Genomic DNA, 68,606 nt, shown 5'->3' on the forward strand with positions numbered 1-68,606 from the left:
CGTGGGTCTCCCAGACTCCTCCCCGCCCCTCCCAGGCCACGTCCTTGGCTTTGGGGAGCTCCTGCAGGGGCTGCATGAAGAGGGGGTGGTGATGACCGTCGGGGTGGGAGGCGCTCAGTGGCCTGTCTGCTCCCGCTGGATGCTGGGCTTCCGGGGGTCAGAGTCCACGCACACGGCCTTGCATACAGTAGGTGCTCAACTAGTGATTGCGGCCAGGCTGGGACTGGGCGGCCTGAACACGGGGGAATTGGCCTTCGGAGAGGCGAGTGTGGACTGCTCATCCCTTGGGAAATGCTCGCTGACCTCCAGACTCCGGCCACGGCAGGGAGGACCCCGTCCTGGAAGGGGGAACCGCTGAGCTGACCGCCCTGGGTGGCACTGGCTTCTGAGGACTGGAGAGGGTAGTGACCATGCCGTGGACAGTCACACCATCTCCGAGACTGTTCTCGTTGACTCTGGCATACGCTGTTTCCCGCACACCCCCCAGGGCTTCTGGTTCACGGGGTCCCAAATGGGACTGCGCTCCGAAGGGGACAGTGTTTGCTCAACTACCTGGCAGATCCGTGCGGACTGGGGTGGCCAGCCTCCTGCTGAGGTGACGTGTGTGTCACAACAACACACACAGCCAGAGGCAGAATCACCCCTGGCAGAGAAACATGGTTGCTCAGGCTGCTGTCGTGCCCTGGAGGGGACCTGTGGTTGTGGGCCCAGGGCTGTGCCCTGGAGGAGATGTGGTGGGGGGGGGGCAGATTGGGTCACTCGATTTTCCCTTCCTGCAAGGATCCTGGCGGGATGTCTTTGTGGGAGGCATGGTCCCCGCATGGGGCCTGGGGGGGCTGGCTCTCCAGAGACAGGGACCCCTCCTCCTGTCCCCCTGACATCTTTGCTGGTGACATGATGTGTCCTGTGAACACAACCCAGGTCTGTTAGGAAGCTCCCCACACAGAGAGCTCGGGGGAAGCTTCCACCTGCATTTCAAGCCTTCCTGGTGACGCACATCTGCAGAGCACGGAGACAAGGCTTCACGGGCGGACATCTCAATATGTGCGGGAATTGGGAAATTTGGGCAAGGTATGTGTGCGAATGGCCGTCTGGGCAGGGCCTGAATGACGCCAGGCCCACCTGCACAGGCTCTGGGCCTCAGTCAATGCAGGACAGCACACGGACAAGCCGGCACCGTCTCAGTCACAGAAGCGATTGCTGTGTGCATTTTCAGAAATAAGCCGAGGTGACCTTCATCCTGGCGCACACTTCCGACCACGGATCGGGGAGAAGCTTCGTTCCGTCCCTCCTAGAATTCATTCCGGTCACCCACCCACTCCCGGAAACTGCCCTGCGCCTGTGGGAGCTGGCTTGGCACACCAGGCATCCCCCCGCAACACAATTTCCTTCCTCTTCCGCCCTGGGTCTGGTCTGTGTCACCCCCTGTCCCGGGCCCACGGAGCAAGGGTCCCTGACTTGCTGTGTGGAGGGAATTCCTCTCCCCTGGAGTGAAGCACTTTCTTCATCCAGTCCCTTTCTTAGGGGGGCGGCCGGCAGTGGACGGGGATGTGACCGAGGGCTGTGTGAGCCATGAAGGTCAGCTGTTTGCCCTGGAGGTAGTGAGTCACTGTCAAGAGAGGAGGGAGCTCAGGAACCTGCTCCCTTAATCTGAGAAGAAAAAGCTTCTGTGCAGCCAAGAACATTAACCAAATGAAAAGCAACTTAGTGAATGGGAGACGATAATTTGCAAATGAGATAACCGCTAAGGGGTTACTATCCAAAACAAACAAAATATAACAAAAGAATCTATACAAGTCAACACCAAAAAACCAAGCAATCTGATTAAAAAATGGGCAGAGGACCTGAAGAGACATTTTCCCTAAGAAGACATCCAGGCAATCAACAGACGCATGAAAAGATGCTCAACATCACTCTTCATCAGGGAGGTGCAAATCCAAGCCACGGTGAGACCTCCCTCACACCTCTCAGAATGGCTAGTAGCGAAAAAACCCAAGTAATTAGTGTGGCCAGGGATATGGAGAGAAGGGAACCCTGATCCGCTCTTGGTGGGAATGCAGACTGGCGCAGCCAATGTGGGAAACAGTATGGAGGGGCCTGAAAAACCTAAAAACAGAACTACCATATGATCCCATAAGCCCACTGCTGGGTATTTACCCAAAGAAAATGAAAACATTATTTCCAAAGCATATATGCAGCCCTATGTTTATTGCAGCGTTCTTTACAAGAGCCACGACACGGAAGTAACCCAAGCGTCCATGGGTAGATGAATGGGCGAACAAGAGGTGGAACACACGCACACACAAGCGCACGCGCACACACACAACACACACACACGAATATCTCACAGCCATAAAAAAGGATAAGATCTTGACCTTTGTGACACGGAGAGTCCTAGAGGGTATGATGCTAAGTGAGATAAGTCAGACAGATAAAGACAACTACCACATGATTTCACTCTTTTGTGGAACCTCAAAAGCAAAGCAAATGAACAAACAAACAAACAAAAGCAGAAGCAGACCCATGAAGACACAGAGCAAACGGACAGTCGCAGGAAGGGACAGGGTGGGGGGTGGGCAAAGTGGGGGAGTGGGGAGGGCGGTCCCGGCTTCCAGGGAGGGGATGACTGTCTCGGGAATACAAGGCACAGCCTGGGGAGCAGTCAGTGGTGCTGGGACAGTGTCGCACCGTGACGGCAGCTGCACTTGTGGAGAGAGCAGTGTGATGCGTGGACTTGGGCTGCTGTGCTGCGCTAGACATAATGTAACATTGTGTGTCAACCACACTCAAATGAAACAATGTTTACAAAGCTTAATGTGGTCCCCGGGGGACCTAGAGAACACCCTCTGTCTATCCAGAACAGCAGGGGAGGGTACGAACTGGGGGCATGGGTAACCGCCGTCCTCAGAGCACTGGGTCCGCAGCTCAGTTTTCTCCAGCAGACGCGAGTTTGCACCTGTCACTGTGCGCGGAATGGCTGCACGACCCCCAGCATGCACCTGCAGAGCCCTCACTCGTCGGAAAGGACAAAATAGTACCTTTATGTTGGAGAAGCCTGGCAGACTGCCTTGGTCAGGTGACCACCGACATGGGGCCAGGGATAAGGACAGACCCATCACAGCCGGTGGGACTCCTGTCCAGGAGGACTCTGCATCCCCAGAATCGAATCCCGAGGGAGCATCAGATGGACCCATGTGGTGGGAGAGTCTACAGCAAGATGTCAAAACATGTCTGTCACAGAGCAGACCTGGGAACTGTTTCAGATCACGGGAGACAGAAGAGGATGTGGCCGTGACCCAGGGCCCCCTGGCGTTGGCACAGACATCTCCAGGACAGGCTTGTAGGAAAACTGAAGTGCTTGAAAGCCATTGCTGTGTGAGCCAGGACCAGGGAACAGCCCTCTCTGCTGGCCAGAGCGTGTCAGGGGACCGAGGGAGATCGGGAATTCTGGTCCACAGAAGAAGTGGAGAGTGGGCTCGAGGGCAGCCTGGCGGTCGGGGGAGGGATGGCCGGAAGTCCCAGCTCCGTCATTAACTGTGTGACCCCGACCCTCACTTTTCCCATCTGTATGGTGGGCAGGAGCACCACCACGGACACAGCACTTCCGGGGGTCTGTTCTGCTCCCCCATGCTGGTGGATCACACGGCCTATCTTCTGTGGCAAACCCTCCGGAAGCATCTTCCGGGTCTGCCTGCCTTCTCCCCCGTGACTCCACAGGTGGGTTCCTGAGCAGGGTCGGAGCTCCTTGCCGCTTCTCCCTGCTGTTGGCAGCATATGGCCAGAGCCTGCCAGCCCCGGGGGGCGGGGGTCATGGAAAGGTCTGGACTTTTCAGAGCCGGACGCTGTATTCTTTTTGACCACAAGATGGCATGCGGCAGTCATGATATCCCGACAGGCACCACTGGATGGGGCTGAGGAGAGTCCAACAGTTTTTTTGGAATTTTTTTTTACTTGGTTAATTTCCTGGTCCTTCATGGACCTGATGGTTTGCCCTAATGGCTCTAGAAAAGGTTTTACAGATACTTTTGTCTCTCCCTTCTTTGTGACAAGCTCCAGAGCTAGCTGCTCTGAGTTCCAAGCCATGCTTTGGCACCTCCTGGCTGTGTGACCTCAGGTAAGTTGCTTACCCTCTCTGTGCCCACATTTCCTTAACTGAGAGTGTTGACAATCATACGGACCTAGCAAGGTCATCGTGAGGATTCAGTGACTTTATAAAGTGCTTGGAGTTGTGCCTGACATATAACAAGCATTATAAAAGTCTGGTAAATAAGACCATAACACGAATACCACTAAGAACGGCATACTCAAGATTTGCTCTGTTCTTTTCAAGTGGGTGCAATCCAGAACTGAAAAAATGGAATGGAGCGCCTGGGTGGCTCGTTGGTCGTGTCTGTCCTCGGCTCAGGTCACCATCCTGGGGTCCTGGGATCAAGCCCCGCGTCGGATTCCCTGCGCCTGGGGGAGCCAGCCTCTCCCCTGCTTGTGCTCTCTCATTCTCTCCCTGTGAAATACATAAATGTAATCTTTTTTTTTTTTAAAGAAAAAAAGAATTGTACCTATAAGAGTCTCAAAAACAGGTTGAGTATACTCAAATATTTTTAATTTCTAGAATTCCCAATTACATAAACAGTGGAAACAATTTTCACAATTTATTGCTGTAATTCACTTCTGGGAAGTAGATGTTTTTGCAAAACGGCGGGTAGGAGAATTTTACCCATTGCTTCTTGCTAAAATGCACATCTTGGCGACCTGCGCGCCTCTGGGAAAGCTGTCCTCAGGTGTTTGGCGGCTGTGCCCTCTTTGTGTCTCTTCTGTGTCGTCCGAGATCTTATCTTGGCCATTCCAGAGTTAACCTCCCAGGGCAATGCAGCCACTGCCCCTGGCCCCGAACAGACCAGAGTCAAACGGCAGAAGGGGCAGCTCGGGAGCCAAAGGTCACGTTCCTGCTTCTGCCTCCCTGGAAGCAGAGCCCCAGGGGTGTCGGACTTCTTGGTCTGTTACCCCACGGCCGCCGATCGCTCCGCACCGTGCCCAGCGCTCGCGTCGGGTGGATGCTGTCCGGCACTGAGGCTGTCGTCCGTGAGAAGTTTGAATCTGTCTTACAGAACACGTTGTAGAAAGTTGAATCACAGGAAAGTACAGAGAAGAAGATAAACAATCTCGTGTGACCTCAGCCTTCCACCTTCCAGCCGGGATTTCGGGTTGGATGTTGTGTGCAGTGAGTCGGGGGCTCCGAGGCCTTACGCACTCCGGGAATCCCACCATTTTGCCTCTTGCTTCTCTGCATGGTGTCTGAGGCCTGATCTGGCCACAAAAACATAGGTTTCGTTTAGGGCTACTCCACGGCGGACCACCCGCCTCCGTGGTGGCTTCCGATTTGCAGTATTAGGAAGAAATGTTGCAACAAACATTTCCATATAATACACACTTTGGAGAATGCACCGTTTTCTTAAAGATTTTATTTATTTGTCAGAGACATGGAGATAGAGAGAGCAGAAGCAGGGGGAGAAACAGAGGCAGAGGGAGAAGCAGGCTCCCCACCGAGCAAGGAGACCAATGTGGGGCTGAACCCAGAGACCCTGGGATCATGACTGAGCCAGAGGCAGAGGCTTCACTGTTGGAGCCACCCAGGCGCCCTGGGGAATGTGCTTCTTTAGGAGAACTTAAGAAGAGCGGACTTAGGGTGTCCACCAGCAGGGACTCCCTTTACTTTACACTTTAATTCATGCACTAACTTTTTGCTCCAGGTCAGAGCTAAGCATGCAGCAAACCCCAGCTCTGAGCCTGTCCTGCTCACCGCACCGCCGATGTCATGCTCCCGTTTCTGGGTATTCAGACACTTACTCTGAATTATCTTTCAGAACCTAAAGGGGAACTTTCGGATCGGAAGTTCTGTGGTTCTATTCGCCTATCACACGCTGTCTGTTAACGACCTCAGAAGGGCGACCACAGCCTCTAGGCTCACCGCATGCTGCTAGAGGTGAGGCTTAAGTCCAGCTCGAGCCCGTCCAGAGCCTGGGTGGGGGGGCTCAGCGTGCCAGCAGGCCAGTGTGACATTTGGGACGTGTCTAGGATGACATGGACAGTGCATAGCTACTACCCACTCTCACCTACACAAACAAGTTGGACCAACTTTGCGAGCCATCTTAGCACGCTGCCCACCAACTCAAAGGAGTGGGGGCCAAATGGTGAGCTGGTGTGACCTTTAGAAACTCCCAGCAGGGCTCATCAAAGGCAAAGGGCAGATCTTCTTTTCGCATGGGGGGGGTGGGAGCCCAGGCTCAGAAGTCTTGGCGCATAGCCACTCCGGGAAGGATGCACATCTGGGTTTCTGTGGGGGGGTGGTTGAGGCCGCAGTGAGAGCAGCCGGGTTAGGACACATGTCACACATCACGCTGACTCATGGTGGAGAAAGTGGCAAGTGCAGGAATGATCTGCCCACACCCCCAGAGGGGCTGCGGGGGGTTTCACCGAGCCAGGAGTAACTGCTCCTTCCAGAAACCCCTCTTGACACAGGGGCTGCCCACAGATGTCCGGCCTGCACCCTGTGGGGATTTCCCTTTCTCCGTTTCCCGTCCTGGTCTCAGCTGCCCTCTGACGCCTCCGCATCCACTGGCCTCACAGCTCCCCAGGTGTGGCAGTGTGTGTGTGTGTGGGGGGGGCTCTGGGCCTGTTAGCTGCTGGGACACACGGAGGTGCTGCCGCTGGGTTTTAGGTCATCGGTGTCCATCTTGCGCAAAGATGCGGTTTCTTGTTTTGTGTTAATGTAGTATTGTCACCAGCTCATGCCCACACTGCCCTCTGTGAGTTCCGGAAAAAAACCCAACACTGAAACCCAGGAGGCCTGTCCTGCCTTGTGGAGGGACAAAGGGGTGGGGCTGGGGTAAGAGGAGCCACGGGACCCTTCGCTGCTCTGAGCCCTGGGCCGACATCAGAGAAACAGCCCTGCACAGTATGGGACGCAAACGGTGCTTACCCTATTTGAGCTCATCTTTTAGGAACCTACCCCCACTTTTTTTTTGCCAAAAAAAAAAAAATAAATAAATAAAATGTTTGCAAAAAGGCCCTCAGGGGACAAGCAGGTGATGAAAGAGCAGAGCGGCTAGGTGTCCTCAGAGGGGTGTGGTGGGGACCCGAGGAACGCTGCAGGGGAGTTGCAAGTCTGGGGGTCCCTGTGGGTCTCCCCCCCAGCTGAAGGTTACTTACAGTAGGCACACGGTGGCCAAATCTTCCCATTGTCCAAGAGGAGCTGGAAAGGCAGACTCTTAGGGAAGAGCTGCTGGTTTTGAAAGGTGGCTCTGCCTCTGTCCCCGAGATAAGCCAGAGGCCAGGGGGACGCTGCCCGCAGGCGGCACAGACCTCTGGGCAGCCCCGCCCGTGGCCTGCAGCTCTGGTGGGCTTGCTCTGCAACCACGCTGGGCTCCCTCCAAACGCAAAGCGTTTGAGAAACCGCAGCAGGGACTGTCTCCTAAGCCCTCCTGCTCACTGGAAGCCACCTCCTCCCGTCCCCCAGGGAGCGGCGATCCCACCAACAGGTTAGCCGGGCCGCGAGAAAGAACGAGTTAGCAAAAACAGTTAAATAACATTCCCGAAAGTTTTTAAAACAGAGCTCCCCTGAGGATGTGTGTTTAATAAATTCGGTGCCACCTGCATTTTTAAGGCTCAGGGGAAGGTTTAGGGGTGCAGTCCCCGGGGATTTGGGTGACGGCACAGCATGCAAGGACTTGGGGCTCCAGCAGGCTGAGCCGCTGGCTGAATGCAGTTTGGGGGTGGGGGACATGTGGCCTAGCTCGGGGCAGGTGACTCTGGGCAGGGTTTGGGCATTCCATACTCTCCCCCTCTAGTCTGCTCAGCCCACGGAATGGGCAGACGCAGCGGCTTCTGCATTTGTCAGACTGTAAGTTGGTGGTGGGGGCGGGGGTGGTTCTCGTGGAGGCCAAGTTTGCTTCCAGATAAAATGTTTCCCTATTGACATGAGGGCTCGGCTGCCTTTTAGACTGACCTAATAAGTCATGTGAAGCCGTATCCTATGTCAAAAAGGTGGTTTTCCTGAAATTGAATACCTTAAAAATGTGAGCAAAGCAGAATCGCACAAGCCTTGTCAGTCAGCCGGCTTTCTGCAGGTTGGCTCAGTGCCAACTGGAAATGCTGCCCCCTGCCCCCCTCCCCAGTCAGGCCTGTCCGGTGGCCTTCCTGCAGGAGAAGGGGCCAAGACCTGCTGAGCCTTCAGATTTGTATTGTTAGAAATGTTGGGGGGCCCTAAGATGTGAAGTAAGTGCTATTTGCAACATTTCCCGGACCGGAACTAATGCACTTTGAGGCAATTTGGTACATAAAGAACAGCAGTACTACACCTCAGTCACTTGGAAATAAACGTATTTATTCAAGCACTTCCTGAGCCACCAGCAAAGACAGAGAGGAAGCAGTAGCACATGAACGGAACAGGTGCCCCTGGGAAGCGGGGACCAGGTGAGCAAACACCTTCTGGGATTCCGGGAAGCGGCCCTGACTTCGCGGCTTCTACGTCCACGGGAGGGCGCAGGACGCCGACGCCCTGGGTCCTCTGACCCGTCCTGGTGGCGCAGCGGGGCCTGGGCTTGCTGGGGACACCCTGCGCTGTCCTGCCGGGCTCCAGCCCCCCACCCCCCGAAACGGGGCCGTGAAGGGCAGCCCGGCGGGAGTTTCCTGGTAGCGGAGAGATGCAGACGCCCGAAGTGAAGCTCTCCGTGGGCACATGGTCTGAACGCGCCGGCTCGCGGGTGCGGAGTGGGGACGTCACGGCACTGTCTGTTCGTAGCGTCCAGTTGTATTATGCTATAATCGGAAAACGACCTTTATATATGTCTCTTTAGGTAATTCGGACGTTTCAAAAGAGCGTAAGAAGTACGGGCTCTGCCTCCGCCAGTGCTGCCCTCCCCTCCTTCCCGGGTAGGTTTTGCAGCCCTTCCTCTGGCTTCCATGAACGCGCAGCTGGGGTGGGGTCCGCGGACCCGCCAGGACCGCAGGGCGCGAGGCCAGCACCCCAGACGCCCGTGCCGGTGGGGGCGGGGTGGCCCGCGCGCTTCGGGACAGCCTGTAGATGGCGCCCCGGGAAAGGGATTCGGAGCTGCGCTCTTCAGGCTCGGGGACCGGAGCCCCGGGTCTTCGCGCAGCGCACCTGGCTGCGCAGACTGGGCGGCACCGGGGCGAGGACCGGGGGGCGGCGAGGGGGGCGGCATTGCACTCCGACGGGCCGCGGGTGCAGGGCGCCCGTGCAGGGGACGCACACCCAGGGGAGCAGGAGTGGCCCGTGGCCCGACCCCCACGCGCCGGGCAGCCCCGCGACCCCCACGCGCGGCGGCGCCCTGCCCGCCCCACCCTGCGGCAGGTGGACAGTGTCGCTATGAAGAGAAAGCCCGATTGTCCCTCCTGCACACCGCCACACGCCAGACCTCCGCTATTGTGCGCTCTCCATAGAAATGCAAACGAGCCGCGCGCGCCGGCCGCAATCTGCTCGCGCGTCCCAGCGCCCCGCGGCGCTCGGCTCCGGGCGGGGAGGTCGGCTCGGACCCTCGGGCGCGGCGGGGTCGGGGCGCTGAGCGTGCGGGGAGGCCTGGCCGGCGCGCGCGGCCCGTGCTGGCGCTGGAAGGGGCCGCGGCGCCGGGCCTGGGGCGGGCTTCAAGCCGCGCTGCGTGTTTGTACCCCGAGTCCGGCCCAGGAGCAACCGTCTCACGACGTCCACTGGAAGTAGAGAGGGAACTCGAGAGTAGCAGCACACATAGCGCCCGAAGGAAAAACTCTTCAGTTTCCCCAAAGGGGCATTTCATCGATTGCGGCGTCTATTAGCAAGCAAGGGTGCTTTTGTTTTCTTTTTTTTTTTTTAACTTTTTCCTTTTAAGGACTTAAAAAAAACAAAAAGGCGAGTGAAATCTGCAGGCTCCAGTCTGCCTGGTAACACCCCGACAAAAGCGGCAGATTTGAGGCATTGTCATCCCCTGCACCCCTCCCCACGTGGCCTTCTGGCACGAGCCGCGGCGGCCGCCTTATTTGCATCAGAAAGCGGGCGCCGGCCAATGGGCGCGCAGCCCCGCGCCAGCTGGCGGCGCGGCGGCCGGCCTATATAAGGGGGCGCGGCGCGCTGGGGCGCACTCGCCGGCCGCGGGCTCGCCTGGCTGCCTCGGCTCCGCGTCTCCGCCGCGCCCGCGCCGCTCGCCGCTCTCGTGGATAAGTAGCTGCTCCGCCACCGAACCATGACTCTGGAGGAAATCCGCGGCCAAGACACGGTTCCCGAAAGCACCGCCAGGTGGGTTGGCGCCGGGCGCCGGACGTCTCCGGGCGCGGGGAGCCCGTCCCTGTCCTGGCTGCAGCGGGACGGGCGGCCGCCTTCGGGGCCTGCCGGGATGGGGAGCCGCTGGGCGGGAGCTGGGCTCCGGAGGTGCGTCTCCGGAGCCGGGGCGCCGGGCAGGGGCGCCGGGGTGGGTGTGTGCGCGGGGCTGGGGACCCCGCCGCGCCTTCCGGCCGGTGCCGCTCACCGCGCTGGCTCCGTCCGCAGGATGCAGGGCGCCGGGAAGGCGCTGCACGAGCTGCTGCTGTCGGCGCAGCGCCAGGGCTGCCTCACCGCCGGCGTCTATGAGTCCGCCAAAGTCCTGAATGTGTGAGTGTGGACGCGGCCCCGGGTGGGGCGGTCGGGGGCCGCGGCCGCGGCGGGGAGACCCGGGAGACGGCGGCGGGGGTGCCCCCACCCGGCCTCGCCGCCCTGCCCTCACCACCCGGTTCCCGCCTGTGCAGGGACCCCGACAACGTGACCTTCTGCGTGCTGGCCGCCGACGCGGAGGACGAGGGCGACATCGCGCTGCAGATCCACTTCACGCTGATCCAGGCGTTCTGCTGCGAGAACGACATAGACATCGTGCGCGTGGGCGACGTGCAGCGGCTGGCGGCGATCGTGGGCGCCGGCGACGAGGCGGCCGCGCCTGGAGACCTGCACTGCATCCTCATTTCGGTGAGTGTCGCCGTCGCCCCGGTGTCGCCCCGGCGTCGCCCCGCCGCGACCAGCGGCCAGCGGCCAGCCAGGCTGACCTCCGCGCTCTCCCCGCAGAACCCCAATGAGGACGCGTGGAAGGACCCCGCCCTGGAGAAGCTCAGCGTGTTCTGCGAGGAGAGCCGCAGGGTCAACGACTGGGTGCCCAGTATCACCCTCCCCGAGTGACCGCCCGGAGGGGGCCTTGGTCTGATCGACGTGGTGACGCCCCGGGGCGCCTAGCGCGGCTGGCTCTGTGGATGCGCCCTCGGAGGGCGCGGGACCGGAGTGCTGCGCGGAGAGCGGCGAGGAGGGGCGGCCCCCTGCAGGAGGGGCGCGGCGGCGGCAGGGGCGGGCTGGCCCCCAGCCCGGGACTCTGCGAGTGTGGGGAGCGGCTGCTTGCCCGGGAAGGCCGGAGGCGGGCCGTTGGCCACGGGGCCGGGAAGGAGGGACCGGCCGGGCAGGCGTGACTCAGCAAGGCCGCGCGCTCGACAGGAAGGAGGGGAAAGGCCAGGCGCCGAGGCCTGGACAGTTACAGGAGCTCTGACGGACTGAGCAGCCCTGCGCCGCTGTTTCCAGGCGGCGGGCGATGCTCCGCTTTCTAAAGGATTATGCTGCTGCAGTTCTGAGTATTTTTACAATAAACGTACCTGAAACAGACTTATTCTCTTTATTGAGGGGGGGATTCCCATCCGAGGGGGGAGGTGGTTTGCAGGGTTCCCGGTGACTGCTGAAACCCCGGAGCAGAGGGGAGGGCACCTGCTCACTTTCCCGCCGGTCTGAATTCAGGCTCCCCGGGAGCGCTGGGAGCGGGGGAGGGGACACAGAACTTGAGCCCTGCTATTTTCCGGGGATTTTTAAACGTGCAGGACAGGAGCATGCTTGAGATAAGACATCAGTGCAGCAGCTCCAGGCTGACCCTCCCGCCGGATAAGAGCAGCCTCTCCCTCCCCTCCCCACTGCTCCCCGCAGCCCCCTCCCTTCTGACAGCTGCTTATCAGAACAGCTTGCAGGAGGCAGGCAGGCCCTCCTGCACAATGAGCGGGACCTTCTGCAGGCGCAGCCCTTTGTGGTCCCCAAGGACGGTGGTGGCAGAACGCTCCCAGGAGCCTTTTCCTCTTACAGGCACGGGGCTTATGGCAATGTGTCTGCAGTGTTAATGCCATGTATGACATGATGACTGCATTTAAGTGTGAGTCATCATTTTGTCATGGCTGTGATAGGGCTGCAAAGAGCTGTGCAAAAAACGGGAAGACGGCGTCCACACAAGTGGGGGGAGCGACTGTGAGTGGAACCAGCATCTGCCACCTGCTATGCCAAGGGCTCTCTGCCCACAGCCGCGTTCTGCGAGCTGCTACTGTTCACAGCCCCATTTCCAGACTTACAGGAGTAAAAGAATTTAAGTCCTTCCCACAAAGACTTTCTTTGAGAAACATTGAGGGCAAGTGTCCTGAGTGAATCAATCTTCTTTATTAGGCCAGGATGTCTGGGCTACGCCGTGCTTGACCGGAACCCTGTCCAGCCAGGGACGGGCATGTGGGGCTGGCCTGCTGGGACCGGGCTGCCTGGCGGGCCAGGGAGCCTTCTGGGCAAAGGCGGGGTGCTGTGTTGTTTTTCTACCAAGTAAACTCTCCTGAATTACCAGCAGTCCCAGGTGGCTGATTCACCCTGTCGGGCTCCACTTTTTAAATTCTCTCCAAATCCTGGAAGCCGTCACAGGAAAACAGGACTGTAGGAGCTTAATTCTTCTTCCCAGAATGAAAGCATTCTGCTTCTCATATATCAACTCTGCAAGACATTTTCCCCTTGATCAGACAGAGGCCCAAGGAAAGAACTCAGCTGGGTTTGTGCCCGACTTTCGTTAATATTTTACCTATTTGCTTCTCGGAGCATTGACCTCTCTGCATCAGGGGGTGTCCTGCGGGGTGGGTGTCCACGCCAGTCAGGCTGCATCCCGGCAAATGACCATTTGCCACAGCTCTCTATAGTAAACACAAATGAGGCAAAATCACTTTAGAACATGCCCTTCGATGAATACGGTCAGCAGAACGTAGGGGAGGCCAGGCCGGCGGACCCTGCTGCTGGCTGACTGACCGCTGCAGAGAATTCAGTCCGTAGGAAAGGGGGCTTTCTTGGATTAGAACCTACATCGAGAGCACCTGTCGGAGCCCCAGGGGCTAAGAGAATTTGCTGGCAAAAGCATGCATGCTTAGTCACAGCGCCAGTCCCTGGCATGCCCGTCTTCTTCCTTCCCTTCTTTTCTTTTTTCTTTCTTTCTTTCTTTTTTTTTTTTTTTTGGATGACTGGGATTTTATGCTATTAAAAGAAAATACGCCAGAAGACAGTTAATAAACCAGACAGTGCTTACCAATGCACTATTGCCTTCATACGTCCAACAACTCTCGGTGGCGCTGCATAGATAAGCTAATTATCTCACCCGTGTTCAGGGGATCCCTACAGACGGTCGGACACAGCGCTCTGCGTCTAGAAAGCGCTGCATGAATGCTGACAACAATAATACTTAAAGGTTAACGGAGGCATTTACAGATCATGGAGCCCACAGTGGACTGGGAGAGTTAGGACCTGGCCATCTGGTTCCAGGACCCAACGTTTGACCTGCTAAAACCCAGAAATCCTGCTGAATTTGTAAGGACGGCGGCTTTCATAAGATCGCTATCTAAGTTTCTAATGGTTTTCTATATTCATTGTAGGAAAAATGCAAAATACCAGAGGGGGAGGGGGAGAGGAGGAAAGCAACAGGACAGTTGTCATGGACCGTCCCCGGGCTGCGGTGTGTCTTTCCCACTTTTTCTGTACCTCTGAGGGGTACGCACCCCATCATGCAGAAACACACACAGTACTTTCTAAGAAGCTGGTCTCTCCCGGCCAGTGTCTCCTGAGTCTCTCCTCGGCACCCTGTTGCGTGCCCCCGTGTCCCTCTATGACCTCTGGGGGTGAGGGTCTTCTCGCGCTGCCATGGGATGCCCACCGAAGCAGGGGATCCCATCAGGGCAACTTCCTTCCCTGGGAGGCCTCTGTGTCCCATGCAGGTGATGCCAGCTGTTTGTAGGCCTAAAGCAAAGCTGTGCTCACCCCATGCATGGGCGGAGGGGTGTTCGGGCTGGTCTTCATGGCAGGCAAGCCTCACCCTCACCAGGAACCGAGACCTCCGCTCCTTCCCAGTAAGACAGATGGGAGTCTGAATGCATCCCCGAGGCTCGTGTCTGTTTGCAGCCCGAAGCCCTGTGGGTTATGCGTTTTCTGAAGCCGTTGGTAGCAAGAGCACAGCGAGCCTTGCTCCTGGTGCTTACAAAGAGCCACTTGAGAAAAGGGCGATAAAAAGATATTTTCAGGAGAAAAGCAAGGATGTTGGCAAACAACGTGACACGGTGGGGTCAGCTTGGGGAACATGTTTTCATTTTTGCTTTTTTCAAAGTTCTTGAGCTTAGATGTTACATCTTCCAAGCTATCAGCGGCGGCCTTCTCATCTAGGTGTATTTCCCCCAAAGGTCAAGGAGAGACTTTGGCTTAACAGTGGGGGGGCTGGGGAGGCGCGGTGTGTGATCCTGCACAGGCACCTGTGTCCCTTCGCGGGGACTGTGGCATGCCTTCAGTTCCTGTTTGAGGACAAAGTTACCCCTGGTCTTCGTAAGCAGCCGCGTCCCAGTCTAGCTCGTTTTCCTTCTGCGTCTTCTAGAAAACAGCTGGCAGATAACGGCACTCCTCTCGCTGAGGAGGGTACATGCGAAGGTCTCCGGCAGACCTCTCCTCCAAGCAGAGGCGGGTGTGGACTGGGACTCCTTGCTGGGTCTGGGTTCTGGGAGGAGGTGCCTTCTGGAAGCTGAAGTGGCGACTCAGGGCTGCGTGGTTGAGCCCAGCAGGCAGCAGACACCCTCAGAGCCCCGTGGGCGGGACCTGGGCAGCATTGCCGCTCACGCACCTCCTGGTGGGGAGGAAGGCATGGCTCTTGGCTGCCGGGCTCGGGGGTGGGAGACAGGCTACTGCTGCGCTGCCTCGTCCCCTCGTTCATTCAGCTGGTGTTTACTGTGTGCAGCACCGTCCTCGCCACAGAGACCCTTGCTCCGGCAGAAGAGGGGCGAACGGTGTCAGGCTGCAAATCAGCAACGGTCCCCGGAAGAGTTTCTCTTTTGGGGAGCAGGGGGGCCTCACAGAATCCTCTCTGAACTCAGCAGCTTTATATTGGCAGGAATCCCACACCTCTCTCAGAAGGACCTGGAATGCCCCGGGCCCCTCCCCGTCCCGATCCGGGACAGGCGGCTGTCTCCGAACAGGGCCAGCTGGCCATGGAGCATCTCACCTAGAAGCCCGGCGGACAATGAGGCCGCCATGTGCCCCGCCGTGGCTTGCCAGAAGCTGCCATCTCCGCAGCTCCCGCCCAGGCGACGTTCCTCCCATGCACAATGTGGGATTCCGCCATGACCCTCTGAGGTCACTTCCCCAAGGATGGGATTTTGCAGTCAAGGTCAACCTGAAAACTGGGAGGTGCTCTGCAGGGGCCAAGCCTAATTTTCACGAGTGCTTTTAATCAGAGGGTTTTCTCTGGCTGGTTGCAGAAGAGAAAGTAGGTCTCCCGCCCCGTACCCTGATATCACACAACTGGTGTTTTTCAAACCAATTCTCCGAGTCTCCAGTGCCAACTGGGTGTCTGACAATTCAGTTACTTCTGACCACCCAGAGTTAGCATCGGAACTGATCAGTGACACTCAGTGACAACATTCCCCTCTTCGGACACCAGCCACACGAGGAGGGCCCAGACTACCCACGTTTCTCCCTGGCCGCATACACATTTAGGGCACCCTGATCCCTCTCAGGCTCAGTCACTAGCTTACAAACCCAGGGAAACAGTGTACAGGGTAAATCACCCACCCATCATAGAGGGTCCAGCTCGGGAACAACCAGACGAAAGTGGTGCACAGCACACAGTATTACAGGAGGGGGTGGAGGTCCGAGGCACCTTGGGCACACTGTCCCCCGACACCAGGGCGCGTCCGCCGACCTGCGAGCCCTCCAAACATGGTTAGTGATTTGGATGGAGATTCCCCTGCCTCGCACGATGGGTGGAATCATGGGTTTGCTGGAGGTGAAACTCAGTCTCCAGCGCCCCCTCTTCTCCTTGGAGGTGGACGTCCCAAACCCTAATCGTGGCTTGGTCTTCCTGGTGACCAGCCGGCCCCACCCCAAAGCTGTGGATGGGTCCTCCAGCAGTGACATCCTCAGCGTAAACTCAGGTGGTTTAAAGTGGACTGTTCTGGGGAACAATGGAGGCTTTGCTTTCTCTGGCCACTCAGGATCTTACACGTGTCCCAGAAGCTTGGTGCCAGTAACTGGGAACAAAGACCATAATTTTTTAGTTCGGTTGACCCTAAAACAAAGGTTTGAGCTGCACGGGTCCACTTCTTTGTGGATTTTCTTAATGTTTTCTTTTCTCTAGTTTACCGATTGTAAAACTAGAGCATCTGAAACCTGGAACATACAAAATCCTTGTGAACCAACCATTGTTTTCTGCAGGCTTCTGTCTGAAGGAGACTCTTAGTGTTTGGGGGTAAAAAGGCATCCACGGATTTTGGACGGTGCAGGGGTCGGCTGCTCAGGGACACTGCAGGAAGCCAGAGGGAGTCGTGCGTAAGGGGTTTGACATGTCAGCCCGGGCTTGCAGGTGGAGTGGCTGGGCAGCAAGGAATGAGGCCAGCCTGGAACTGAGAGCAGCCCCCGGACAACCGCCAGCTGTGGAGCGGGGACCTCCGTCCCACAGGTATAAGAAGCCGAATTCGGCCAAGCACCTGGACGAGCTGGGAAGCGGGTTCTTCCTGAGAGCCTCCTGGGGGAGCGTGACCGGGCGCTTGCAGCCCAGTGAGAGCCTGAGCTGACAGCCGGCTCTGTCCAGCCTTTGGTTCTGACCAGGAGCCAGCTCCTGCCAGCCTGCTAGCCGTCGCCTTCCCCGGGGAGTCAGCAACCCCGGGGCCACGGACCGTATCATTAGTTTTTCCCCCACCCCTTCCCCTTACAGGAAATCTTCAAGTGGCCCTGACTCATGCCCTCGGTCCGAGAAGGAAGTCTAGTTGATGTCGATTCCTCATTTTGCGAATGAGAAAGTGGACTTGGGGAAGTAAAGGGCCGTTGTCGATGAGCTTTTGGGGGCCTGTGCTCTGTCCCATGCCCAGCAGACCCTTGTGTTCAAGGCTGGCCACGGGGTGGGCACGGCTGCCCCACGGTGGCTGGTCGGTCCCGGGCCCAGCTGATGTGCCCAGCGCTGGCACCTCAGAACTCTCCAGAAGGAAGGAAGCCTCGGGAAGCGCGTGGTTAGAGCAGCTTGGGGGAGCTACCTGTCCATGACCTCCGGAACCTGGCCTGATTGTCTGGAAATGCAGTCTTTTGGTTAAAGCCGAACGTTTTCTTGCTGCTGCTTGTGGCTTCCTGTCCCTCAGAGTAGACCCACTGGTCTGTCTCTCCAGACTCTGGTTGTGGGGACGGCAGGTCAGTGATGGACAGGAAAGCCGGCTGTGGTCTGAAAGCCGCGGTCTGGAGAGCAGTCAGTTAAGGGAATGTCGTCAAGATGATGTGGGAGGTTTTTTTTTTTTTTTTAATTTCCCCCAAAGCAGGCTCTGATCTTCTAACCATTGGCTGTTTCTTCAACTCCGCCACGCATTCTTCACACAGTTGATGTGGTTTGACTTCCTCACCTCAGGGGCAGGTGGGATTTCTGGCTGGTTTTCAGGAGTCCCTGTTCCCGGTTGCCTTGGCTTGAAGCCGTCAGCCGGCGGCCGCACGGCCAGGGCTTGGAATCCATGTGGCTCTTTAGCAAGGTCTCCCTGGCTTCCCGACAGTGGCTCTGGCCGCGCGCACCTTCACCTTATCCTCCCTGAGTGAGAAGAATCCGGGAGGAAGATGGAAATCTGTGGCGTTTTTACTCTGCAATAGAATTCTACGTGACAACATCGATGCATCTGGGAAAAGCCACATTGAGAGAGACGTGGCTGGAGAGAGCATCCTCTTCCTCGGCAAGATCCGAGCTCGCCGGGGTGCGGCGCTGCAGTGGTGCAGGGAGGTGGGCAGCGCGGATTCCAGGGAGAGGTGCCGGCGGTGGGGGGGGCAGGCACGGCTGCCGGAAGCCCCCCTGACACCATTGCACACCCGTGTGCTGCCTGGGGATTTCTGCGAATCTCTCAGGTTCTGGCTCTGGGGGGGCCCCGACGATGACAAGGCAAAGCCCCAGGAATGGGGTAACTGGTCCCCTGTCAGCAGTCGCTCAGCTGGGGTTGGCCCAGGGTTTCGGGTCCTGGCGGGTGGCCTCAGAGCTGAGGCTCAGGCTCCGTGTGGCCGGGGTGAGAGCCAGTGGCTGCTCCCTGCTCATGGGGCCCCAGGCCAGCCTGAGAGATGGGGCAGGAGGGGGGCACTGCCCACCCAGGTGGGGCTGAGGAGCCGGAGAGACACGTGGGAGGAGGCCGGAGAGCACGTCTCTCGGCGGCCCGGAGCCGTGGCCACGCGGACCGGTCTGCCCGTCCTGAAGCCCCTTGCCCGGAGTGTTCATCATGTCGCTGGAGAAGCAGCCCCCACCGAGCGGGCCATCCCAGCCTCAAAGCCACATGCCATGTCCCAGCCGCTGGGCTCTGCGTGGGCCAGGACCGCTGCTGGCTCCTGCTCTGGTCACCGGCCACCAGCAGCGCCCACAGGGGGTCAACAGCAGCACGGGGCTTAGTGGAGTGAGGCGGAGTACCAGACGCTCCGCTAAGAGTGGGGTGGGGGTGGGTGCGCGCCCCCCGCCTCATCCTCCATGCGACTGTCATCATGGACAGGGCAGGGGACACACGGCAGACGGGAGCCACCTGTGCCCCAGGCGAAGAAGCGGGCAGAGGGCACGGCACATCGCCGAGGATTGCCGCTGTCTTGGGTCGTGCTCCGGGTTTGCTGTGAACCGTATTTCCCAGAGGGACCACGTGCTTTTCCCTTCCAGGGGGCTGCGCTGTAAGTTCTGCAACAGGAGAGATTCATGGGGCAGATGCGGTGCGGACTGGAGAGACCCTCCCTCTCCCTCTGCCCCAGCTTCCGCACCGCGGGCCGCCAGTTCCGTGCCTGGTGCCGGCAGCATCACCGTCCTCCTTGCCCTGTGGATAACCGGGGACCAGCATCCCTGCTGCTCCAAGGGCCCTGCCTGGCACCAAGTGGAGGCGGGGACACTCCCCCCACCCCCCAGTTTACAAGCCTCCTGCTCTCCCCGCCAAGGCTCTTTTGCGTCCTATGGAGGTCTGTTTACCAGCCTGAGTGTTCTTCCCTCCTCGCAGAGAGAGAGAGAGAGAGAGAGAGAGATTCACCTGAAACACCTTGGCTCTAACACAGCACCTGGGAGGTCACTGGTAAGATCGGCCCTTTGCTGAATGAGAGAGCGCGCGGCAGAGCCCATCCAAGCAGGGCCCCTGGTGTGGGCTCTGTCGCAGGACCGTGGGAGCGTCTGGCCCTCTGTCCGTCCTCACCTGCATGACTGCCGTCAGCATCAAGCACGTTGGCCAAGGGCCCGTCCTGGCGTGGACTCTAGATGCTGGACGATTTGAAGACCTTGTATTCTACGGGACGCAACACCAACTTCTTTGTCGCCATCGGAAGAAACACAGAGCGAGAAGCGCCGATGTCGTGAAGGACAGAGGATGGGGGACGCGGTGGGCTGGGGACCCCCGGCGGGCCCTGCAGGGAGGGTCTTGGCTCTGTCTTCCAGGAAGGCGGGCAGTGGCGTGTCCTTTGCAGGAGGAGGATGGGGCTCGCGGCGGGGGTGGCCACCAGATGCCGACGACGGCCTGTAAGGGTCAGCCTGGATGTGGGGTGTTCTTGGGGGGGGCGGTGAGTTCTGAAGTGTGAGGCCGGCGTGCCCGAGACGGCTAGGGCCTGGGCAGACTGGGCGGCAGGCGTCCGAGGGAAGGAGGAGCCAGGGGCTTCCTGAGGCCCTTTGGCACTTTCCCAGCTTCTCTGCAGAGCCAATGGCCCCAGAGCCCGTCGTTTGGGGGTTTCCTGGGTCTCCTGAGGGCCTGGCCCAGGCTCGCAGTGCTCCCGCTCTCTCTGGTGCTGCTCTGGCTGGGCCAGGAGGCCCGGAGGTCAGGGCTCTGCCTCCCCATGGGGAGTCCGGTCAGTCCAAGCCAGTCCAAGTTTGGTGCTTTCTGTTGGCTACCCAGAGCCTCCCATGGCAGCAGGCCCGGGACCTCGGATCCTGGGAGGGTCCCAGTCCTGGGAGGCGGTGTTTGGACCCTATCTTCGACTCACATCTCTGGTTGGAGGTGGTGAGCCCCTGGGAGCTGTGTTTAGGTTATAGAACCTAGTCGGAGAGAAAGAGGACACGGAAGTACAAAGCGGCACGGTCTGCGATGCTGCCATTGGTGGAACGGCAGCTGTCGTCAGCCACGGTGCCCCGCCGGGACGGCCCCGGACATCAGTAATGGCAGAGAACACACCAGCCGGCTTAGTGCGGGGTTCCCTCAGCAGCCGGGCAGGAGGGCGATCGTGGTCCCCATGGGCCCTTCCCAGGCGCCCCAGGAGGACCAGACCCGGCACCAGGCCCACATTGCCCCGCCCACTCCTGCTGGCCCCACCTTCCCCCGGGGACCCTGTTCCTTGGAGAGAAGTAGAGCCTCCGGGGCTGACCTGTCCTGTGCCCCTGCTCCCGGCCTAGCTCCCGTCGGGTAGCCCTCCACGGAGCGGACGGTTTTAAGTTCCCAAAAGACAAATCCTTTATCTGGAGCATCTGCACAGTCGGGGCATCTGTTGGACAAACGGCGAGTGGGCTCCTGGCTGGGGCTGCGGTGGTGCAAGGCTGAGGCTTCAGATCTCGTCCAGGCCTGTTCTGTTGACTCCTGGCTCTTCCCTTCCTGTGGGAAAGTGATACGATTTAGTAGACGATTCAGGCTTGAGTATGAAAGTGTCCTTGAATGTGTTAAGTTTGCAAATCCGGACTCTGGCTGCAGGTCCAGCTGTGCTCCCCGCTCCCGGCTCCTCCCGGGTCTGCGGCGCTCGTCCGGCCCAGGAGCAACGCTGCCTCCAGGGGCTTGGGGAGGACCGTGTCCTGGAGGAAGGCCAGGGAACCCCAGGGTCATTCTTGCCCATTTCCTCCTTGTTCTGGCCGGTGGATCTTCCTGGAACGGGGCAGAGCTGCCACATGAGCCTCTAAGGGCCTGTGCATCCCCGGAGGCTCGTGTGGATTCAGAGGTCTGGGCTCTGGGGGTGTTTGTCTCCAGCAAGCCCTCTAGCAGCATAGCAGCTGCAGGCCCAGGGAGTACATCTGGGCCCCGAGGGTACCCCATGGGACCAGGGGCTCAGTCTGAATGGGAGTTTCTCTTCACGCCGGAGACACAGCAGCCCACCTTGCTCTGGTTCCTGCTGAATGCTGGTGGGGTCTGATGCCCCACTCCCTGCAGATTGGACCCTCTGGAGGTGGCCCTGGAGAAAGGGGTTGGTGCTCGCCCCAGGACCAGGCGCTCCCACCCCATGGCCCCTATTTGGCATGGGCTAGAGCTCTGGGTGGGGCCGCGTTTCGATTTCTGACCCTTGGCCACTTCCCAACTGTGACCTCAGGAACCCTCTGTATCTCTCTGTTAAAGTCCATATTTGAAAGAACTCGACCTCATGCAGTGCCTGTGGGCTCAGAGGGCCCCAGGGCACGAGCGACCGTGGATCTGCAGTTGGGCTGGGCTGTTGGCGGCCCCTGCCTCAGTTACTCAGTGCCAGTAGGAGCTGGAGGCCCTTCTGCTCTTAAACAAAACATTGACGCCAACAAGCTCTTACCGTGTCCCAGTTATAGGATTCCAGGTCCCTGTGATCCCGTAATAACTTGTTCTCTTAGCAGCTTCCTGACACAACCCACACACCCATGCACATACCTGCACACACGCAGCACACACGCACATGCATGTGCACACAACAATGCACTCACACCCACGCACACATGCAGCACACCCGTGTCCACACGCACAGCACACCCACGCACAAGCGTACAAACACACCATGCATGCGCACGCACACCCCCAGGGGCACACGCGTGTTTCCACAGCCATCCGTTGTGGGGCTGGGCTCTCGGTCTTGCTGGGCTGCCCGACGGTCAACGAAGCCCACAGGGTTTGCTTCATCGACCTCGGAATGTTCAGGGTGAGTGGAAGGACAGGGAGCTGCGCTGTTCTTCCAGAGAGCGGACGGCTCCCGAGAGAGGGACTGCAGTGCCGGGCTCTGCGGCTGGTGGTCCATCCTGGGTCAGCTTTGCGAACGTACCCCCCAGCTCGCTGTAGGAATAGGGAGCCCGGGGAGATGAGCGGGCCGTGCACTCCACTCTCCCCAGAGAAAGCCTGGCCGGTCTCCAGGTGTGCTCCCGCGCTGCCGCCACGGGAGCCACAGGCCACGCGCCGCACACGTCCCCATGCTTGCTATCCTTTCCCTGGCTTCTGCTCCTTCCCATGGAGGCTGACCTCCATCCCATGGAAATGCAAGGAGACCATCTTGCATCAAAGCAGAAGTTATCCCAAGGGCCTGCCTTTCCCCCCAAGGGCAAGTGTTACACAAGATCTTCCTCCGACTGGCCATCTCGGCCCCTTGGCACTTGCTCTGTTATTATTTTTCAGGTCTGCAGACGACTCGGAACAAACAAGCTAGTACAGAGAAAGAGATGGTCAGAACGCTTGGTTTCCACTAAACGATTATATTATGGGAACACTGTGCCTACTGGGATACGGGGTAAGATGATGGATGGATACTCGGTGAACAGTACGTTCTGTTCTGAGCTGCAAGTTGGTGGCTTTCATTCTCGTGCTCAGTCTCACACAGGTTTGCAATGAGCAAAGGAGAACTTGAGCTCTCAGGGCTCTCGGGAGCCCGTCTTGTTTGCCCTGGACCAGCTTCTGGCATAAAGAGCAGATTCCAGAGCCCGGGCTGCCTGGCTGACGACCGCTGGCCTCTGCGGAGTAGGGACGGCTCTCCGGGGCTGCTGGGCGGGGGCGGGGAAGACCTCTCCGGCCGGCGGTCTGCCCTCGTGGAGAGAGGAGATGGGGCCGGCAGATCCCTTCACTTGCTGTCCCTGCCCAGGGCCCACCCACTAAGGGGTCCTGGCCTCGGCCTTGCCCTCCCCTCTTCCATCGGAGGGGCCCACTCAGGCATTTCTTGCAGCGACGCTGCAGAGGCATGAAGGGCGCCTCCTTCCCTCCGTCCTGGAATGCTGATGTTCCAGGGTGTGTGGAGACGGCACCCGTGCTCCCCCCAGAGGACCCCTACCCTCTGGGAGTCGTGCTGTGTGGCCATCAGCCTGACACCCTCCAGCCGCCCAGCTCAGTGTGCCTTTTCCATCTGTGCGTTCTGAGCACCCAGGACCTGCTTTCCGGGGTGTTGGCGGAGGCTGGGGCTCTGGGAACCCGCTCTGTGCACTGTCTGTGTGTCTTATCAGCGGGGGCAACTCGCACTTCTTACACGGCTCCCAGAGCCCCGTGGTGCAAGGCGGAGCGTGGCTGAAATCACACTGACGTCGGTATTTGCTGCGCCTTCTGACGGAGGAGCCCCCGCTAAAAGGAGACGGGCTCTGCGGTGGGATGGCTCCCGCTGGCGGCCTCTCACTGCCCGGATGCTCCCCGTGTCAGGGGGCGGGGCCTGGGCCTCACACCCCGGGGTCCTCAGTGAGCAGAGCATTCCTTGTGGGAGCTCCGGTTGGCGCCCCCGGTCGTGGCCTCAGAGCACAGCACACCCCTCGGTCGTCCAGGGAATGCAAGGCCACAGAGGCGGCCCGAGTGTCCTGGTGACAGATGTCTCCAACATCCCCGGGGAGGTGCCTGAGGCACCACTTCCTGCCCCTCCAGGCCGGTGCAGGAATTGTCTACAGGCCCCGTGAAGCTGTGAGTCGCGCGCTCCGGCCGGACTGCTTTGGGAAGCAAGGAGCCAGCCCGCGTGGTGACTCAGGGCCACCTGCCGGCAGCCTCGCCCTGCCCGGCTGGCAGTCCCAGGCTGGGTGGCCCTGGGGCACGGTGAGCACAGTCCTCCGCTGGCAGGACCTCGTGTTCTGCTTTATTTTTATCTTCGTGTCGAGTTCACCTTTACTGTTCCGGCTCCGCGTAGACACAGCGTGCGGTCTCTCCCGGCCTTCTTTCTTGGCCTTGGAGACGCACACCTGCCTGCACCTCCAACCTTCGCGGTGGGCTCGGGGCAGCGAGCGTGGGCTGAGAGGCGGCAGCGGCGGGCCGAGCTGAGGAGGCGCAGGCTGTGGCCCTCCGTAGTGACTCGCCCCGGGCCCTGGCCGGTGTGGGCAGGCTGGGGTGCGTGCACCTGATCCATGCACTGGCCGGGGGGGCCAGCCGGGGCCAGGAGGTACCCCGCCCCCGGGGCCAGGGAAGTCGTCGCCATGTCAGAGGCGCTGGGCGCCCCACCGGCCAGCTGGTCGGCGGCCAGGCGGCACTGAGCGGCCTTTGTTTCTCGCTGCAATGACTTCCCTCTTTGGGTCAATTATGCAGCCTAATAGCTGTTATTACGTCTGAACAAAGTGTGTTGCGGCAGCCTGTGCGGTTCCAAGGGCAGCTCACCCTTGTCCCAGCGCCCCGCCACCCTCCAAGACCAGGCGCCGCTCGCTGCTTGGCTGGTCCTCCCCGGGGGTGCCTCATCCCTCAGGGTAACCAGGCAGAGATTAGGGGGAGCCCGAGGGGGGCTGGGGAAGATAGGGTGGCGTGCAGAGCGGCCCCAGGGGACCTCAGCTGGTTTTCTGGAGCTTCTGCCTGGGCTGGTGCGTCTGCCGGCCAGCTGTGTGCACCTGTACTTGCCAGGTTGAAGTCTCGGCAGGGTGAGCTCGCTTTTCCCTGAGCCTCCCATGGAATGTTCTGGAAGGAATAAAGGAGGCCGCCCTGGCCTCGCTGCAGCTCCCCTAGGCATTTGTTCTCTCTCTGGTATGACTCAGACTTCTTTCCTGGGAATCCCTCTGCTGGGGCAGCGGCGGTGCCATCACCGTGGACATGAGTCCCCGTGAAGGAGGGGGCTGGGCGGCGTGGGGCTCCAAGTCTCGACAGCCGGCTCCTGTCCTAGGGGAGCAGTCACTGTGGTCCAGGGTGGAGGGCGTGGCCGCAGGGTCAGCCAGGACGAGCGGAGGGATGCGGCTGCCGCAGGAACAGCACCGGGGGCTGTGCCCAGCCAGCACCCAGGTGTGCGGCCGCGCAGCTCTCGGAACGGACGGGGATGTGCTTACCTCATCCTTGTCGGCTTGGTCCCTGCTGCCGAGAGGGCCGAGGGGCCGTGACAGGAGCCAGGGCTGCCCATGCAGTGGCCATGGGGTTTCCCAGGCATAGCAGCTGGGAAGGGGGGGGTCATTGAGGCAGGGACGTCCGTGCTCGGTGCCTGGGTGGACTGGGGACCCCTGAGCACCCCGGATTCTGTGTGGGTTTCTGCTTTCGCCGTGTGCTGCTTCCCACGGCTGTTGAAACTGAGCACAGAACAGTGGAATAACAAATTGACCTTTTATAGGGTTGTTGGTAATGATTGTTGTTTGAGCTTAAAGCCAAATGTTAGCTTTTCCACCCAATCCCCTCTGGTTGCCGGCCTTCTCTCCGCGACAGGCAGTGCGAGCCTCCCTGGAGCTCACAGCTGGGGGGCGGGCACTGCAGCCCTCATTCGTGGCCGGCACCCAAGCTCTGTCCAGGGTGAGGGGCTCCAGGGAAGGGACGGCAGAGGGGTCGAGGGCTCAGAGGAGGTGAGACAGGCTGCCTTCCAGGCAGCGGTGTGGATGGACCAGGCGCGGCAGGGGTGTTCTGGAAAGCTCCCGAGGGCTGCCCCCACAAAGCAAGTCTGGGAGGCCTTGAGGATTTCGCTGGGGCTCGGATGGGGCAGGGGCGCCTGGGGCCCGAGCCGCCCTCTCCAGCCGGGGCTGTGCTCTATGGTCTGCCCCGGGCAGAGAGCACGGCTGGGATGGTTCCTGTGGGATTGAGCCGTCTCTCCAAGATGCACATCCTTTTTCCAAAGCAGGTGTGGCATTCCTACGGGCCTTCCTTATCCACAAGCCACCAAGGCTGGGGAGCGACTGGCCAGACAAGGGGAATGAGGCAGCGGCTGTGCCCAGGCAGGAATCCCCCTGGGCTGCTTGCATGACAAGCTCCTGGGCCAGCTTCCGCGCAGGGGTGTGGCAGGGCCAGCTTCCGCGCAGGGGTGCGGCATCTGGCCAGCAGCTCTGTCGTCCACATCACACAGGGGCCACATCGACCCCGCCACTCTGCGGAGCTGCTGTCCTGCACGTGGTATCACGGAGTCGCTGCGGTCTTCCCGGGGCCAGCCCTGCTCTGCTGACGGTGGCACAGAGCCCTGCCCTCCTCCGGGCCCACGCAGCTCGGTGGACGGCCTCCCTTGTTGGCGGAGGCAGGACCCTGTTCCTGGGGCAGTTTTCCCAGCCGTATCTGGGCGTGGCTTCATGCCAGTCTATTGGGTGATGACGGAGCCACGGGGCCAGACCTGGAAGGCCCCCCACCATGTGGCCTCCAGGCTGGACCCTCCCTAGCACATCTGTCTGTCCATGGGCACGCTCCCTGCTCGCGCCTACATGACTCCTCGAAGGGCAGGGCCATCCCAGCCCCTCACTGTCCCTGGCAGCTGCCCCGTCTCCCAGCCAGCACTCAGCAAGTGTTGGCTGAGGTCCCCGATCTGCCACTGGCCTCGGGGCCAGGCACTTGGCTCTTGGTGGAGTGCTGAGTCAAGGGGGACCCCAGAGGCCCAACCCACCCAAAGTCACATCATTCCCTACTTCCTGCTTCTCCCATTTGCTGCATTTTCCCAAGGCTCCTGTCTTGCCGTGGAGTTCCTGCGGCCCAGCTGATGGGGCTGCCAGGCAGCAGAGTGGCCCCAGATTTGCCCAGGACTATGTGGGTGGAGGTTCATTGGGGTTGCCGCTGCCAGAGGCAACATTTGAGGCAATGTTAGCTCACGTTTCTTCCCGAAGTCGGGAGACTCTGTGCTCAGGAGTGTGTGGAAATGCCCGAGGGGACGGGCCGTGACCTGCGGGACCAACAGAACCTCTCAGAGAAGTGGGAGATGCCGTCCTCGTGACACAGCTCCGGCCTGGGATCTGAGGACCCAGCAGGGGGCTTAGCAAGAACTGTGACAAGGTCAAGTCCCGTGACGTGGACGGAAGTGCCACGGAAGTGCCACGGAAGTGCCGCGGGTACCTGGGCACTGTCGAGCCTGGCCTTCGGGGACGTTCAGTCCCATACAGAGAAGGGGCGGGTGGTGGGGAGCGACCAGGGCCAGCGCAGGGTCTGTTAAGGTCTCCCTGAGATGCAGGGGTGGGTCCTGCCCTCGGACTAACCGAAGCACACACAGGCCGGGGGGCACGGAGGGCAGCACCGGTGACGACGTGTGCGGAGTGCTCACGGGGCGGGAACATGTGTGCTGAGGGCAGCAGGGTGTGCGGAGCGCTGAAGGACCCGCGGCAGGGATCTGGGCAACGTGTGCATACAGACGGACCCCAGACAGAAGGAACGGCACAAAGGCCCTGGGGCAGGTGGCTCCTGGCATGTCCAAGGCCTGTTGTGGGGGGATGGAAGCAGCCTGATGCTAATGGGGCATTTCTCAGAGGAATACACTTTAAAGGGTGTGTGTGTGCGCGCATGCGCTCGCATGTGTGTGCGTGTGCGTGTGTGTGTGCACACGTGCGTGTGGCAAGGTTAAGAAGGGAAGTGTGGCTGTGGGGCCGAGGCGGGAGCCGGTCAGTCCCTTGGGCCCTACCATGCAGCATCCGCTGGTTGTGAACATTCCATATACCAGGAGGGTAATGGGGGGCGGGGGGCTCAACCTGCCTTGGGCCCTGAGAGACCGTGTTCAGCACATGTAGGTGTGTCCCATGTGAGGGCAGTCCGGGTCAGGGTACAGACCGCCCGGCAAGGAACAAGAAGGAGGCTCCCCCGGGAAGAGGGAGCCTGCACCCCCAGGCATTCCTCGAGGACTCACCACGATGGACTGTTGACGGGGCCTCTGTGATTAGGAGGAAAGTGGGGTGGGGGTCTCTGGGGTCCTTTTGAGCTGAAAAGGGAGTGGGAGTGATATGATCCGAGCAGCTTCATCTCCCGGCTGCCCTGGGAGAAGGCATCCTTTAGCTCTGGGCTAGCAACCTGCGAGAGAGGGGGCTGGTGGCCCAGGGGAGCGGCCGGAGCACGCCCGGCCTCTAACCCCCAGGCTGTGCCTTCCCTGTGGAGCAGAGCCAGCCAGGCTGCCGGGACCCGCCCCCATCTCCACAGGCCCCGCCCCCAGCCCCCCCGCCCCCAGCTGCCTGGTGGAGGCCTGTCTCCCAGGCACCTGTCCTGCCCCTGCTTCCCATACCGGCAGCTCAGAGTCACCTCTCTTCCTGCTCTGGCCTGGAGTGCTTCCTGAGCCACCAGCAGGACTGGGCCTGGGGAGGGGGTGGTGTGGGGCCCTGGGGTTGTAGGTTCTGGGGCGTGTAGGGCCTGGCAGTTTCGGTCCTGGGGGTGTGAGTCTTGGAGGCTGTAGGTCCTGGGGGGCTATAGGACCTGGGCCGGTGGGGGTCCTGGGGCTGTGGGGCTGGGCACCAGGACTTTGGTATTAGGAAGTCGGGTTCTCCGTGGCCCTGCTCTCCAACAGGTGAATTTGCTAAACGTGCTGTCTCACTTCTGCAGTCGGGGTCTGCGACAGGTTGTTCTAGGAAGAGCACGGCAGGTCCTGTGGTCTCTATCACACAGATGTGGCACGAGTGAGCTCTGTCCGTATGAACGTCCTTCATGTCCTCTTCCGCTGCTCCCTGCGTCCCCAGCTAGGCTGTCCTGGTGTCCCCGGGAGCTTGGTGTGGGGCTGGCTGGGGCCGGGCGCTGGTCCCCCACACCGACTCGTCAAGTGACTAGGGCCAGCACTCGGACTCCCGCGAGGGTCTCCGCAGCTGTCCCGTGGCGCAGAATGTTCCCGGGCCTAGCTTGTCACTTTCAGGTTGTTTCTTTCTGGAAAACTCGCAGATGTGCCCGGAACAAGAGAGGCATCCCTGAGAATCTCGGGACCCAGATGGCACGGCTCTCGAGTACGTTTCCCTCTGCTGATCATCAGGACTAGGGAAGAGAGAAACCCAGCCCCCACCGTGGGTGCCCCAATAGAATCTGCTTCCAGAATGAGGGCATGAGGCCGGGCACGGGGCCAGTTGGCTCCCTTACTGTCGACTGTCCCTATGTTCCCCCCAAACGCCGCCATGCACCTGTGGGCGTGCTGCTGTGGGCCGCCTTCCCTCAGGCTGCTCCCAGTCCTGCAGAATCCACCAACCAGCCTGGATATACAAAGGCTCCCTTCCAGAAAAACATCCTTTAAAGTCTGAATTCCTAAGGACCATCACAGCACCCGCTGGGCAGGAGCGGGGTACCCACAAAGGGCGGCTAATGCGGAATTTCATCTCTGAATCCTCCCTCCGTTTGCTTTGGTAACGGAACTCTTCAAAGCCCGCCTGTGGGAGACGGGAATTCTTCCCACTTGGGCGAAGGAGAGCACACCCCCCTGCACGCCGTCCTCTGCTGGTTCCTCCTTTGATGGCCTCCGCGCAGGGCTGCCGCGACAGCCATATGACGGGGAAGAACTTTCAGTCCCGCCCACGGCCTCTGGGGAGGGACGAGGCCTGGCGTTGGATCAGTCACCAATAGCCAGGGTTATCAACATGCCCACGTAATGAAGCCTCCATAAACCCCCAGAAAGACGGGGTTTGGAGAGCTCCGGGACGCCAAGCCAGAATGCTGCCACCATGCCCAGGGGACCTCACCCCGGTATCTCTTCATCTGGCCCTTGACGCCCATTCTGTAACGTCCTCTGTAATAAACCGGCAATCCGGCCAGTAAACCGGTTCCCTGAGTTCCGTGAGCCGCTCGAGGGAAGCAGAACATGAAGGGAACCCCAGGAGGGCGTCGTGGGGACCCAGGATCGGTGGCCCTTGGCTCTCCTGCAGTTTGAGTGTGGTGGGAGGCGGTGGGACAGAGCCTCCAACCTGTGTCGGTGTCCAGAGAGACTGTGTCAGAGCTGGGTTCAACTGTGCGACGCCCACCGTGTTCTTAGACCCCCCCAGCGAGTGTCCTGCTCAGCCGCTCCGAGCGTCTCTGGATCTGGGAAAGGAGCCACAGGCGCAGGTGGTGGGGAAGAGAAGTGGCTCCTTCCGGACGCTGATGGTAGCTGCTGGGTCATTCCGGGTTAGGTGTGGGGAAGATTAGCGTCCTTGCCAAGGTGGGATGGGCCCTGGGAATGGCCCCTTGTCGCTGCCTTTGCTCTCAGTCTCCATAGAAGTGAACAGCTTCGTAAGCTGGGGATCTTCCGTCCCGGCTGGATGACTACAGATCGCAGAACTACGGCACCGTGGGGAGGGTCTCCCTGCCATGGCTCGGCCCCTGCGGCACGTTCCTGATTGTCTTTCCAGCTTATCAAAACTGGCGCCCAGAGAGGTTCTGTTTCCTAACCCATAGATGCCCCTGAAGTCGGGGAGCGAGAGTTGCTTTCTCTGAGCTGCCACGGGCCATTCTCCATCTGTCACCACACACCTGGACAGGTACAGCAGACAACCCCGTATCCTCCCCCAGCGAGCCCCCCATCACTGCCCTCCTAAGGTGTGGGGGGCAGAGTTCACGTGCTAGAATCTCGCCGTACGTGAGAGAGGCCGCCCGGCCGACCAGCAGGTATCCCGAGGCATCTTTGCCCTCAGGATGTCTCTGCTGCACACCTTCCTCCCGGGAGGCACAGAGGAGTTTGGGGACGCATCTGGTCTGGGTCCCGACGGGCCTTGCAGCCCTCAGACGCTCTGGTCTCAGCCCTTGGGGAATTTGGGCTCTGGCCTGTGACGGCCGGCTCCGGCAGGGGAGCCCCAGCTTGGAAACCGCGTACTTTAAATGGCCCCAGCTTGCAGCGGGGAGGGGGGAGAGCTTCGGAGCAAGACGTTGGTATCTCAGTGCCCGTGAATGTGACCTTGTTTGAAAATAGGGTCTTAGCAGAGGTGATCAGGATAAGGTGAAGGCATCAGGTGGGCCCTAGTCCAATAGGACGCGAGTCCTTATAAGAAAAGACACAAGGAAGGCGGCTTCTGGGAAGGGAGGCCGAGCCGGGAGCAACGGATCTGGAAACCTGGGAGGGCCAGGGCTGACGGCTGCTGTCAGAAGCCAGAAGACGCAGGGACGGATTCTACCCCGAATCGTGCAGGGAGCGGGGTGCTACTTGATGCCCTGGTCTCCCGCTTCCGGCCTCCAGGACCAGGAGATGGTAAACTTCTGTTGTGGCCCCTGGATTGTGGTGCTTTGTAAAGGCCGCCCCCCGAACCGAGACTCCGTGCTGTGCTGGCGTTCGTGCTCAGGCTGGGGGTCTCTGGGACTCATGGTCACCTCGTCAGTGACTCTGTTCCTGACCTCAGAGTTACAGGGATACAGGTAAGCGCCCGGCCCAGCACGGCCGTGGGCCTCCGGCATCGCGCAGCCAGCGGGCCGTCATCATACCCGCCCTGCGAAGGGGGGACTGAGGCTCGGAGAGCGCTCACTTCAGGCTCACGGCACAGCCGGACCGCACAGGGGAGGGATGAGCAGCGCCCCTGACGGCAGCTTCTCTGCTGGCACATCGTGGCTTCCAGACTCCGTGCCCCACGGGCTTCCGGACTGGAAAGCCCGAGGGGCAGGGTGTTGGCATGAAAAGGCAGCTGTGGAGGAATGACCTTACTCGGAGTCCCATCTAACCGCCTGGCTTCGTTTCTGGGGCAGCTGAGTGAGCGTCACCGGGGGGCTGGCGCCCTGGGGTTCCACGTGCTCCCCTGTCAAATGGGCCTAACGAGGAGTAGCTCCAGGAAGTGAGTGACGGGAGGCCACGGGAGCCCAGCGTCCGGACTCGGCCTTCCGGTTTGCTGCTGGCCTCGTCCGCGTATGTGGGAGGACACACATGCGACCGCTCGGCCGGGCCCCGCTGAGCGAGGACGGAACCTAGAAGCTGAACAGGGACATCAACAGTGAGTCTCAAACTCGTGGGCAAAGCTTCCTTAGAACAAATGTGGAAACACAGCAGAGTGTTCTTGGGCAAATCTTGGGAATTAGAGTCACCAGGGGTGCAAAGTGGGCTCCAGCACGAAAGCCAGGCCACAAAGCCACGTCCCCAGGGTGCAACAGGCGTTCCAGCAACCTTGTTTGCTCTAGAAGCTGTACAGTAGCCAAATCCCACAGTTACGCATGGAGAAACCGTGTGCTGCCTCCTTTTCTGGCTGGTGGAGCCTTCTGCTGTCCCCAGCAGGCCCGCAGTGTACTCCCAGGGGAGGCGTCCGTCTGTTGACACCCGCTCAGGGGGCAGGATCCCCCCGTTCCGTCCCCGGCCCGATGGGACTGTTTCCTCCATCACCAGCAGAAGACAAGGACGGGAAGGGTGCTGAGGTCACTCTTCCCCTGGAGAAGCAGCGTGGTGAAAACACACAGCTTGTAACGGGCTCTCCAGGAAAACAGAACCCACGGGACATGGGTTGCTGTAAGGGCAGGAGGACATTTATCCTGGCCGCGGACCCGTGTACTTATGGAGGCTGCGAAGCTCCGCGGGCTATGCGGGGGGGCCGGTTGTGTCATTCAGTCTGAGACGGGAAGACGGAGAACCCGAGAGATGGACGTCCCGGCTCCCGAGGAGAGCGAGTTCGCCGTCCTCCCGCCTGGGTGCTGTTGACGGAGTGCCGCCTGTCCCCACCGGTGAGGGAGGAGTTCTTCATTAGGCTTCTGAACCAAATGCTCATCTCTTCTGAAGACACACTCCCACAGACACACCAGCAAACAGGGCGTCCCTTAGGCCAGCCGAGTTGATGCCAAATTAACCATCATCAGGTTTGTCGTCAGACATGCTGAGCCAGGGTCGTCTCGGGTCAGCCCTGTGTGGAGAAACCCTGGCTGCCCCCAGCACGATCCACGGTGAACACCTTCCTGCTGTTCTTGGCCCCATCGCCTCCAGTCCCGACTCCTGTAGCTTTGGGGCTGCCATCATGCCAGCCATTGCCTCCCACCCCCCCGGAAGTCTTGCTTTTCCAGTTTTGTTCTCTCAAGTGTAGGGCTCTCCTTTCCCAGGGAACCTGCTTTCCAAGCCGCTCTGCCGCCAGCAGCTGGAGGCTTTTTTTAGGGATGAGCCGACAGCTCAGCATTTGTACTGAATGTTCTGAGTTGGCCTGGCCTCTGCCGTGTGCACTGGAGGGAACCACACAACGGGAAATGGAATGGCTTCTCAGCCCTGCTGCTCACTTTAGTGACATTCCTTTCGGCTGCCTGGCGTGCTTTCCCTCAAGCTGCATTCAGAGAGCAGCTGCTGGGTTGGGTCCGCTGACCTCCCTGGGTTTCCTTTCCCGCACCCCATCCTGGCTGCCCCAGAGGCCCCTCCTCTCCCGGCCCGGATCGAGGCTGCAAGAGCCCCAGACAGAGCCGGGAGCAAGGCTGGCAGGCCCAGGAGATGCTCAGGCTCCGTGCTCGGGATCTGGGGACGCAGGAGGAGTAAGATGCTCTCCAGTGGACATCCCTCGCATCTAAGGGCTCCCTGGTTGGCTTGTGCTGGCAGGCAGCCCCCGGGGCCCCCGTCTTGCAATCCCCGCAGTCTGTGGGTAATGAGGAACACAACACTTTCACTTCCCCAGGCTCAAGGCCAAGTGGGGCAGCGGGAAAATCAGAGCCAACAGGCGGTCCCCACCTCTGGGGAAGAGGCAGAGTCTCCTCCTGAGGGCCAAGGCTCTGGGCCCCCGCCCCGCTGCAAAGTGGCCCTGCCTCCTCCCTGTGCTCTCTGCACCTCTCCAAAATGGAGATCCTCATGCTGCCCCCGCCCTGGGGAAGGGTGCAGGAGAAGGGGGAGGTGCTCGGGTGGGTTGCCCCCAGGCCCACCCAGCTTAGTGCCCAGACTTCTTCCCAGCGGGTCCTGTGGGCTGTCACCACCCTGGCCTCCTGGGGAGGGTCCTGGGAATGATAGCCCCTGAACGGTCCTGGGGGCTGCGACCTCTCCTGTCCCTTCTGTTTTGTCCCCTCCTGGACCCTGCTTGGCCTGCCGCCAACAGGGAGAGAGGGGCTTTGGGGCCGCCGCAGCCCACTCTGTGCAGCAGTGAGGGGGCGCAGTGACGGTCGCCACGGGCAAGCCTGTCCTGGTCCGCTCTTACCAGCTCATTCCAGGGCGGGGCTGCGGCCCACGGGTCCGGGCCGTCCCCCACGCTGCTCCGGGTCCGTCCGTCCTGCCGCCTGCCCCGCCCCCAGGGACAGCACAAGGCTGCCTCCTGTCAGGTCACAGGCCGCTGTTGGACCACCCTGGGGAAGGACCGCGTGGGTCAGGGGCTGTCAGTGAGTCTGTCCAGGGTCTCCCGGTTCCACGTTCACTGGGCAGCACCAGCGACGTCCCACCCAAGCTGTGTGCCCAGGGGAGCCCCCGGGAGTGTGGGCGCAGGCAGCCGTCTGCTCACCTTCACCAGCATCGTGACAGGTGCCCGCGTGCTGCCGCTGCCTGGTGCCGGCCTGGCTCTCCGCCCGATGGCCCTATCCAGTCCAGCAGGGTGGGAGCTGGAGAGAGAGTACGCGTGGGCTGTGGGCAGTCGCCAGCCGTCCTCCAATACCCCCGAGAGGCTCCACAGGAGGCTCCAGGCCTGGAGCAGGCCCCATGTTCCACGTCCCGAGGGCTCCTGCTCACGGTCCCCGGAGGCCTGTGGTCAGAGACCTACTCCCGGCAAGATTTCTCCCTCTCCACTCCCGGCAGTCCGAGCAGGGGCAGGCCCAGGGTCTGAGACACCCTGTAAAGACACCCAGCGTCTGGCCCCGGCATGGAGTGGCCGGAGGCCGACAGAGGGTGTGTGCTGGGTCCTGGGAGAGGAGAAGCGGGGAGCTCCTCACCTTGTCCCTTGGCCCTGATGGCTTCGTCAGGCTAACCCCCTGCTTGTAGGGGGAGAACGGGGGCCTTCCTCCCCCGGGGGGAGAGCTTCTGGACCCTCACTGCCTCGGTCCCTGTCCTGGTCCTGGCCATGTGAGCCCAGCCAGGTGATGTCCCCTCTCCAAGCAGCTTCTCTTATTTGGGGCTTAGATGAGCTCCAGGGACAAGATTTGCCGACGAGACCCTTGGCCAGACTGCGTTTCCCAAACAGATCCTGCCGACAGCCCCCGCCCCTCATGAGCCTGTCTTCCGGGGCGACTGGTCTTCCCTCCCTGTGAGGCAGGGTCTCCGTCCCCTCCCCAGCAATGGTGTTACAGGGGCTATCCCCGGAGCACAGAGGCCACCGGAGCCCCCTCTCTCTGGCTTTGCTTGCCCTGGGGCGAGGCAGCTGACAGGCGGCGAGGACACTCGAGCCGCCAGCACTGACGTGCCCGTGGAGGGACCTCAGCCCCCGCTGTCCCCCAGCTGAGTCTCCCAGGAACCTGAGCCCGAGCCGCCCAGGCGAGCCCAGGGGAGTGCCCAGTGATGCCTGTTGTTTTCAGCTACCGCGTCCTGAGGTTTGTGGCTTAGACATCGCCCGGGAAGAGGTGCAGGGCCGTGTGGAGCCCGGGACCGCGCTGCGGGATCTCAGCGGCCAGGCAGACGGAGGCTTCCTCGCGTCATGAATAAAATATCTGTTGCTTCCACTGACCGTTCGGGTACTGATTTCCACGGCTCTTTTGTCTCTGGTGAAACGGAGGGCATGTCCCCTGGTGCGTCCTTTGTGGGATCCCCAGGCCGCCGCACCCAGGCTCCGTATACACAGGCACCCGGGCTCTCCTTTTCCCTTTTCCAGACGGAAAGCGCTGGAAATAACAAGAAAAGGGCTGGTGACCTGCACATTTGCCCGCACACCTGGGAACCAATTTTAAATCCTGCCGTGTGACCCGCAGGCTGACCGCGCATCACTGCGGGCGCTGCCGTCACTGAGGGACACGGCAGAGGAGGGAAACCGCTCTCTGTAGAGGAAGGCGTATGTATGTATTCCTGCTGGAGACGTTGCTCTTTCTGCTTGAATGTGTTTGAAGAAATAAACTGTACTCACGGAGAGAGTTGCCAGGAGAAGCTGAGTCGCTGGCTGGAAGGATGCCCTTGGGCCTGGACGCTAGTGGGACATGAGGAGCACCGGCCGCGAGCGCCCCGCTGGGCACGCAGGTCTCGTCAGGTCCTGCTCGGGGCGCCTTCCCACCCGGAGTGGCTGCTGTTTCCTGGTGGGGCATCCCAGCCACGGGGACGGGGGCCTGTGCGCGCTCCCCCTTCCCCTCAATCTCCGGGGCACTGGGTCCCGCTGCAGGTGGGCGCGGCCTCAGGACCTCGGTCGGGGCTCTAGCTCCCCTGCCTCTTCGTTCATGTTCTGCCGGCTGGACGTGGAGGTCCTGGTGGTGACGGGCTTCTGGGACCCCAGTGGCTGTGGGGCGCGCCCCCCGCCACCTGCACTAGATGGGGGCAGGGGTACACCCATTCCGTGAAGACACAGGCACCTGTCACCGGGGCGCTCTACAGGGGCACGGCCGTATTTTCTTCATCTTTGTGGAGTGTAGTGGGTGGTGTTCGCGGAACGAGTGAGGAGAGAGGTGTGGCCTTCTCGGGGCAGCCTGTGACCCTGTTTCCCTTCCTCTGGTTCCACCAGATGCAGGAGGAGGAACGGGCCGGGCGGGCCGGTCACACAGGCTCTTGGCATTGCTAAGAGGAAAAGCTCTCTTGGGAGCCCCGCGCGGCTGGGACGGTGGTCGGGGGCGCGTGTCCTGCGTGTGTGCACCTTTCTCCAGAGCTGCTCCTCGCGGTGGCTGGGCCCGGCAGCCTGGCCTGAAGAGTTAGGCCGGGCTGTTCTCATGGTCGACCACAACTGGCGGGAAGAGAGTAGCGGACGTGCTGTGTGATCCGAGCCCCTCAGATCCCTGGGTTTCGGGAAACCTGCTTGTCTGGAACTGTGGACAAACATCAGGGCAGCCAGGAAAGGACGCGATCCCAACGGACTTGCACGTGAGGGTCAGACTTGCCGTCAGGAGGCGGGGCGAGCGCGGTCGGCTGCTGCTTGCGTGTCTACCCCCTCACTGGGCATGAGTTGGCTCGTTTGGAAGGCAGACAGACCACTTGTTTCCAACACCTTAAATGGTCTGGTCGTGGATCTTCGTGTCACGGGGGAGATTTTACTGTATTTTTTATTTTTGAAAGATTTTATTTATCTGAGAGAGAGAGAGAGAGGGAGCTTAGGCTGGGAAGTTTGCCTCTGTAGTGGCTTGAAGCGAGGCTGGGGAGCGACAGCTTTGGCGGGTCCGTCCCGACGTCGCTGCCCCGCCCCCGCGTCCCGCGGCTGGGAGAAAGCAGGTCTGTCTTCTAGAAAGACTCCACAGTCCACTCATTCCCACCAGCAGCCGCGGCTCGGGGAGGAACTTGTCTCGCACAGGAGGAGGGAGCGGTACGATCATAAACTTGGAATTCGCCATCCCACACGTCAGAGGGCTTGGAAGGGAATTCGTGGGCCACACAAAATCTAATCTCCAGGCATCCGGCAGGAGCCGTAACTCGCTACGGCTGGGGCTCCGCGGCCCTTCGCAGACCCAGGCATTCGCGGTATGGGGTTTGTGCAATAGAAGCCTTAAATCAGTCCCTCTGTGCACTGAGAAGATAGAAGGATATGCCCAGGGTCATCCTTGCAGGGGGGAGGAGGAGGAGGAGGAAGGGACACACACAGTGTTTGGCTTCCATCTGTAGCAGATCGTAGCCCCGTTTTTTGAAGAGCCCCCTAGGTTTTTTACGAGCACTGGGTGTTTCTAGCCACTGATTCCAGTAGAAGTCGTATGTGAACCCGGGTCCGTGCACACTGACCACAGTGCGTAGCCAGGCCCACAGCGAAGCGAAACCAAACTGCAAGTGGGGATGCTGTGTGTCCCCACGGCCCCATTTAAAAGGTCTCCTTTGGGGGCCCCTGGGAGGCTCAGACAGTAAAACGTCTGCCTTCGGCTCAGGTCACGGGGTCAGGGGCCTGGGACCGAACCCGCACTGGGCTCCCTGCTCAGCACGGAGCTGCTTCTCCTTCCCCCGGCTCCCTGCTCGTTTTCTCTCTGTCTCTCTCGGGACTCCCCGTGATGGGATGTGAGCACAGAAAGACGATCGCCGCTTCGGCCCATGGGCACAGGAGAGGCCGCAGGCCGGCCGCCCAGAGCTGCCCTCTAGGGACAAGGTCAGCCGTCTGTGTGAGCTCCCGGCTCTGTATCTACTTATGTAAATAAATGAAAAATTTGCTTATCAATTTATTGTTAGAGCAGTTTTAGATTTGTAGCAAAATGGAGCCGAAGGAAGAGAGCTAGCCCGCGTGCCCGCTCCCCGACCCAGGCACCGCCGCCCCCGCCGTCAGCACCCCGGCCCGAGGGCAGCCCTGCATGGATGTCGGGTGATGTCATCGCCCGAAGGCCAGAGCTTACCGCGGGACTTACTCTGGGCGTTGGGCACGTTACGCTTCCGACAAACGTTTGCTGACGTACCCGTCATTACAGTGACAGGCAGAGTGGCCTCAGCTCCCCAGAAACCCCTGCCGCACCCGACCACCCTCTCTCCCCAGCCCCGGCAGCCCCTGACCTCTCTCTCTTTTTTAAAGATTTGTTTATTCTAGAGAAAGAGAGTGTGAGCGTGACAGGGGAGAGAGGATCCGAAGCGGTCTCTACGCCCAGCACAGAGCCCGACGCAGGGCTCGAGCTCATGACCCCGGGATCAGGACTTGAGCCGAAGCCAAGAGTCAGCAGCTCAACGGCCCGAGCCGGCCCCGCGTCCCAGAGCTCTTGACCGTCTCCCTCGATGTCTCTTCTCCAGGATGTCACAGAGTCGGAACCACTGGGGAGACTTTCAGGACTGGCTTCTCTCGCCTGGTAATAGACCCTTGAGCTCCTCTGTGTCTTTTCACGGCCGGAGAGCTCATTCCGTTCCCGCACGGAACCGCATTCTCCTGTCTGGGCGGACCGCCGTTGGCTCTTCCGTTCACCCGGGGAAGGACGTCCTGGCTGCTCCCAGGCCTTGGCAGTGGTGAAGCACGCGGCCGTCCACACCCGTGTGTGGGCTTCCAGGTGCACATCGGAGCTCGGCCCCTCTGCATGAGCATCAGCAGCCTGACCTGCCGGGCCCCAGGGGAGGAGGGCGTTTAAATTTGAGAAATTGCCAGACGGTCGTCCACAGTGTGGCGGGCGGTCCTCCCGCCTTCCCCGGCACAACCACCCCTGCCAGCACGGGTGGGGTGAGTGTCGCAGGTTGTGGCCTTTCTAATGGGCGTGCGGTGTGATTCCCCTTGTGGTTTTACGGAATTGGCTTTTAGGGGATGCGGTGACATGGAGAGGAAGCCAGGTTTTTTTTTTTTTTTTAGATTTTATTTATTTATTTAAGAGACAGAGCATGAGCACAGCAAGCCGGGGGAGCAGCAGAGGCAGAGGGAGAAGCAGACCCCCTGTGGAGCAGGGAGCCTGATGCGGGACTCGATCCCAGGACCCTGGAGCCACGACCGGAGCTGAAGGCAGACGCTTCCCCGACAGAACCACCCAGGCTCCCAGGAAGGCTGGTTTTGTAAGACAGATGTGAGGGGGGCATCGGCAGACTGGGCTAGCTTGGAAGTGAGTGGAGCGGCCAGATCCTGGGCAGGGGGAGCGCTCCAGGGGCACCCAGAGCAGCAGGGACTTGCCAGCATGGCCGTGGGGCTGGCACGCAGGCCTGGTTGTCTGAGACTACGGGTCACCGGCCCGTCCTGGTCCCCATGGTTGTCCCCTGCCCTGCCCTTGGCCGGTACGAATGCCTCTTTGGAGGTTTGGGGAGCGGCTCGGCGGGAGGCGGGGTTTAGGGGCGCCCACTTCCTGCGTCCTGTGGGACACAGAGCTGGAAGCTGCCCTTGAAGCAAACTCTCAACTCCCAAAGCCGCTCTCTAAGTGGTGAGCTGGTCTGTCCTCTTGGAGGGACTCCCAGACTGTGTCCCCCTCTTGCACAGGGAGCGGAGGATGGAGACAGAAGGCGGTTTGAGCCACAGCGGGGAGAGGCGGCGGCTGGCTTAGTCGGGGCCAACCAGCTTGGGTGCCGCCGGCACAGCCCACAGGTGTTCCTGGGGGGGCTCCACGAGAAGTGGGAGGCACGCCTCTACTCATTCCCAAGGACAGGGTGAGTCCAGATGTGCAAAGACAAGCAAGCAGCTAGGAAGAAGAATAAAAAAGGGGAGTGAATCCGACGGGAAGGAAACAGCTCACCCCGCTGCGACACCAGCAGGTACGCTGCCCACAAGAGGACAGGTGACAACTGGGCACCAGAGAGGAGGGTTGCCCGAGGCGATGGAGTCTCGCTGTGCCAGAAGGTCAGGCTGCCCAGCACAGCCCGATCTGCTCAGCTGGGGGATTCAACTGGGAGACACAGTGGCTGGAAGCCCTACCCAGCCTGAGGGCAACCTCTTTGTAACAAACAAACAAACAAACAAACAAACACCACATTTTGTTCTTCAATCCCAACGCCTCCCGCGACCCTGAGTGCACACGAGCTCCGGGACAGCCTTGCTGGGGTTGGGTGCCAGGCGCCCCTCCAAGGGAGGCATAGCTGCCCCGTGGTCTTGGGACGACCGTCTCCTGTTGGGGTCTGACCCAGCATGCTTGCTTGGACATACACGGCCCACTGGGGCATTTTCCCGGGGCCCCTGGAATGAAAACTACTGGGTGACCCCATCTCCTTCAGCCCGAGGTTACGATTTCCTGCTCCCAGAGCGCAGGGAGCGAGCGGCTGCGGTGGCACTCTGGCCTGCTTGGAGAGAGGGGCCTGGAGCCGCAGGGTCACCGAGGACCTTTGCCAAGCACGGAGTGAGTGTGGGAGACCAGCTGCTCTGAGCCCTGGACGCCGGCCAGCGCCACGGGGGCGGGGTGTCTCTAAACCGGGGATGGCACGGCACCGACGCCCAAGCCACCTCTCCCCCTGCCGCCTCCTTGATCACAGGCCTGGTCCGGAAGCAGCCGGGGAATCCGTCTCCACGCTTGCCGAGAGCACCCTTCCAGACCGTGGGTGGACATTCTAGACCGTCTGCGTGGCTGGGCCAGTGAGGAGGTGTCTTGCAAGCCACCAGCCCTTGCGGCGGGAGTGAGAGCAGAGGGCACGTGGGTGGCCGTTACGGTCCTGGAGCCTGTGTTCCAGATGGGGACACCGAGGCGCACACGGATCAGGCGACTTGCCTCGGATCCCCGGCTGGTAGGTACAGAGCAGGGCTGGGGACAGCTCCTCTGTTCCTGTCCACGGGGACTTCTCCAAGGAGGGTCCGTTGTTGGTCCCTTCGAGTCCAGTTTTATCACATTGGGAACACTTCTCCACTTTAGGAAAAACCTCACGTTCTCAGGATCAAGGCTGAGGCCGCTGAGGCTCCCGGTCCCCCCATGGGGTAGAGGAAGGCAGACAGACATCTTGCAGCCTGGAAGAGGGTTTCCAGGGGAGCAGCGGGTTAAAGCCTCAGAGGTGGTCTGTGAAATCCCAGGGACTCCAGCGGAATCACGTCGTTGCCAGGACGGCCTCGCTGCTCAAGCACGTTGCTGTCGCTCGAGTCTCACACGCCGGCGGTGCGGGAGACGCATGTGCGCAGCCCGGACCGGTGCTGCCCCGGGGCTCTGGTTTCCCGAGGCTGGTGTGTGTGTTGGATGCGGTGGGGTGAGCACTGGGGCTCCGCTTGTCCCCTCCCCCACCGCGCTTGGTGCTCTTGGCGACAGGGACAGGCTCTCTTAGGCGCCGGGGACGGGACAGGCGCGTCTGTCCCCATGGTCTGCAGCTGTGCACCAGCCACCCCATACTTGGAGGTTTAGAGAAAAGTCACCCAATTGCCGCGGTTTGTGGATGGGGAATTCGGGCAAGACGGGGCGCAGCGGGGCCTCTGCAGCTCCTGGAGCGGACCGAGGTCACCTGGTGATCCCCCCTTTCATGGGGGGCTGGCCTGGCGGAGCCAGGACCATTTCACTCACGTGCCCAGGCCCTCCCTGGGGGCAGCGGGCCTCTCCCAGGGTGAGTAGCTTCTCAGGGAGGAGGGGGCAGCTGCAAGGATCGGCCATCTGGTCCCTTCCACCGCGTCCCCTCAAGGAGCATCATGGGAGCCGGCCTGACCCCAGGGAGGGAAGTCGGTCGCCCCTTACAGTGGGGAGAGAAGTAAAGACTTCGCAGCCCCCGTCACCCCGACAGAACACGTTCAGCCACCTGGCGCATGGGGGCAACGAGGGGGTGCTCGGGTCCCGTGGGCCCTCCGTCAGCACTTAGGCCCGGGGGGCCGTCCCTGAGCCCCCAGCCTTGGCTCCCCACCCTTGCCAGGCCCTCCCTGCCGCACGGGGGTTTACGGTTCCTCGTTCCTGTCCTCAACAGGGTCCTCCCCGGCCCTCCCATTCCAGTCTCCCGCCCCCTCTCTCCTGCCCTTCCCCATTCCCCAGGTGACCCCCGTGGGTGCAGACCGCCTGCCCGCCCCCTCCATGCTGACTCCTCGGCTCCCTCGGGATGTGTCCCCTCACGGGTCCCCCGGCCTTACGGTCTTTCCCCGTAGGCTCCTGAACCAATGGCACTTTGAGAAATAATTAACCTGATCATGTTTACATAATAAAAGAATGTGACCATTTTATGATCTGTTATTAGCAAAACAACAGATCTAACTGGTCCCTGGAGAGATCTGCCTCTCTGGGGATGCCTCTGAGGTTGGGGGACCTTCCCAAGACAGACGGTGTCCACAGGTCGGCCACCGGCTGGGTTATCTGGAAACGGGAAATCAAGGGTCAAGGCCAGATACTTGCGGAAGTCATCCTCGCCAAGGACGGGGTGAGCTTTATGCTCCCTCACCCCTTCCTTGGCAGCAGGGACCCCCACAGAGCCCCTCCCGGTGCTCAGCAGAGCAGAGCGTGGCTATCCTTTGGCACCAGGCCACAGTGACCACTCCGCCGTCATCGGTGTGGCTGGCTTCTCCCCAGCTACTAGCACCGACTCTGGTGACCCCGTCAGCCCGTGTCTGGAGGTGTGGGCAGGGAGCAGGGCCCTGCGGTCAGCGCATCTGTGAAGCTAGGACCAGGGACGCTTCTCTGGCTGAAGTCGATGCCGTGGGCTCCTCCTAGAAGACTGCAGGCTGCCCTCTTGGGAGCGAGAGGACCGGTGTGTCGGTGCCGTGCCCTGGAGCTGGCCCAGGTTCCCGTCCCCCGGGAGGGTCCGCTTGTCTCGCGAGTGTCTGCACCACGGTCACCTGACCGAGGAGCCGGGGAGACGCCGGCCGGTCCCGCTGCGTCTGGGAAAGTCACCTCTCTTGCTGCATCTGTGTCTTTGCTTCCCATCTGAGCTGGGCTGTCTCTACTTCCCTATCTGAATATCGGACCGAGGGATCCCCCTGGGGGTCCCCAGCCACGCACTGTGCCTGCAGGAGGCTCCAAGGAGCGCATCCAGCTGGGTGAGAACGTCTCCGAGAAGGCTTGGCCCCGGGCATCGCGGTCGGCCCAAGAGCCGTGCGCCGACCCCGGCCTCCCCAACTCGGGTCCTCCTTAAGCTGCCATTCTGCCCTTCTAAAGGGTCCCCAGCAGGCCCCCAGCCAAGTCCTGAGTCCTGTCACTCACCCCACCAGCTGGCCCTCTTTCGAGCTCTCTGGGCTCCTCACAGGGCGGGGGGCGGATTGCGGGTACAGTCCCCTCCTCCGCCCACCCTGACCCTCCCGCCGGCAGCTCCGGGAACACAAGGAGGCCTCTGTGTGTCCCCGCTGCAGAGCGGTGTCCAGAAGGGAGAGTGGACCAGGCCTGGAGTGCAAGGACGTGTGTCCCAAGGACAGGAGTCCCGAGGTGACCTGGACAGTGTGTTTGTGCCTCTGGGTCCACTTCCACGAAGGCATGAGTGAGCCCACCCCTGCCCTCCTGTGTTGTTCGTGGACTTGAGGCAACTCACGGTGGTTTTTCTTTAAAGCTAACATCCCCCAAATGGGAAACCAAGTAGGTTGTGCTGTGTTTCTGCAAAGCCCTGTCGTCTTCATAGAGACAGTTTCCGTTCTGACCGGGACCGGGCCCCAGGACCTCCACTGGCACCTTGCTCAAGGAGAGCAGAGATAAGAATCCAGCCCCGGGAGGGGGGGCGCGAGGGAGCAGGGGACAGCTTCCTCCCGCAGTGCTCACTGATACCGCGGTTCAAAGTACATCGCTCCAACGTGTTCGCAGAGAACCTTCTAAGAGATTATACGTTTGTCTTTTGGCACGAATGGTGTGACCAGCAAGCCGGTGAGGAGGCCACCAGTGGCACACGCTCTCTCCAGGGAACCCGGGACCCGCAGACCCGGCGGCAGATACAACAAGACTTCGTGCGTTTTGTCATGTGCAAGCAGTGGCCACTGGGGTGAGGCCACCGTGTGCCCTCAGCGGTGCCCGGGAGCTCTGCACATGGCACTCCACAGCTAGAAGATCTAGAACTGGGCCCGGGAGTCACGGTCCAGGGGGCCAGGCGAGGACGGCAGTGAGCAGGGGCGCGAAGATGCGTGGCCCGGGCCTCCTCCGGGAGACGCGTGCAGGGCGTGGCAAGCAGGCCCTCCCATCCTGCGGCTCCCCGGAGGATCCGCTGGGCCGGCGGACAGGCTCCGTCCTTCCCCACTCTCCTGGGAGACCGGTGCCAACCCCCTGCAGCCTGGAGGGGACGCTCCCTGTCAGGGTTCCTACTGCTCATTGGCTGGTGCTGAGCTGGTTGTTGGTCACCCCGCAAAGGCTCTCACATCCTGGCGCACCTGAGGGGCTGCACTCAGCACCGGCGCTGTCTCCCCTGGGCTCGGGGACAAACTGTGTCCTGCAGGGCAGGGCCGTGGAGGGGGCCGGTGCCTCCTGAGGAGGGCGTCTTTCCGGAACCCAGGGCTGGCGAGGGCACAGGCTCTCGAACAGAGGCACACGGCCTTCCCTTCACCCTCCCCGCCAGCGGCCACCTCCTTGAGTCACCGGGAACAGAACGGGCCTCCCTTGCGAACGGCCGTGGCTTGGCCCTGAGGCTCCATCCTGGTTCCAGCTCAGGTGTCCCTCTGTGGTGGCCTCCACAAGACTGTGGTGGGCCCACACCCAGGGTGCCTGGAAGGGAAGCAGGACACGGACTGGATTCTGGCGGCAGAGGACGTTTGAGAGGGTCTGAGTTCGGTTGGGGTGTCCGGACCAGGGGCCTGGACCCACACTCACTGTCCACCCCAAGGGTCTTAAGAAAAATAGGTCCAAGAACCCCCTGAATGAAGGGGCTGCTCCCCTGGCCCTCTGCAGCCCTGCCCCTCACCCTCCCGGGGCTATGGGGTCCCGGGCTCCCCCTCACCGCCCCACTCTGGTCGCTAGGTGAGGGTCCCAGGTCTCCACGTGTCTGTGCCCTGCCGGGTGGGCGGTGGGGCAGGGCTGGTACGACTCTCTTGCCCGACCCCTCGCAGCCCTGTGGAGATGCCCGTTTCTGGAACAAGAGCAGCCCCACGTCCACGGCCTCTGGTTAAGGCCCACCCGGCACGAGGTGGGCAGCAGCCGGGACCCCTGCTCTGTTGCTGGCTGCAGACCTGGGGCCAATGAGCTCCTCTGGGTTGAGAATATTCCCTCCTTCCTTCACAAGACGTTGGCAGCCCTACGTGGGAGAGCGTGGGAGACGGCCCTGTGTGTGGTGGACTCCGTGGGCGCCTTACGGGAGGGGCTTTCTAGAACAGCGTGCTGGGGAAGGGCCGCAGACCTCCGGGAGGGCTCGTGGAGGGCGGCGCTGAGCAGAACAGACCGCGGCCCCCCTGCCACCGAGTCCCTTCCCCAGAAGCCTGCTCTGGCGCAGCTGCTGGTGTCTGGCTCAGTTCGGGAAGCCTCCGGGTTGAGCTGACTTGCCAAGTGTGGGTGGTGGGTGTCTTCTCACAGGGTTGGTTGCCGCTCTCAGGGCCCGGACACCCAGAGGCCGTGAGGGTGTGAGAGGGCCTGCGCGGGGCCGGCCGCGTAGAGGGAAGGATCCAAAAGCCACAGCACGTCCTAATGCTGGAGGGAAGGATCCAGAAGCCACAGCACGTCCTTATGCTGGAGTTTTGCTCTAGGACTTGGTTGGCTTTTAACAGTAAATGGCCAAGGGTGAAATTCGTGACGGTGGGGATTTTTCAAGACTGCTCAGGCTTGGTTCTGCCCACATTGTGTGTCCTGAGGTGCTCCGTGGCCCTGCAGGATTGGAATCAGTGGGCACCTCTGGGGATCCCCTGCCGACCTGCAGCCTGGGCAGGGGGAGCCGTGTCCAGGCTGTCTAGACCCATGGGGTATGTGGGGGCCGCACAAAGGAAAAAGTCTCAGGCTTTCCTCTCCATGTCTCTTCTCTTTCTCTAAAATCTCCAGCAGGTTCAGCCTCCACCAAGACAGATTTCCCCTCCTGTGGCCTCCTCCTGGTCACGCCTGGGGACGCGTGAAGCGACGACACCCACACACACCTTTGCCACATTCTGATCACACACACAGTTGGGACCGGGACAGCAGCCCTCCAGAACACGGCTCAGAACGAGGTGTTCTGGCCTGCCGCGCTCCGCTGCCACCGGGAGAACCTGTCTGGCCACTCTCAGGAGGACGGGAGCCAGAGGGAGCCCGGGCAGGAAGCGGGGCTCCCCGCTGTGGACCGCGGCACGGCTCTGCCTGCCCCCGCCCCGGGAGGGTGTGCGTGCTTCCTAGTCTCCTGTACAGGCTGGGAAATCAGGTCTTAGGGAGGCAGAGGGAGCCGTTTGTTGGCTCGGGTTCAGGACTGCCATGTGCAGGGTTGGGACAGGGTTCCCGGTAGCAAGCCTGGCCCAGTGCCTCAGCCAGGGGACCAGAACGCGTGCACGGAGGGATTTTATCGCCGGTTCTGATTTACCTCTTTTGGGTTTAAGTGTGCGTCTGTGGTCTCCACTTGGCCTGAGGTTCCTGCTGCAAATGCACAAGTCCTGAGCAGGGCAGAAGTGGGACCTCCTTACACTTGGTGGGATCCGCACGCTATTCCCAGAACCTGGGGTTTGTGCCCACGTACCGATCTTAGCAGGGAAGTGATTTGAGCTGGACCAGAGATGCCAGTAGATCTGACTTTGACACCTGGCTTGCAAACGCACCAAAGACACCAGTTTTCCATGGCCGCAAGGCGAGGGGCCCTTAGCTTGACCTTCATCCTGTAGTCTCCCTCTTCTGGTGGGCACGGGGCCTCTGGGATCTGTGCGGTGGGCCGTGCCCCCCGTGGAGGCCACTCGCATATGCGGGTTGGTTGTCCTTGATGGGGTGGTAGGCCTCATCCTCTCTCTATGATCATATTCGGGAACCCAAGGGCACCCCTGAAAGGAAGATACTCCATGCTGAGGAACGTGACCGGGGAGAAGGACCATCAGAGGGATGTGGTTGGCCGTGCCCTGGAGAAGGGACCCTGTGTCTCTGGGGTCTAACACTTGTGCTTGGGACCGACCGCTGAGGAAGTTGGAGCAGAAGGTTCGGCCTCTGACTCGCCCTGGGGGTTTCTCTTCCCTCCGCCCGAGGACGGCTGGTGATCCAGGTCAGGAGAGGGGCGGCCCGGGGCCACAGCCCTTCTCCTCGGCCACTGCCACGGGGGGGACTGGGAAGTCACAGCCCAAGGGAGCATGAGGCGTGGGAGACCGGTTTCTGTGCCGTCCCGCGTGGCTGACGGCTGCGTGGGCTCCGGGCTCCGACACCTGGCTCTGCTCGGACGTCAGCTCCCGCTTGTCAGAGGCTGTCGGCTTCCCCGGCCCCGTGCCCCACGCAAAGGCGGACCTGCGAGTTGGGCGCTGCCTCTCCTCCTCTCCCACGCTGGCACCATGTCGCCCCGTACCTGGCGAAGCCGTCCACGCCCCATGCCTGGGCCATCCCTGAGTGGCCTGTCCGCCTGGGTCTGGCCACGACTGCTGCTCAAGGAGAGGTCACCCGGTCATCCCTCTTCCTTCGCGTTCTCTTATGATGCTGTCTGGCCGTGGGGTGCTGTCCTCAGACCATCTGTTGTCGTAGGGACGCTACCCCAGCGGCAGGACGGTGACGGACATCCGTCAGACGAGACCGTCCGCACGCCCGCAGTGCGCTCGTGGCGGCCCTGCAGGCCCACCTGCCCCGGGGAGCCTCCCTGGCGGGCCCCCTCTGCCCTGCTGGGTCCCAGTCCCACCTGGCTCTGGCCTGTCTCTCCCTGCCACACTGGGGCACAGGGGTGGTTCGTCCTTGAATCTGAGGGGGCAGGCCCCACACCGGCCGATGCCTCAGCTCCCTTGGAGCCTCGCGTCTGGCAGGTTCCCGGGGGCAGGCAAGTGCTGGCTCCCAGCACTCTTCCCTGGTGCGGACAGGGTGTGCCCACGCAGGACGGAAGACGAGGCGGGGCGATGGGCCATGAGAGTGCTGGCTGCTGGTCCTTGGCTCGCTCTCTGTTTCAGAAGGAACTAGAAGGACCAGACCCTCTGCCTGCCCAGCCCGCAGACCCTCAGCACGGGGGAGGGCTTTCCTGCGTGATAAGTAGCCGCCTGGGCTGGAACAGCCCCGTTGCCTCCACTGGCTTCTGTCTCCCCAGCAGGTGGGCGTGGGCGGCCGCTTTCTCAGCAGACTCCCCACCAGCCTTGCAAACAGCCCAGGAGAGGCTTCCAACATGGGGTTAGATCCTGGAAGTCGGAGCAGGGTGTTCCCAGGGGACCTCGCCTCCAGACGTCCTGCCTCTGTCTGTGGACTTTCTGGCAGGTTCTGGGCGGGCAACGGGAAGTGGCCAGACTCATTCCCATGTTCACACTGTGCTCACATTCCAGATGATTCCGGCTGAGCAATGTGAGTGCACGCGCCAGTGGGTCACCCTGGATGCCGGCAGACGGCTGTGCCCGGGGAAACCTGATTATGGAGGGGGTATGAGTGTGCAAATGTGTGCGCTCGTGTGTGCCCCCGTGGGTGCACCCAGTCCCGGGAGGCCCTGACTGTGTTGGGGAGTCAGCAGGGTTCCCTGGACCCGGCTCAGACCCAAGAGGTATTTGGAGGCTCATGTCCATGCCTCCCAGCCTCGGTCGTCAAGCCTGTGGCCCAGCTCCTGATCCTATTTGAAAGACACATTGGAGCACATGGGACGTGCCACTGGGGCCCAGCTCCCCCCGTCCGTCCAGGGACAGGCGTGCCCAGCAAGGGTAGCCGGTCACCTTCCCGGGCATGGGGCCCTCCGCTGTGCACACAGGCTGAGACTCGGACCCGCGCTTTCTGGCTGTGCATATGCTGCGAATTGCCACCGCCCGTGAGCCGAAGCATTACTATTTTGTCTTGAAACTAAGTGATGTAAATAAGCCTCGTGTCCATCTGTTCAGGCTGGGCTTGGCCTGCACATAAGTTGGAGAACGACTCTGCGGATTTGGGATGAGCGCTAAGGAGTCACAGCCCTGCAGGAACCGACCAGCCTGGTGGGTGGCTTGGAGCTCTGGGGCCCGTCTGGGTGTGCACACGCACGCTCCTCTCTGCCTTCCCCGGCGGTGAGGTCAAAAGTCAGCCCTAGAGGAGCCCCTCCTCCCGACCCTGCTTGCAGGGACCCAGCTGCCGCCCGCCCGTGCTTCTGGCAACAGATGGCCCCTTGCCCTGGGGGACAGGGAGAGGTCGGTTGGGGGCAGGGAGGCCCGTGCTGGGCAGCCAGCTCTGTCCTCCCCTACCCGCTCTCCGCCCCAGGCCAGGAGAGCCTGGAATGCTCTGTAGCTGTGGAGAAGCTCCCAGGCTCTGCAGGTGGGAGGTGAGGTGGGGACGCCTGGCTGCTCTCAGGGAAGTAAGTAGAGCAAGGACCAGGGAGCCCAGGGGCCTGCAGGAATGCTGTTCCCTCCCCCCCACCCCCGATAATCCGGAGGCAAGGTGGGGGCAGGCTGGGTGCCCCTGTGAGGACGAAGGGCGGTGGTCAGAGGTGACCCTGTGCCTGATGCAGACACCCAAGCTTCTAGAATGCAGAGCCCTGGGGCCTGGGCACACCCTCTCCTGTTCTCGTGGAAACCATTCTCGGGCACAGGGGGGTCCTTGTGGGGGAGGCAGCCCTCCATGCAGAGCCTGCAGAGTGGGGAGACCCGGGGTGGGAGGTGGTCTGCGTGACGTCACCAGAGATGCTGACCTGAAGGGCGCCCGAGACATGGCCTAGGACAGCCTGTGGCCCTGACGGGGGTGCAGCCTAGGTCTGGGGCTACATGAGGCTCAATGAGCCTGAGACCGGGTGTACTATCCTTGCAGACCGACAGGGCCTGGAGTGGGCTTTAAGTTACTTTTAACAAAAATAATGAGCTGTGATGTGTTTGCGCAAACCAAGATGCACCGTAAGCGGAAATTTATGGATCATTTTTGCCATTCAGGGAGACGGGGTGCCTGGCGGGCTGGAGCCGAGAGCACGGGGGGATCCTGAGGAGAGGAGGGCGCCATGGCAACGACCCACCGGCCGGAGCCGAGTGTGGGGCCTTTGTCACCCTTTCTTTTCTTCTGTAGTTGAGGAGCAAGAAGAAGCTTCTAAAATAATTCCGAAACACACTGTACACACTGACGAGTGGCTATGACTTATGTGCCCGTTAGAAGAGTAAGAAGCAGCGATGCCCCACCCCCACGAAGCCCCCCCGGGGGCGAACACGGGAGCGCGGCCGCACAGCCGCCAGCACCCCAAGCTCATCGTCTTCCCTTCTCCAACGGTGGCTTTCGGGACCACGGGCCTGAAGCCTGCATTAATGGCTAACGTGTCTCATTCAAAATGTTACCGTGTACAGATATGTTGCCAAGCAAGACATTGCTGAATCTTGCCAGCTTTCGGACTTTGCGTGACTTGGGTCCTTCCGTTCATGAGACGTGTGTCCTGTGGGGCACAGACTTTTCTACCAGCTGTTCTCGCGGCTGCAGAGTATCTCGCTATAGGAATTACTGGAGTTGTTTCCAGGTTTTGCCACAGCTGAGTATCCCTGAAGGTCACAGATCCGAGAGTGTGACCGCTTCGGTTCAGATCCTGGCTACCCAGTTCCTGCTTGTGTGACCTTGAACAAGTCCATGCAGCCCCGTGTTCCAGGGTCCACACCTATAAAATGCAGATAGTAATAGGGTGTGCCTCAGAAGCCTGTGGGGGAGAATTAAGTGAGCCTAATGTGGATATAACACTTAAACTGCCATCTGGCCTAGGGTCAGTTTCAAGATTAAATATCATGATGGTGGTGGTGGTGGTGATGGTGGTGGTGGTGGTGATGGTGGTGATGGTGATGATGGTGGTGGTGGTGATGATGGTGGTGGTGGTGGTGATGGTGGTGGTGGTGGTGATGGTGGTGATGGTGGTGGTGGTGATGGTGATGGTGGTGAAGGTGGTGGTGATGGTGGTGATGGTGGTGGTGGTGATTATGGTGGTGGTGGTGATGGTGGTGGTGATGGTGATGATGGTGGTGGTGGTGATGATGGTGGTGGTGGTGATGGTGGTGGTGGTGGTGATGGTGGTGGTGGTGATGGTGGTGGTAATGGTTGTGGTGGTGATGGTGGTGGTGATGGTGGTGGTGGTGGTGGTGATGGTGGTGGTGGGGGTGATGGTGGTGGTGGTGCTGGTGGTGGTGGTGATGGTGGTGGTGGTGGTGATGGTGGTGGTGGTGGTGGTGATGGTGATGGTGGTGGTGGTGATGGTGGTGGTGGTGGTCGTGGTGGTGATGATGGTGGTGGTGGTGGTGATGGTGGTGGTGGTGTTGGTGGTGGTGGTGGTGGTGATGGTGGTGATGTTGGTGGTGGTGGTGGTGATGGTGATGGTGGTGATGGTGGTGGTGATGGTGGTGATGTTGGTGGTGGTGGTCGTGGTGGTGATGGTGGTGGTGGTGGTGGTGATGGTGGTGGTGGTGTTGTTGTTGGTGGTGGTGGTGATGGTGGTGATGTTGGTGGTGATGGTGGTGGTGGTGTTGGTGGTGGTGGTGGTGGTGATGGTGGTGGTGTTGGTGGTGGTGGTCGTGGTGGTGATGGTGGTGGTGGTGGTGGTGATGGTGGTGATGTTGGTGGTGGTGGTGGTGGTGGTGATGGTGGTGGTGGTGGTGGTGGTGATGGTGATGGTGATGGTGGTGGTGGTGGTGGTGGTGGTGGTGATGGTGGTGGTGGTGGTGGTGGTGGTGGTGGTGGTGATGGTGATGAAGGTGATGGTGATGGTGGTGATAGTGGTGATGATGGTGGTGATGGTGATGGTGGTGGTGGTTGCGGCGGTGGTGGTGGCGGCGGTGGTGGTGATGGGGATTATAATGGTAATGGTGGTGCTGGTGAAGGCGATCCTCTCCAGTGTGCACATGTCTGTGTGCTCACACTTCAGGGTCCATGTCCTTGTTCATGGGCACATGAACAAGGACATATGCCCTGGGCACAGCCCCACGGCACACCCTTCACCAGCAGTTTCCAAGGGTTCTCAGCAGGGTCTACCTCCTCGTCCACATAAACATGTCTCAGTAGAGTTGAAAGCTATTTGTGTGGCGGGAACACAAAGCTGAGGACAGAAGAATGGGAGGCATCCCTCCTCAGGCACCCCCATTCCTTTGCTCAGGGGGTCTCAGGTGTGTGAAGATGCCCATGGTCTGTGGAGGCTTCTGGGGGCAGGGAGAGGGGCAAGGGACTGAAACCAACACGCGGAGCGTGCGTCTTCCTCCTTCAGCCCCGGTTCTGGGGAGGAAGGGCCGCCACTGTGCTGGGAGGGGTCCTGAGCACGGTCAGCTGCTGCCCCCCCCGCCCGCCGCTGGGAGCTCTGCCCGGCAAGCCGGCCAGCCTCCATCTGCCGTCTGCAATCACGAGCTCACCGTCCGCTGCCGGCGCGAGCCAGCTTTCCCCTTCCACTCGCTGGATTTTCCTTTCAGGGTCCCATTGTGCTGCTTAATGGCCTCACAACGTGCCTGCCTGTTACCTTTCCGCCCCTGCTGGCGGCCCTGGAGGACAGCCTCAATCCCTCCGACCTGCAGGGCTGCGCCTGTGGTGGCAGGAACGGGCCCGGGGACCCGCGTCGCCCTCTGGCCTTCAGGGCAGCCCGCAGACCGGCCCCTGGTGTCCCAGCATCATACGGGCCCCCCCTCTGCGGCGACATGGCCCATCGCCTGTGTCCTTTAAGTCCTACATCAATTAAGCACATGGCTGTCCCTTGGCTGTGACAGATGGCCAGAGAGCCCGGCGTGGGATAGAGCCTGTGGATAGAGCCCTCAGTTCACTGTCGATGTCCTCGGCACCCTGAGAACAGAGGCGACGGGACCGAGGCTGGACTTCCAGCTCCTTCTGGGCTGGCTTAAGGCAGGTCCTGCAGAGGAGTAGCCGTTGGGTGGGGGTCTGTCCCTTTGGCTTTCTCGCGCTGCGTACTGTACTGTCGAGGGTGTGGATGGGCAGAAAGGGCAACACGAGGTCCCCTGTGGCAGCAAGAGAGCTCACGTCTTCTGGGGGAGTTTGGGAACTCCATCTGCCACCCCCGTCAGCAAGGAGTGGGCTTTGGTCATGTGACCAGTTAGCGGCGGGTGATCTGGGAGTTTTGCTTCCGGATGGATCTGGAGCAGGGCTTGTCCATCTAAAAAGATGTCAAGAACAGAAACCACGAGGTGACCAGGCCTGACTTAGGCAAACGTTGGCTGCGCCCGGCTTTCCGGGGAGGGGGAGGAGTTCGTCGTCTTGGGGGACTGTAGGAGACGGGCCACGGCCCCCTCAGCAGCCCAGCTCTGCCCTCTGACACACACTCTATGGGCGGTGGTCCCCGCTGGTGCCTGCGGGAGCGTGTGTGTGCCTGCCCCGGCGAGGGCGCGAGCACACGCCCCCGCCGGCTGCGTCTTTGTTGTCTGAGGCCCGGCTTTCTCCAGATTGGCCGATCTTAAAAGCGGTGACACGCCGTGTCAGATCTGCCTGACGTCCAGGCACGTGCCTCATCGAGCATGCAAATGAGTCGGACGCTTGCCCGTGGCCCCGGGGCCGCGGAGCCAGCCGCCCCACACCCCCAGGGAGCCCAGCAGGTGCCTCGCAAGGCAGGTGTGCGGCTCACCATATGCTCTGGCCAGAGTCAGGTTTCCCGGCGTCTTTCAATTACCTCCCAGGTGAGAGGCAGTGGGCGGGGAGGGGCCCACGCTGGCCCGTGGCTGCCTGGGTCCCCTCCAGGCACTCACTCGCTGCGCAGGGGCAGTGGTTGTGTTTGTAGCCGTGGGGCTGGACAGCCCTGAACCCCTGACCACAGCGGGCAGGCAGGGCCCGAAGTGGGCGGGGGCAGGGAAGGGGGCTGCATCTGACTGTCAGGCCTGGTGGCTCTTGCTAAACTCCTCTGTGCTTGGGAGAGCTCTGCTGCCCCCCAAGAATGAAATTGGACCTTCGGGGAAGTAGGACCCAAACATCTGCATTCTTGGGTCTCCTGGGAGGCCGTGTTTGGGGCCCAGAGGAGAGCATCGCTGTCCGGCACAGTTGCCACTGGCCACAGGGGCCCACTTAAGTGTAACTGTAATTGAAATAAAACTGAAGCTTTAGTTTCCTGGGGCTCAGTCGTGCTACTGGATTGTGCAGAGAGAGAGAGAGAGAGAGAGAGCGAGCTCCCCTGTCACTGCAGACTTACAAGCAGGCGGTGACAGGGAGCTCAGGGAGGCAGGCTGGGGCTCAGGGTGGAGGTCCTTCCCGGGGGGCTTCGGAGCACGGGGCTGGCCTCGGTTGGCCTCCGTGGCTGGGCTTCCAGGGGATCCTCTTGCCCTGGGGTCACGCATGTCTGGAAGAGCCCTCGCTGCCCATCAGACTTCCTGCGCTGCCTCCGGACGGGCGTGGATGAGGCTAGGCAGCTGTGCCCGAGGCGGCCGGCGTGGGCCGTGTGCCGGGAGCGTGCCGCCTCTCTCTCAGCTGGGGTGGGTCTCCCCTGTCATTTAACACATGATCACTTCTGCAGCAAAGGGATAATGACACACACAGCCGGGATCTCTAAACCCCAGCGGTTCTCAAACGCGCTCAAGGGCACAGCCAGCAGCACGCGGCCCGCGAAGGGGTTCGGACAAAAACAGAGTCGGGAGCGTGGGGTGGGGGCCGGGGGGCTTTGCCCGCGGAGGCAGCGTTTCACAGCACGTGCTGCCAACTGTTGCAAAAAGGAAAAGCCTCACCCCCGAGAAAAAAGAGGGCGATGCGCGTAGGACTGCAGGCCGTGTCCCTCCTGCTGCCTTGCTCTGGGGCAGCAGGCCCGCGCCAGCTGGGCGTCACTGACAGCTGCTTTTTCCTGGGGAGAAATTAAAAGATTAGGGGACGTGGGCACGTGCTGGCCTCAGGAGCCCAAACAATGCTTGATTTAGGGGGAAACTTGTCTGGGGAGGCTGACAAAGGAGGAGGCTCCGAGTTGGCCAGGGGTCAGAGGGGGCTGGCTCTGCCAGAGACAAAAGGGCGGAGGAGGGGAGGGGGCGGTGGGCTTGGGGGGGAGCCTCCCGGTGAAAAGGGGCCTGGCAGCAGCTGCTCCAGCTCCAGAAATCTGAGATGGGTCTTTTCACAAACACAAATGCGGGAGAAGAATAGGGGCCACGCTGAGCTGAAATGGCTCGTTTGCAAATGAAAGGCAGATTGAGAGCCGTCCAGTTTCCAAGTTGTCACCTAAGAGGGTGGAAAATGGTTAGGGCAGGGAGAGCACGCGTTGGGCCAGAAGTGTGCCGAGCAGATGGGCCTGCCACCCCCACCCCCAACTGCCCGGACTCTGTGTTTACATCACAATCGTGGGGCCTGCCCTGCGGGCACAGGCGGTGGGGGTCGGCCCCCCCAGCCCGGACCCCAGGAGATCCAGCAAACGGGAGGGTTTTGCTGTGTCCCTGTTAATATCAGCTCTGGGCTAAATTAAGGACGTTCACAGCCAAGAAGCTACACATGATCGGGGGATGCAGGCCTGGGAGGGGGTCCCCCAGGTGGGACGACCGACTGCCCGCTGGTTGTCCCCTCTCAGTGCTGGCCAGGACCTCCCATCGGCGGGGTACCCCGGGCCGCGGGGCAGGGTCACAAGGTTTAACCCTTGGAACGCACACAGCAGGTCCCCAGGGTCCAGGCCATGCTCACGGCCTGGAGGCTCCGGGAGTCTGTGGCCGGGGGCCGTGAATTTGCTCCCTACCCCACTTCTGGAGGATTTCTGCCAAAGAAGGCATGGCTTCCTAAGACGTACCAGGCCAAGGGCAGGCAGTCAACCCTCCTCAAGACGTCTGAAGGCAGAGAAAACGCTGTGGCTGCCCAGAGTGCGGTGGACGGCCGCATGCAGCCACGCTGCGGGCTGCCCCGGGCTGTGGACGGCACTGCTGAAATGCAGAGTCCGAGCGAGGCCTGCCCCCCACCTTTGTACACTGGATCCCCTGGGACGCAGAGGAGGGTCCTGAGTTTTCCGGAAGGACAGGAGCGCACGGAAAAGGCACCTTCCCTCCAAGGGGCTGTCACGCGGCTCAGGAGAGCGTAGACGTGCACCCGTGTTAGGGAAAGTGGACTGTACTGTGACAGCTTTCATCTGCGATCCTGTCAAGATATAGATGCTCCCCGGAGAACATGGGGCCACGCACCTGCAAGCCACAGCTCTGGGACATGCGCACCTCACCCAGCAGCCGCACGGACCCAGAGGGGCTCCGACGCAAGGACATCCCTGGGCAGCCTGTGGGCAAATTTCCTGTCGCCTGGCGTTCCGCGGGCCCATGTAGACCATGCGGGGGAGGGGCAGTGTGGTGTTTGGGGCACACCTGCCCCCTCCCTGCCCCTGGACAGACTGGAGAACGGGCGACTGGGGGAATGGAGAGCTGGCAGATCACCGTGGGGAGGTCCCCACGCCGAGGACAGTGACCGTGGAGACCGCAGGGGTGCGGCAGGAAGGAGAGGAGCCTGCCTCCCAGGCTGCTTCTCTTCTCTTCTGTTCTTTAAAGATCTTATTTATTTATGAGGCAGAGAGACACAGTGAGAGAGGGAACAGGAGCAGGGGGAGTGGGAGGGAGAAACAGTCTTCCCACCGAGCAGGGAGCCCGATGTGGGGCTTGATCCCAGGACACCGGGATCATGACCTGCGCCGAGGGCAGATGCTCACTGACTGCGCCCCCCAGGCGCCCCAGAGATTCATTTTCTCCCCACCCACCGGGTCATCATTAATCACCCTTGCTCAGCTCCAGCTTCGGCTGTTTTCCTTTTGGCGGTTCTGGTTCTCATTTCTGCCCGTGCGTCCAGACCACCCGGAGAGGTTCTGAAGCGATGCCCAGACCCCATCCCAGAGCACCTGCCTCAGGACCCTCAGGTCGGGGGAAGCTGGGCATTCTTGGACTTTAAACAGTTCCTTTCAGGGTCGTGAAGGGGCACACAGGGTTGCAAAGAGCTGCCTGGAATGTCGGCCTCAACGACCTGCCTGTATCCCGAAAATGAGCGGGGATAGGATGCGGCGGGAGGGACCCTGAGGGGCGGGCCGGGGTGCACCTGTGTCTCCTCCAGCCTCACCACGACACACAGGCCGATGCTGCTGGCCTGGCCTCCTGCAAACCCCTCTCTCTCCCTTGCCTGGCTCGGGCACCGTGGGTGCGCGGGACGGAGGGGTTCGCCCTGCATGAATCCCTCATCTGCGCTTGGTGTTTTCCCGCGCCTTCAGACGCACGGCAATTCTTTCCACAGCATGGAACTCGGGAGAATTCTCCTGGCCACCTGGTTGTTCTGCGGGTGCTGGCGGCGCTGAGAAGGGCGGGCGTCCAGCTCCGCGGAGAACGAGGGGGCGTCCAGGCCAGCATGGAGCCTCAAGGGCACCTCCTGGAAGGGAGCTATGGAGCCGTGAGCACCTGAGGGGCCGTCTACACAGGCTACACCCACCTCTGGGAGCTGCAGCGGGCTCGAAACTCCCAGAAGTGTGCTTTGGCAGCGGGGAGGCCACGGAGGTGTGGTGAGAAGCACCCCGGCCGCAGGAGGAGGCTGGATGGGGCCTCGGACGGCAAGCACCTTCTTCCTCCCGCTGGAGGCAGGTTGTCGCGGATCAGGTGCAGGCAGGAACGGTCAGGCTCCGCGTGGAGCCTCCTCCTGCTGGAGAATGGAGGGATCCCCGCCCTGTCCTCCTGTGCGGGGCCCAGGGCCCAGGGCTCCCTCTCTTGCTGGGAGGAGGCTGCTGTGATCACGGGCCCACCCTCCCAACCTCCCCTAAGCCTCCTCACCCCCCAAAGGCCCGTCTCCACATGCCGTCCCACGAGGGCAGCCACCAGTTTCCCGCCCAGACTGGGGAGGGGACCTTGCCCAGCAGAGCGTCACCTCGCACGTGAATGACGGGTACTTAGGAAGGGTCTGTGGGGGCCAAGTTCCCGGAACCTCGGATCCTGAGCAGGAAAAAAAGGGAAGAAAAGTTCTCAAAAAGGGGACGTTGTTTTGCTTCTCTTTGATAAGGAGTATTTTCGATGTCAACGTTTCTAGTTCTTCTGCGAGGCTTCAAGCCCTCCGTTCTCAAAGTCCCTGAACATGTTGGGGGCGTGTGGGTCCTGGGGCCATCCTGGCCTCTCCTCAGTCCCTTTCTGGCTGAGACGTGGCCTCTGGGTCTCCGGCAACTTGAACAGGCCAGAGCCAGCCCAGAGAACGGCTTCCCTGTGCTTCATTCTACCTCTGGGAGTGGGTGGCTTTCATGAGACGCACTGTTCTGGTTCCCTCCGCACCGGCATCCCGCGTAGAGGCTGGGGGAAGGCTGCAGGGGGTCAGGGGCCTTTGTGGGTCACAGGACACCAGGGCACAAAGGCCCAGCTGCCGGTGACATCAGCAGGAAGGAGGGCTTGTTTGCAAGGTCCTGGCTTCTGGCGTCCCCCGAGGCCCAGCTGACCCTCTCCTGGCTGCTCCCAGCTGTCTGTAGGAGCCCTGGTGCGGGGCCCCGGGACAGAGCCCCTGCTCTGTAAACCTTCCCTAGGTGGACACCGTGCCCGTCATTGTCTGAATCCAAAGGTTCTCTGTCCCACGATATTTGTGCCCCTCAGAGCCTGACTTCGGCTGCTGGTAACTCTGGAAGAAGTCTGGTGCTCAGCAATGCGCAGGGGACAGAATTCAGCCTGCAAAGGCAGCCAGATAGGTAGCCACGTGGGACAGGAGGTAGCTGACGTCGAGTCCCGAGGTCACTGCCACCTTAGCCAAGCGTCCGCATCTGTGAGGTGGGGACAGGGACAGCCGCTCGCTCTGCCGGGGCCAGAACCCCATGCATGAGCTGAGCCCGTAAGAATCAGTGCCGCTCAGACGGTCCTCCCCAGTGCGTCACAGCACCCCGGGAGCTGCCCGTGTGGTTGCGTGTGTGTGAGCGGACGTGCTGTGCTCGGGCCTGGGCGGATGGCCGGCGGCACTGAGCAGCGCACCTGCAGGCGCGGCGGGCAGAGAGGCCGAGCCGGGGAAGGACCACCTCCCTCTGGGCACGGCCGCTGGCTTTACCCTCGGCTTTGAGGAATCCGAGCCGGAAAAGCTGAGGTTTTGGCTTTGGGTCTCCAGCGTGGGGCGGTGCTGGGAGTGGCCTGCGTGGGCAGGCAGAAGAGGAGGCTACCTGTGAACGTGGCCTGGCCCCTGTTGTCTGGGACACAGGACCTTGGAGGCCCTGAGCAGAGGCCCCAGGGGTGTCCAGCATGGACAGAGCCCTGAGCAGAGGCCCCAGTGATTCCCAGAGGAGGCACGGGCTTCTGGAACGTCTTGGCCAGGGTCCCGAGGTTGTGCGTGCTCATCTTTTGTCGGTGCTTTTGCCCGGGCCCTTGTGGCACGCAGATGCCTTCAATCACCTTTATCCGTCGTCATATGGCATTCACGTCCCCGTGGACGACTTGGCCGCCGCGGGTAATGTCTCCAGCAGATTCAGCAGAAGGCACGGTTTTGAGAGTAGGAGCTTGGTGGCCAAGGCTTTTTTTTTTTTTTTTTTTTTTAAACTATAAAGCGCATATTGTGCTCTGGTCTTCGCCTCAGAGCCGGGGGCTAATTAGACCGCAGGTTTCCATTGTTCCCCGGCAAGCCAAAGCGAAGCCGGCTCCTGGTGGAGGCAGGAGGCAGCCCTTGCTCCCTGGCTCAGAGTTTCCAGCCGGCAGCTGGTGTGTGGCTGACGGGGCCAAGGGCTGGCACGGGCATGGGGGGCGGCACCCGATTCTGCAGCAGACGCCCCCTGGGCAGGGAGCCGTGCGATCACTGAGGTGTCCGTGTGCAGGCAGGTCGGGTCGGGGGTCACAAGACCTTAGCATGTTGTGGTGCTGGTGTGGTGGCTGTCAGACATGCCCATGTGTTCTGGGCACCTGTTGGGGGGGAGGGGGAGGTCTCCGCCCCGTCCTTGAAACCGGGCCTCCGGAGAACCGGAGCTCCGATGTGGCGCAGGAAGGCCTTACTGCCTTGGGCCGCCGGGCCGTGGGGAAGCACAGGCTAGCCCGTGGGGGGGACCACTGGGGTGGCCTGAGCACATGCCCGGGGACGCCGCCAGCCACCACCACCGCCGCCAAAGCCTGGCTCCAGCCATCATCACCCCCACCGCCAGGGCATCAGCGAGTCACTCCCCGAACCCCAGAAAATCAGACAATGGCTGTGGTTCTTCCGAGACACGCATCTCGGTCTGATCTGTTCCGCGACACTGGAGAGCGGGAGCGCCCCCCGCGCCCTGCCCTTGCCTCCCACCCCAGCGGGACCCAGAAACCAGCGCTTCCCTGGACGTGCGCAGCCGCGTCCCTCTCCTCGGGCCGGTCCCGCGCCCGCCACGCCTGGCCCGCTGCAGGCCCGGCGGCAGGTGCCCCTCGGCGGGTCACTTCTCATCTCTCCCTGCTTTCGGAGGGGAGGGGCCCTGGCAGCTTGCGCAGGGAGTGAGAATAAAATCAAGGAAATCGGCAACGTGAGTTGAAACATGCGGAAGCCAGACAGGCACTCCAGGGTCCGCAGGGACGTGGACGTTGGGACCGAGTTAATGTTTAACTCCCATCTCTCGGCAGCTGAGGACTCTTTTAAAGCGCCGGTTCTTAACTAAAAAAAAAAAAAAAAGAAAAGAAAGAAAAGAAAAGAAAAAATGAAAGGCAGGGCTGTTCTCCAGGAGAGACAAAGTATTTTCCTGGCACTTACGTCCGGGAAAATTAAGTATTTGCACATAAGGCAGAGGAAAGAACATCGCATTTTATGTTTCCCATAGCACTGTTTTTGGTTTTGCTTTTTGTAAAGAAGAAAGTCTTTCTCACGTGGTTTTTTCTGTCCTTGTAGCATAGAGCCTGGGGCGAGACGGTGTGTCCTCCGGGGGCCCGCGTATCTGCCAGCAGCGGGACGGAGCCCAGGAAGCCCGGGGGACAGTCCCCACCTGGGTGGGCAGGTGCCCATGAGTCCTTCAGCCCTTGCTGCCTTTTTGGCGGGAGCAGGGTGGTGTCTGGAAAATGCCAGAACGGGTCATCTGTGCTGGAGATGGAGGCCAGATCCTCCGGTCAGGGAGCTGCTGACGTCCTGTGCTAAAAGTTCCATCTGCGCTTGGGCTCAGGCGGAGAGCGGGGGACGGAGGGAACACAGAGAACCAGAGGCAGCAACGGCCTCTCCCTCGGAAGGTCTGCCCCGCTGGGTCTCTCTAGCGCCCGCGGCCGTCCTGAGCAGGGGGCCGCATTCATCCATTTGTGGGGACGGTGCCCCCGGCCGTGACGGTCCGTGGCCCCTGGATCTGCAGTCGCTGGGGCAGCTCACCGCTGTCCTCCTGCAGAGCTGGGTCAGGCCTGCGTCCTCATGCACTGGGGAGTGGCTGTGCGCCCGGGGTCACGAGGTGCCTTCATTCCTCACAAATCACGAGTGCAGGTGGGTGCACCTCCACTCGTGTCACCTCCTGAACGAAATGTCTCTTTTGGGGAGCCCTCGGCCCTCCTGCCCGGCCCCTCCATGGGCTCCAGGTGCCACTTAGAGCCACTGGTTAGAGCTAGCGATGCTGGGACTAGGCTTCTGCCTGGGACCCAGACGCCTCCCAAGCGTGGCTCCCCAAACAGTGTCCCGGCCCCATACCTGTCCTCCGGCTCCCTGACAATGCTGCTGTCTGGACGAGGATACTGCAGGCAAACCTTTGTCTCCCTCGGACATGTGCTCACTTGGAAAGTGAGGTCACAGAGGCACAGATCCGGAAAGCCTTTCGATCACTCTGGTGATGTGTTCGGTGCTAGAAGCCTTAGTGGCCCTGGGCCGTGCCCCAGCCTCCCTCTGAGGAAGGACTTGCCTCAGCTGCAGGGACCTTGGTCAGCAAACAGGCCTCGGTTGTCATGACCACAGCATGGCCACTGTGCCCAAGAATGTCCCCTGCTGGGGGCTGTGGGGCAGGACCCTCCTGAACCCAGACCTGAGGCCGCTGAGTCAGCTTGCACCGAGCAGGGAGAGGTGAGCTGCGCGAGGTAGGAGACAGGTCTCAGCTCTCTGCACCCCACCTCCCAGTACCCCCCGAGAAAGGCCTCAACGGGAAGGGCAGGTGAGTGGCCAGAGTGGGGCGTGTCTCCTGCATGAGCATCCCTCCCGTTTGTGGGAGGAGAGCACTGCACGCAGAGCCCCGCCTCCCCACCTCCGAAGAGCCGGCCAGGAGCCGCCCTGCCTCCCAGGGCGGGCTCAGCTGAACCGTGTTCCCAAGGATCCTTGCACGTCGGAACCGAGGGAAGAGATGTCCAGGAAGAGACGAGAAATGGAGATTCAGAGCCTGGGATAGTTTTCAGACCATGGTCAGGGCAACTTTCCCAAGGGAAGCACAGGTAACTGGCGCCCGGGCAAAAGGAGATCCCCCGTGGTGCGGATCTGGAGAAATCCTAGGAAAAGTGGCCTGCAGGGGGGCCACCCGGAGCTCTCCGAACCCAGCAGCTGGCCTCCGTGTCCAGAGTGGTGATCCTCGTGCCTGATGGCAGCGCCGCTTGGCTCCCAGTGAACGTTTTCCAGCGACGACAACACCAGCCACGCTTGTTTTCAGTGATCAGAGATAATCCGGAAGCGGCTCCCGATTTGCTAACATTAATGACTTCAACAGCACCCAGGTAAAAATTAAGAAGACAAGGGGTGGGGGGTGAGGGCAGGGGAGGTTAATCCCACAGAGACCCTGTGAGGTGTTACTTTCAAAGCTGATGAAGAAAGAAATACTTAAGAGTATCATAGCATCCCCAAGGAAACGCAGTAAGTCACGGGAGTGCCCAGTGAGAATGCACGGGGACAAGGCGTTAGGAGCAGTTAGCCAACTCTCTCTTTTCAGCAGGAAACTCACTGGGCATTATCCAAACTGATGACCCACAGGACAGGTGTGTCTGTCCCTGGCCATCCCTGGGGGCAGGGAGCGGTTACCGGTTTTCCTCTGGGACCCAGGAGGGGTGCCTGACCGGTGCCTTTTCCCTCTGGGCTCTTCTGCTTCCCTGGTTATTTGAGGACGTCACCCCTGCTAGAAATCAAAGTTACAAAAATAGTCTGTAGAAAACTGGAAAATAGAGTAAAACACAAAAGGAAAAGGAAAAAATACTCATGATTCTACTGAGATCATTCATTATGGTTCTTGCTGTTGACATGTTTCATATTTCATTATGGTAATTTTCCCTAAATAATTACTTTGCTTTCATTTTTGATGTTTTCTCTATTACATGTGAGATGACAAACATTTACGGATGACATCGGATTCAACTGTAAATGTTTTAATAGCTGTATTAAACGAATCATTTCATGTCCCATCATTTATGTAATGATTCCCCTATTATTGGAAATCTAGACAGTTTCCATAGGTTATAAAAATTCTCAGGTGAACTTTTAAAAATATGTATCTTAGTATTTCTGATGATTTCCTGAGGATATATTGCTAGAGAGAGGAGTACAAGTCAACATATATACACTTTGATTTTTTGTGTGTGAGAGAGAGAGAGAGAGCGAGAGAGAGAGAATCTCAAGCAGGCTCCCCACCGAGCGTAGAGCCCGTCATGGGACTTGATCCTATGACCCCGAGATCATGACCTGAGCTGAAATCAAGAGTTGGACACTTTAGCCAACTGAGCCACCCAGGTGCCCCAATGTATATAAATGTTTTTAAAACTCTTTATTGTAAAATTACTTTCAAGTAAGATTCTCCTTAATTTAGTTTTCCTTTGGGGAACTCCCGGCCCGCCCTCTGTCATCATTTGGATCGTTGGGACCTGCAGGATGCGTTCAAAGTTAGTCATATATTTATCTGGGATTTGAGACTTGGCTGGGAGGAATTCCGTGAGTGTGTGGTGTTGTTAGCCTGCTGTAAATATTGATCTCTGTAGCTAGGTGTAAAACCACAGGATTTGTGAATTCAAACCACTGATGAATTCCGAATACAGCAACTCTAAGAATCGAGTTCAGAGTTAACTCTATTGTGCTGACGGCAGGAGGGAACTATTGCTGACTGCGTGGAGACCACACTGGCGGGGTGAAGGGTCATGAGCCAAGACAGAGCAGGAGTCATCATGGCACAGTGCACCGGGGGCGCTTCCTCTCTCTCCTTCCCGTTCTCCGCGCCTCCCTGCCTTTTCTCTCTCGTCCTCATCCGTCAGTCCACCTGTATATCCATCCATCCACCCACCTAACCGTCCGTCCATCCGTCCAGCCAGCCATCCACACGTCCTTCCGTTCCTGCGTGCATGCGTCCAGCCACCCATCCAACTATCCATCCATTTACCCACTTGCCCAACCACCCATTAAATTATTCCTTCCTTCCCTCCATTTTTTCAAGTACGTATCTACCCATTTATGCAGCCCCGCTGGCCCATCCGCCCATCCATCTAGCATCCTTCCTTGCATGCATGCGTGCATCCAGTGCTCCCGCCAACCCACCAAGATTTTTAAAGCTTCTTCAAACTACTACGGCAGAGAGACTTCTTTCAATGCCTCAAAACATCGGAGATTTCTCATTACTGAATGCTATGGGACTGAACCGCCACAACACTTAGCCACCAAAAGTAGTTGCAGAAAACATGTCTCAAATAATCTAGGACACAGGTGATATTTTTGGGGAGGCAAGAAACACTTCTCTACTTCTGAGAAAATCAGATATTTTTATCTATAGGGAAGAAATCAGAAAATTAAGAAGGATAAAATTCAGATCCCGGGAGTTTAAGAGGACCATAGAGACCAAATCTATTTTTGGCCTTTTGTAGAGAATTCAAAGGTGTCCACAAGCTTCCTGCCCCTGAGTAGATCAGAATTTGACACAGTGCAAGTAACTGAAGGGAAATCGAACTGAAATTGTGTTTACTTTAATACTGTTGTGGTTTTGACCTCCGTCTTGCTTTTGGTGACAGCTCACGGAGGCAGCTTGCTTCCTGTCCAGAAAAGAGAGTCTGCACCCTTCATAGTTCTGGGTCATTAATTTTTCTTTGGTTTTGTGGTTTTATCAGCCAAATAAAATATGGTCAGATGTTGTCAAGGCCTGCTTTTATATTCTTTTATGAATCCTTTTGGATTGCTTTTTTGACGTTGGCCTAGGCTCATCATATGTTTGTCAACTCCATACCTATTTCTACAGGCACCTTGGAAATTCTGTGTGTACTCCGGGTTCAGTGGGACCTGCTGTCGGGGGATTATGGTTCTGGACACTAGGATCTTCAAGTTCATTGAGGTGACAAATGTACTTGGGAGAGTCGACTAAAAATACATAATAATACTAATAGCAATAGTAGTTGTTCAGTACTCACACTGGAGCTCGTGGGTTGCACCTGGAGTGAAGTGGCCAGTAGACCTGAATCCGGGGAGTTTGGAACATTATCCTAGAGTCCAAGGACATCATTAGGGCTTTTGAGTTGAAGAATACAATATAATTGATGCCTAAAACTAGACTTTTCTACATTCTGCAGAAGAAAGATCAAGATATATCCATCGCAAATACTGACTGAAGAACAATTAATTTTCATTCCACCAGACATATTTATTAATGCAACTGTATTGATCATTCAAACAAGGAAGACTAGAGTATCTGAGTTGGGGCGTATTTAGCTGATTGGTCAGCTTTGTCCGTCAAAGTAACACTAGAAAAATCACCAAAGAGGTCTTCAGGGTCATCTTCAGATGAAGTGGGAGATGTTTTCTCCTCTTTTTCTTGAGCAGAAATTCATAGTCAAAATGGCTGAAAAAGATGGCGGCCTTGAATGGGCAGCGGTGCAGTCAGTGGCCCGAGTTCGTGGACTGGGAATTGTCATGAACACATACGAAGGCAACAAGTAATAAGAGGTTTTTTTTTTTTAATGGAGGGAAAAGTAGAAAATTGGAAAAATAATAGCTATGAAGAAGAGTAGGACGTTGGTAATGACAGAATGTGGCGGATTTGGGTGGGGAAGTTGCCGCCGGGCCAACATCTGCCTGACTCTGAGGGTCATGGGAAAGCCAGGAGCGAATGGGGAATGGAACACGGACGGACAGATGGACGGGAGGACGGAGTGGAGAAAGTTGGGGGCAGAGGACAGAGGAAAGGCAAGAGAGCAGGGAGCTGGCACGTGACTCCGCCGTGCCGGTGGGGGCTCGGAGGCTGGGGCAGCTTCTGGGCGGCCAGAGTGCGGAAAACACTGGGAACAGGACTGTGCACGTCAGCAGGGCCCCAGCCAAGGTCCAGGCCGTGAAGGGCACTAGCTGGAGGGAGAGGGGGTGTCTGGGTGCACATCTGGGGTGGGTTTTGAGTGGAAAACTACCCACCGGAAATAGCCCTAGAGGCAAGGATTTCCTTTTCCTCTTGGGTTCTCGGAGGTGGGGGCGGTGAGACATGTTCCCGTTCGTGCTCCCGTGTCCACGACAGGATGTGGCACGCGGTGTTCCCGCCGGGGGGTGCGTGGGAGGGAAGGCCTCCGCGGAGCCGTGTGCAGGTCTGAAGTGCATGGCTAGCTGGGGCCCTGGGCTCGGTCAGTGCCCCCGTCAGGCGGGCACAGGGTGGGCTGCTTGCTGCACGCTTCCCGGACGCAAGCTGCCCGGCCTTCTCTGCTGCCCCGTGCGTGAGCTCCCCCGACAGGAGACGGGAGAAGACGGGGCTCGGAAATCTGCCCTGCGGCTGTGAAGCCCGCGTGTGCGGTCAGCCCAGGGGCCTGCAGACCGGCCGGCCCCGGGCGCAGCCTCCAGTGCTGGGTACCCCTGCTGCCCTCCAGGCTCTTCCCTAGCTCTGGGGTGGGAGCTGCTGGGAGGTGATATGCAAATTTATGCAAATGAGAGGGAAATCAGCCTTGTGCCTCCCGGTCAGGACATCTCTGTTTTCTCCTCACCCTCCGGGGCCGACTGCAGGACTGTCTCGCCGGCGGTCCTCTCTCTAGCCTTCGCAGCTTGTCAGGTTCTGGGCAGCTCTCTTGCCCCCGCTGAAGCTAATTTGAATTGAGCCAAGAGTAACAGGGCACCGTGGAGCGGGGCTGCAGTTCTCAGAACTGGGAGCCTGAAGGCTCACCTTGCAGGCTGGAAACATTTGCATCTTGCTTCTGTGACTGAGCCCTGAGTCACTCCCTAGTGGGTGCCTGCACCCTGGGGCCGGTTCCCACCCTCAGGCTGGACGTGCGTGTTGCGAGTCTGGTCCTTCTTCTGGTCCACCTGTGGCCCCCAGGGCAGGGCCCGCATGCAGCGCAGGAACGATACCCGTGGTTCCACATTCTGTCACTGCTGCTGGGGGCAGGTCCAAGATCGGGAAGAAGGCAGAGGCTCAGCGAGCACACCAGAGCCCCCGGTTACCTGCTGGCACGTGGGAAAGAGGGCTGGGGGCTCACTCGGCTGCTGGCACCGCTCGGGCCCGTCATACCGTGTCTTCTCACCAGCACAGTGGCCTGCAAGAAAGGGGCCAGCGTGATCAGCTGGTGTCACGGACAGCCACCTCCAGGCCATCTTGTGCAGGTTCCAGTCCTGGCTGCCTTGCTGGCTGGTTGTATAGGCAGTTGTGAGGGTTAACTCTCAGTGTCAATCCGGCTGGGCCACAGGGTGCCCAGATAGCTGGTCAAGTGTTTTTGTTTGGGGAGAGTAACGTTTACATCAATAGGCATAGTAAAGAAGAGTGCCCTGCCCAGCACGGGTGGGTCTCATCTAATCAGTCGAAGGCCAACTGTACCATAAAGACCAGGCTCCCCCAGGAAGAGGGGTTCTCCAGCAGATGGCCTTCAGACTTCGCCTGCAGTATCAGCTCTACCCGGGTCTCCAGCCTGGTGGGCCCGACCTGCAGATTTTGGACGTCCACAGTCATGAGACCCTCCAGCATCGTGGGAACCAATTCCTTATCCTAAATCTTGTTCTCCGCAGACACACATCCTGCTGGTTCCGTTTGTCTGGAGGACCCTGACTTGGAGCCTCAGTTTGACATCTGTGTGCTGGGGGAGAGTCGCGCGAGTCCCAGCAGCGTCTGCAGGAAGACAGGGCGTGGCGCCGGCCAGGGGTCTTCACCCTTCAGGAAGGGTTGCGGCCATTCGGGGGTTTGTTAAAACCCAGGTTTGCGGGGTCTCAGCCCAGTAGGTGCTGACTCAGCAGGTTTGAGGTGGGCCCCAGGAGTTCACAGTCCTGCACGTCCCCAGGGGACGCTGCAGCCCAGGGAACACACTTTGAGAACCACCGACTTGGTGACGGTCTTGCTGTGGGGCTCACTGGATGTGGATTGGGGGCCGTTGGCAGTCATCCCTGAATTCATCTGTGCTGGGACCTGTGCTTGTCGTGGGGCCGTGAGCGAAGAGCCTGGTGTGCCCGCTCCCCACGCCCGCAGCGCCCCAGTGCAGGTCTCTGGGGTGGAAGCGTCGGGAGCTGATGGCGGGGAGGGGCTGCAGCGCCCGCTTGGTTTCAAGAGCACAGGCACCGGAGCACCGTGGCGTGTCCCCAGCCTCCCTCACAGCGCACACTGGTGGCCCGCGGTCTTCAAGTCAGGGCGAATAAAGTTTAATTGGTTGCAGAGAGTTGCA

The 68,606-nt window shown here is 60.3% G+C and overlaps 2 protein-coding genes and 1 long non-coding RNA gene across 3 annotated transcripts; 2 read left to right on the plus strand and 1 right to left on the minus strand.

Annotated features, from left to right (window-relative positions):
* The first annotated feature begins 10,104 nt into the window (after nt 1-10,104).
* On the plus strand, nt 10,105-11,659 carry GADD45G (growth arrest and DNA damage inducible gamma). Its single transcript, XM_032308422.1, has 4 exons — nt 10,105-10,282; nt 10,532-10,633; nt 10,768-10,981; nt 11,078-11,659. Exons 1-4 carry the CDS (start codon nt 10,230-10,232, stop codon nt 11,186-11,188), a joined length of 480 nt encoding a protein of 159 aa, XP_032164313.1. The 5' UTR covers nt 10,105-10,229; the 3' UTR covers nt 11,189-11,659.
* Nucleotides 11,660-26,701: 15,042 nt separating this feature from the next.
* LOC116570955 lies at nt 26,702-36,419 on the minus strand. The gene is given in 6 exon segments (XM_032308591.1): nt 26,702-26,996; nt 26,998-27,620; nt 27,623-34,248; nt 34,401-34,497; nt 35,553-35,706; nt 35,946-36,419. Coding segments are annotated over 3 exon segments (1,008 nt in total). The 5' UTR covers nt 27,749-34,248; nt 34,401-34,497; nt 35,553-35,706; nt 35,946-36,419; the 3' UTR covers nt 26,702-26,737.
* A 128-nt stretch (nt 36,420-36,547) lies between these two features.
* LOC116570956 lies at nt 36,548-39,227 on the plus strand. The gene is made up of 3 exons (XR_004277614.1): nt 36,548-38,091; nt 38,167-38,381; nt 38,499-39,227. It is a non-coding gene; the product is annotated as an uncharacterized LOC116570956 (long non-coding RNA).
* The last annotated feature ends 29,379 nt before the right edge of the window (nt 39,228-68,606 follow it).

Source organism: Mustela erminea, chromosome 12 (genome assembly GCF_009829155.1).
Source record: "Mustela erminea isolate mMusErm1 chromosome 12, mMusErm1.Pri, whole genome shotgun sequence".
NCBI lineage: Eukaryota > Metazoa > Chordata > Mammalia > Carnivora > Mustelidae > Mustela > Mustela erminea.

Bases quoted from the DNA above. Each gene is read 5' to 3' on its own strand.
- GADD45G (XM_032308422.1), top strand. From the start codon at position 10,230: ATGACTCTGGAGGAAATCCGCGGCCAAGACACGGTTCCCGAAAGCACC. The intron at 10,283-10,531 runs GTGGGTTGGCGC...CTCCGTCCGCAG, and splicing joins GTTCCCGAAAGCACCGCCAG to GATGCAGGGCGCCGGGAAGG. The intron at 10,982-11,077 runs GTGAGTGTCGCC...CTCTCCCCGCAG, and splicing joins TGCACTGCATCCTCATTTCG to AACCCCAATGAGGACGCGTG.